The sequence below is a fragment of the Hordeum vulgare genome, chromosome 3H, assembly GCF_904849725.1.
Source record: "Hordeum vulgare subsp. vulgare chromosome 3H, MorexV3_pseudomolecules_assembly, whole genome shotgun sequence".
In the NCBI taxonomy this organism is placed as follows: Eukaryota; Viridiplantae; Streptophyta; class Magnoliopsida; order Poales; family Poaceae; genus Hordeum; species Hordeum vulgare.
Window position 1 is genome coordinate 168,260,598 of NC_058520.1, and position 72,089 is coordinate 168,332,686.

Here is a 72,089-nt window from a genome sequence, read left to right on the forward strand (position 1 = left end):
TGAGCAGACTTCTCTTGAGGCTTTGGAGCCCTTGGTTTTGACGGCACAGACTGTGGTTGAGGAATTACTGAACCAGAGGTCTCAGCGGCAGAGGAAGTAGCTACAGTTGAGGCAGCAGTTGAGGATTCATTGAATTTCCTCACTGCAGCATCTGCCTGCTTCTTGAGCTTAGCTAAATGCTTGTCCTTCTCATCCGGATAATCATCAATGGTCTTGAGGCTTGAGGGATGTGCTACTTGATGAGCCTCAAGTGGGGCCCGTTTGCCAAGAGGCTTCAGGGCGAATTTCTTCGCATACTTGGCAGTTACAAACCTGTATTCCTTCCATTCCTTAGCCCATCGGTGTTCTATCTTCTGCAGCCGAATCTTTCTCTTGGCCATTGTTTCATTTTCATCGGGTGTGCAATAGTCCAAGTAAATATCCTCAGGGATATCCAAAGTTGTGTTCCTCTCAAGTTTCTTTCCTCCCTTCTGCTTTCTGTCATCCTCCATTTTCTTCAGCTGAGGATTTTGCTGATGGGACTGAACTCTTGAGGATTCTGATGAGACTTGAAGATTTTCTTCAAGAAACGCTGCAAATGAGTTAATGTGATGAGAACCGAGAGATTCATCAGCTGAAATGTGTGTACCTGTGAACAGAGTATACTTGCGAGGAATTTGGAGAGGTCATATGCGTTCTCATATTTGAAGAAAATGAAAAAATTTGAAAGTTGAGGAATTTAACCAGTGGTTGAGGAATTTGCCTAAGCATACTGTTCTTGGGTTCCAGAGTTGTACATATCCGAAAATTCGCACAATTGAGGAATCTCGTGAAAATCTTAGATGCTTAGTGAAGTTCATCAATGGTGTGGTGATAGGCAGTGTTTGAGGAATCAAGTGCATATCGATTCTTGAGGAAAAACAGATTTCACATAGGAGATGTAAAATAGTAGATCTAACTTGCAGTAAAAATGGGATTTTCATTTACCCTTGAAGGCGCGCACGAAGAACACAGAAAAGTTGTGTAGAGAAGCTCTTCGGTCGCGTGTCCAATGCGCCCTACCCCGGCGGCAGAGGACGTCTACGGCGGCGGCGGGCGAAGATGGTCCGACTCCGGCGTGGTTCCGACGATGGAGAAGTCGAGGCAGTGAAGCTCTTCTTCACCGGCGACGAGACTTCCAGCGGTGGCGCTAGGGTTCGGTGCTTTTTTCTATAGCAGGAGAGCGATGGGGCGAAGAAGCATTTGCCGAGGGGGATAAGGACATATTTATAGCGAGACGGTTACTATTGGCGCGAAGAATTTGGACCAAACAGCCCCTGCCTCTACGTCTCCGCATGACACGTGTAGTTCCCGAGCAAGGCGGTGGAGATAGTGGAGATCGTGGTTATCCGAACGTGGGAAGTGGGGTTCAGTTACTGTGCATTAAAGAAACAATTTTTGAAGATTTGAGGATTTTTGTTACAAAATCATCAGCTGACAAGGACACAGTGAGGATTTTGAACAAAGTTTCAACTAGAACGCATATGAAGAATCGAATAGACTGGATGAGAATAGCATAGAGGGAAAGTAGGGTCCGATCACATTCACTTAGAAGAAATATCAACTTGAAGAAATAGCTATAAGTGAATGTTGTTGAGGACTGGAAATCACAGTCTATCTAGTCAAACAAAAGTCATCAAGTGTTTTTGAAGATTTGAGTAACTTGAGGATTTTGTGATAAATCGTCGCAATGAAGAACAACTGTTTTGAAGAAAAACACTTTTTGAGGAAATGGAACATTTGAAGAAAATCAAGTTGAGGAATTTCACGTTGGACGGTGGCGTGACCCACCATATAAGAATGTTGATTACAGGCGCCGCGTACAATTGTCGTAGGGCCCTGAGAATCAATTTCTTCGTTGATTTCTTCACATTCAGAGTGATATTCTTCATGAGTTGAAGAAAATCGATTCATCATGTGTTGCACATCTAAGTCATCAATTTTGCATAAGTGTTAGGATGTGTGCATGTTTTTACAAATAATTTGAAGATTGTAAGATATTTAGCTCACACCGCAACTTGCAAAATCTTTTCTCATCCAAGGGCTTAGTGAAGATATCTGCGAGTTGATCATCGGTCTTCACATGGTCGATGAGGATATTGCCCTTGAGGACATGGTCCCGAAGAAAATGATGACGAATCTAGATGTGCTTAGTCTTCAAGTGTTGTACTGGGTTGTATGCAATCTTGATTGCACTCTCATTGTCGCAGTAGAGGGGCACATTCTTCATGTTGATGCAGTAGTCCTTGGGGGTTTGCTTCATCCATAGTAATTGAGCATAGCATGAACCAGCAGCAATGTACTCAGCTTCGGAAGTGGAGAGTGATACGCCGTTCTGCTTCTTTGAGGACCAGCAGACTAGTGATCTTCCGAGGAAATGACATGTACCAGAAGTTGACTTGCGATCCACATGATCACCAGCATAGTCAGAATCAGAATATCCTACCAGATGAAGATTTGAGCCCTTGGGATACCATAATCATAGTGTTGCTGTGTGAGCTAAGTATCGAAGAATATGCTTCACAGCCTTATGGTGTGATTCCTTCGGTTTTGCTTGAAAACCTGCACACATGCAAACACTAAGCATTATATCTGGCCTAGATGCACATAGATACAATAAAGAGCCAATCATAGAGCGATATACGTGCTGATCAAATTCTTTACCATTTTCATCAGTGCCGAGGTGGCCGTTGGTAGGCATTGGAGTCTTGGCACCTTTGCATTCATGCATGTCGAATTTCCTTAGAACATCCTTGAGGTATTTCTCCTGTGATATGAAGATTCCATTGCGTTGTTGACGAATTTGAAGACCTAAGAAGAATTTCAGCTCCCCCATCATAGACATCTGATATTCTTCACTCATCATGTAAGCAAATTCATCAGTGTATCGTTTGTCAGTACAGCCAAATATGATATCATCGACATATATTTGACACACAAATAGCTCATTATCATAGGATTTAGTGAAAAGAGTTGGATTGAGTGAACCAGGTTTAAAGCCTTTCTTCATGAGGAATTCCTTCAATGTATCGTACCATGCCCGAGGGGCTTGCTTGAGACCGTAGAGAGCCTCTTTGAGTCTGAAGACTTTGTCTGGATTCTTTGGATCCTCAAAACCTGGGGGCTGAGCAACATATACTTCTTCCTCAAGCTTACCATTGAGGAATGCAGTTTTCACATCCATTTGATATAAGATGATGTTATGATGATTAGCATAAGAAAGTAGTATTCGACTAGCTTCAAGTCTAGCAACAGGTGCAAAAGTTTCATCGAAATCTATTCCTTCAACCTGGGTGTAGCCTTGGGCTACAAGTCGTGCCTTGTTCCTCACCACTTGACCGTCCTCATCTTGCTTGTTTCGGAGAATCCACTTGGTGTCGATGATGTTGTGCTTGCGAGAATCTCGTCGTTTGACGAGCTCCCATACGTCATTCAGCTTGAATTGAAGAAGTTCGTCTTGCATAGCTTGGATCCACTCCGGTTCCAGAAAACCCTCAGCAACTTTTGAGGGTTCTATGATGGATACAAAGGAAAAATGCCCACAAAAGTTAACTAAGTGTGAAGCTTTTGAGCGAGTGAGAGGACCTGGCGCGTTGATGTCGTTGAGGATTTTGTCAAGTTCTACTTCATTTGCAATCCTCGGATGAGCTGGTTGAGGATTTCGTCTGGGCTGAGGAAGTGGTTCTGGTGCAGTTTCCTCAGGAGCATCTTCTTGATTTTCATCAGTGATGGGGATCGTTTCTTCACCAATTTCCTCAGTGGGGACAATGTCTTCAGTAGGTTTGAGCTTTATTGCTTCGTCAGGAGATAGCTTATCTGGATCAGAAGGCAATTGCTCTATTTGCGAGCCATTAGTTTCATCGAACCGCACATCTACAGTCTCAACAACTTTGTTGTGATAGTTGTTGAAGACTCTGTAGGTGTGAGCGTCCTTTCCATAACCGAGCATAAAACCTTCATGTGCCTTAGGTGCAAATTTTGAGCTATGGTGAGGATCTCTAATCCAACATTTTGCACCGAAGACTTTGACATAACTTACATTGGGTTTCTTATCAGTGAGGAGTTCATATGAGGTTTTCTTGAGGAATTTGTGAAGATATACCCTGTTGATGCTATGGCATGGAGTGTTGATTGCTTCGGGCCAAAAGCGATGAGGAGTCTGATATTCTTCAAGCATAGTTCTTGCCATCTCAACCAGAGTCCTGTTCTTCCTTTCGACGACACCATTCTGCTGAGGAGTATAAGGAGCAGATAATTCGTGAGTAATACCAAGTTCATCAAGATAATCATCAAGACCAGTGTTTTTGAACTCTGTTCCATTATCAGTCCTGATATGTTTGATCTTGATGCCAAAGTTCGTCGAGGCCCTTGAAGAAAATCGTTTGAAGATTTCCTGCACTTCAGTTTTATACACTATGATATGCACCCATGTATATCTAGAATAGTCATCAACTATGACGAAGCCATATAAAGATGCTGCATTGGTTAGTGTGGCATAGTGAGTAGGTCCAAATAGATCCATATGAAGCAATTCGAATGGACGTGTAGTGGTCATGATAGTCTTCGAGGGATGCTTGGATCTGGTCATTTTCCCAGATTCACATGCACCGCAGAGATGATCTTTGAGGAATTTGACCGATTCGATGCCTATGACATGCTTCTTCTTCGCAAGCATGTGCAAATTCCTCATGCCTGCATGACCTAGTCTTCGGTGCCACATCCATCCTTCTGAGGTTTTTGCTAGTAAGCAAGTGGCTGGTTGAGGACCTGTAGAGAAATCAACAATGTACAAATCCCCTCTTCTTACACCTTCGAAGACTTTGGATATGTCAGATTCCATGATGACTACACATCTATATCTACCAAAGATAACAATCATATCAAGATCACAAAGCATCGAGACTGACCTGAGGTTAAAACCAAGGGATTCAACTAGCATCACTTTGTCCATATGCCTATCCTTGGAAATAGCCACTTTGCCAAGTCCCAATACCTTGCTTTTACCTTTGTCTGCATATGTGATTTGCTTCAGAGGTGATGGAGTTAGTGGCATATTCATCAGCAAGCTTTTATCACCAGTCATGTGATGTGTGCAGCCACTATCAAGAACCCACTCAGTATTCTTGGGTTTATCATCCTGCAGATGAATTAGTACAGCTTACCATCTCATATGCTTCAAGTTTGAAGAATATGATATCAATTTCATCAGATAAGTATTTGATCACAACAGAATTATAAGGACGTGTGAAATATTTCTATTACATCAATATTAGCTTGCGTCCTATCAAGCATTTCCTAAGGTCTCCAGCAAATTCCTCAGATGATGATTTTCATCTGGAGGCCTGTCCTGCAGAAGTGATTAGTTCGATTTCTTCACCACCCACATCTGAAGGGGTGGTAAAGCATTCATCATCCTGCGAGCACCATATGGGAAAGGTGGCATTGAAGCTAATGCACTTCTCTTAACAGTAGGGGGGTTAAAGTACTCATATGAATATGCAGAGAACTGGTTTGAGGATTTATGAACATAATGATTTGAAGAGTAACGCTCATATTCATATTCCTTGTAGTTTCCCTGCATGTTAGACGCATTAGCACGGGTACGAGCATAATTTTGACCAGTTGAGGATTTTGATCCTCTGGAAGACTTTGGTCCTCCTCAGGAATTTGATCTGGGGTTCAGATTCTTCAATGGTGGTGTCACGAGGACATTCACCTGAAGATTTTAAAGACATCTTTTGGGAACCCAGATTTTCCTCAAAGGAGGGCCATTCCTGCAGTTAGTTCCAACATATCGAGCAAATACTTCACCAGATTGATTTTTGAACAGTTTATATTTGGAGTCAAATGACTCATCTGAGGAATAGGATAATTCACATGAAAAGCTAGTTAGATTAGATGGATCAAAAGGAGGCCCAGTAGCAGCAACCCATGAGGTTTTGGGATACTGCTCAGGTTTCCAATAAGATCCATCAGCATTTAATTTCCTCTCAAAGGCAATTCCTTCTTTCCTCGGGTTCCTGTTCAAGATCTGCTTTTTGAGCACATCGCAAAGGGTTTGATGTCCTTTGAGGCTTTTGTATATGCCTGTCACATACAATTCCTTGAACCCTGCATTTTAATCAGTAACATTTGTGTTTTCCTCAAGTGAGGAAATAGACACTACACGTGCAGTTGAAGAATTTGTAGCAATAAAAGCATTTGATGATTCTGGTGAAGAATTAGCAGTTTCGCGTTCAATGCATTTAAGACATGGAGGGATGAATTCAGCTTGAGCAGCGCTGATCTGTTGAGCTAGTAATGAATCATTTTCCATACGAAGATCATCATGAGAAATCCTCAGCTTCTCTATATCAAGCTTCCTTTGAAGAAATTCATAGGAAACTTTCTCATGATCAGTGAGGAGTGTATCATAACGATCTTGAAGATTATCAAATCTAGACTGAAGACTTTTCACATCTTCAGTGAGGATTTGGGTAAGATTCATTTCATCATTCAATAGATCATCACTTCTATCTAGCAGTTTCTGAAGCTTTTCGAGGGCAGTTTGTTGTTTAGTGGCAATGATAGCAAGTTTAGTGTAACTAGGTTTTTTATAATTATCAGGTTCACAGTCACTTGACTCAGAGGAGGGAGCATCATTCGGTACCTTTGAACCTTTTGCCATGAAGCAATAGGTTAGAGCGAAGTCATCAGCATAGTCATCAGTGTGATGGTGTTATCATCTTCTTCAAGGTTGAAGATTGACTTGCTGACGAAAGTGGTTGCCAGTGCGAGACTAGCCTGTCCGGATTCTGAGTCTTCATCAGATCACTCTTCTTCATCACATTCCTCTGATTCTTCCTCAGAATCCATTTCCTTGCCAATAAGTGCCCGAGCCTTTCTGAAACTAGTCTTCTTATGCGATGAGGGCTTTGAAGATGAGGATTTTGAAGATTTCTTCTTCTTCTTCGAGTCATCAGAACTGTCATCCTTGTATTTCTTCTTCTTTGATTCCTTTCCCCAACGGGGACATTCAGCAATGTAATGACCTGATTTCTTGCATTTGTGGCACGTTCTTTTCTTGTAGTCCTCAGATGAAGGTTCTGATTTCCTCATGTCTCTTCTTGAAGATTTACCAAACTGGCCACGTCATGTAAACCTCTGGAATTTCCTCATGAGCATTGCAAGCTCCTGTCCAAATTCTTCAGGGTCACCAATGCTATCATCCGAATCTTCTTCTTCAGATGAGGAAATTGCTCTAGCCTTCAGTGCACGTGGTCTGGAATAGCTTGGTCCATATAGATCTTTATTCTCTTCTAGCTCGAATTCATGAGTATTGAGTCTTTCGAGTATATCAGCTGGGTCAAGCATCTTGTAGTCTGGTCTTTCTTGAATCATCAGAACTAAAGTATCAAATGAAGAATCCAAAGATCTCAGCAGTTTCTTCACAACTTCGTGATCAGTAATGTCTCGAGCTCCAAGTACTTGCAGTTCATTTGATATGTCAGTGAGGCGATCAAAGGTATCTTTGCAGCTTTCATTGTCATGCCTCTTGAAGAGATTGAAGAGATTGCGAAGAATATCAACACGAGAGTCACGCTGGGTTGATACTCCTTCATTTACTTTGCACAGTCTCTCCCAGATCAGTGTTGCAGAGCCCAAAGTACTCACTCTTCCAAACTCGCTTGGGCTCAGATCGCCACAGATGATATTCTTCACTTGAGAATCGAGTTGCTTGAATTTCTTCACATGTTCCACAATATACCAGAGATCATTATCAATAGCTTGTAGATGCATTTGCATCTTGTTCTTCTAGAAGGGAAAGTTCTTTCCTTCGAAGGTAGGACATGCTGGAGTCACCTTAAACATGTCTGCAGTCGACATAACTAAAACTCCACGTGGTTAAACCAAAATCACACAGAACAAGGGAGTACCTTGCTCTGATACCAATTGAAAATGCGTTATATCGACTAGAGGGAGGTGAATAGGAGATTTTTAGAATTTCATCACGGAGGAAATTCCTTTTGAGGAAATTCCTCACTGATGACTAACTTACAGCGGAAACAGTAAAGGATCAGAAGTGCAAAGTTTCACAACAACAGTTTTTTAGAGTGAGGAATGTGAAAACAGATTGCACATTGAGCAGGCACGCAGAAAACAGATGAGGATTAACTAGCGTGAAGAATTTGGGGTTGACGAATTTCAGAGAAAGCCTTCAGCAAATTCTTCAAACAGTAGCAGTGAAAGCCATCAACACATAATCTGAGGAAAGTAAGTAGTTGAGGAATTTAGAACTCGTTTCACAGCGAAGATAGTAGTTGATGACCCAGTTCCAACTGCTGTGACAGTCATACATCTGGTTTGGAGCGGCTTGGTATTGAAACGAAAGGACACACAGTCCCTACCGTGTTCTCCTTGGGCTAAGAACACACAGTCCTCGCCCAACACTCGTGGTAAGTCTTCAGGGCAGACTTCCAAACCCTCACAAACTTGGTCACCCGGCGATCCACAATTCACTGCTGGAAAGCTCTAGACCATGACGCCTAACCGTCTGGAGGATGCACAGTCCTCAAAGGTAAAAGGCTTCAGTCCCACACAGGAACAACTTCTTCAGTGATGCTCAATCACTAGGTTTGGTTTGTGGTTTCGGTCTATGGGATATTTCCTCACTCATGAATTACTCTCGAAGACTCTGAGGAATTTGGGTTGCTCTTATGACAAGTGTCAGTTCCTAACGGAGCAGCCAACCAGCTAATGGTTGTGGGGGGCGGCTATTTATAGAGTGGGAGCATCCCGACATGATTTGACACTAATGCCCTTAAATAATATGACCGTTGGTGTGGATAAGACCAATGACTTGGCGTGGCTATCAAAACGGTCAGAACCCTCAACTGTGAGAGTCCTCATGTCACTCGTATTCCTCACTTTGAGGCTTTTGGTAGAACTAGGCTTGGGTTGAGCATCATGAGGAAATTCATTCCAAAGTGTAACTTCGACCCCCTTTAACAGTACGGTGTTCCTATTACTCAAATGTGAAGAAAATAAAACAGAAAGAGTAAATCTTCATGCTTCAAAGTCTTCAAAATGATTTTCTTCAGGACACACCGAATTACTTAATTTCAGTATCTTTATGAGGAATATCAATATGATCGCAGATTCTTCGCGATTCAGTTCTTCAGCTTCAGACCAATTTCTTCAACCGAAGATATACATTTTTAGGGGTCGATATTCATCAAATATCTCAAACTCCTCAGTGACTTATAGATCATGTGTACACTCGTAAACACATTAGATACTTAACCTATAAGTCTTCAAACCACCAAAATCACTAAGGGGCACTAGATGCACTTACAGTTTCATCCATGTTGATTTTGGGAGGAGCACATCTAACTTTCAAAGCATCAACATCACAAATATTTCTATCAACGGAGCACTTCTACTAGCAACCAAATTCATTAACTCATCCATCTTAGCACTCAACGCGTTAATTTCTTCTATAGCGTGTACCTTCTTACTAGTAGGTGACCTTTCACTTTGGCACTGAGAGTAGTTTGTCATGATGTTGTCTAAGAGCTTTGTGGCTTCCCCTACCGTGATTTCCATGAACGTTCCACCTGAGGCGGAGTCCAAGATGTTTCTAGAAGCGAAATTCAAGCCAGCGTAAAAGATTTGGATAATCATCCAAAGACTCAAGCCATGAGTGGGACAATTTCTAATCATTAATTTCATTCTCTCCCAAGATTGTGCAACATGTTCATGATCAAGTTGCTTCAAATTCATGATATCATTACGGAGAGAGATGATCTTAGCCGGCGGAAAATACTTGGGTATATAAGCATCTTTGCACTTATCCCAAGAATCGATACTATTTTTGGGCAAAGAAGAAAACCAAGTTTTTGCGTGATCTCGCAACGAGAAAGGAAAAAAGCTTCAATTTAATCACGTCATTATCCACATCTTTTTTCTTTTGCATATCGCAAAGCTCAATGAAGGTATTGAGATGGGATGCGGCATCTTCACTAGGAAGGCCAGAGAATTTCTCTTTCATAACAAGATTCAGCAAAGCGGCATTGATTTCGTATGACTCGGCACTAGTGGCGGGAGCAATCGGAGTACTAATAAAATCATTATTATTAGTATTCGAGAAGTCAGAAAGTTTGGTGTTTTCGTTCATGGTGACTTCAGCAAGCAAGCAAGCACACAAGCAAACAAAGAGCAGGCGAGAAAAAGGGCGAACGGAAGGGCAAACGAAAAGGCGAACGAAAAAGGCAAATTGGTGAAGTGGGGGAGAGGAAAACGAGAGGCAACTGGCAAACAAAGTAAATGCAAGAGATGAGTCTGCGACACGTACTTGGATGACTTCTTGACTTGATCTTCCTCCCCGGCAACGGCGCCAGAAATTCTTCTACTCTCCCACAGACAACAGCGCCAGAAATTGACACGTTGACACAGGCTGGGCTTGCGTTGGTTTTTCCCTTGAAGAGGAAAGGGTGATGCAGCACAGGAGCAGTAAGTATTTCCCTCAGTTTGAGAACCAAGGTATCCATCCAGAAGGAGGGTCTCATAAAGTCCAGAGTACTTGCGCAAACACAAACAAGCTTGCACCCAACGCTTCAAAGGGGTTGTCAATCCCTTCAAGATTGTTTGCAAAGTGAGATCTGAAGGCGGAAAGTGCAACCAAGTAAAAAAGTGTAACGCTGAAAATATGGTGTGGAGTAGACCCTGTGGGCCATAGTCTTCAATAGAGGCTTCTCTCTAAATAGCAAGTATTACGGTAGGGTGAACAAATTACTGTCGAGCAATTGATAGAACCGCGCAAAGTCATGACGATATCTAAGGCAATGATCATACATATAGGCATCACGTCCGAGACAAGTAGACCGATACTTTCTGCATCTACTACTATTACTCCACACATCGACCGCTATCCAGCATGCATCTAGTGTATTGAGTTCATGACGAACAGAGTAACACTTTAAGCAAGATGACATGATGTAGAGGGATAATCTCAAACCAATGATGAAAACCCCATATTTTTACCCTTGATGGCAACAACACGATGCAAGCCTCGCTACCCCTTCTGTCACTGGGTGAGGTCACCGCACTATATGAACCCAAAACCAAGCAATTCTCCCATTGCAAGAATCATAGATCTAGTTGGCCACACAAAACTCACAACTCGAAGAGAATTACAAGGATAAGAAATCATGCATAAGTGAGATCAGAAGAAACTCAAATAAGATTCGTAGATAATCTGATCATAAATCCACAATTCATCGGATCTCGACAAACACACCGCAAAAGAAGATTACATCGGATAGATCTTCATGAAGATCATGGAGAACTTTGTATTGAAGATCCAAGAGAGAGAAGAAGCCATCTAGTTATTAGCTATGGACCCGTAGGTCTATGGTGAACTACTCACGCATCATCGGAGAGGTCATGGTGTTGATGAAGAAGCCCTTCGTATCCGAATCCCCCCTCCGACAGGACACCAGGACGTGCCCCAGATGGGATCTTGCGGAGACAGAAGCTTGTGGCGGCGGAAAAGTACTTTCGATGATCTCCTAATTTTTTCTGGAATTTATGGGAATATATAGGCGAAATACCTAGGGCAAAGGGTGTCCAGGGGGCCCACAATCCTGGATGGCGCGGCCTCCCCCCTGGTCGCGGGGTGGGGGCTTGTGGGGCCCCTGAGGCTCCCCTGCCTTGGCTCCGAAGCTTCCCGATCTTCTTCCATTCCAGAAAAAATCATTTCGGGGATTCTCTTCCGTTTGGACTCCGTTTCAAAATCTCCTCTGAAAGGGGTAAAAAACATGGAAAAAACAGGAACTGGCACTTGGCATTGAGTTAATAAGTTAGTCCCAAAAATATATATATAAGGCATACAAAACATCCAAAGTTTGACAAGATAATAGCATGAAACCATCAAAAATTATAGATACGTTGGAGACGTATCATGAACCAAGTCTTAGCATCATCCTTTAGTGAGAAAGGAAACAACTTAAGGATATAGTAGTGGAGGATCTTTTCCTCACTAGTGAATAGGGTGGCTATATCGTGAAGTTTGGTAAGATGGGCTACAACCGTTTCAGACTCATAACCGTGAAAAGGATCATATTCGACCACAGTGATTAACTCAGGGTCGACAGAGAATTCATAATCCTTATCGGTCACAAAGATAGGCGAAGTGGCAAACTTTGGGTCGTATTTCATCCTAGCGTTCAGACATTTTTCTTTCCACTTGCGCAGTAAATTCTCAACATCGTAGCTATCCTTACATGCAAGAAAATCCTCAGCTATCTCTCCCTCGATAACATAACACTTAGGCATATCAGGATATTCATATCTATGAGAGCTAGTTCTAACAGGAAAAATAGCAGGTTCTACTTCAATAGTATCAGCAGTTTCAGAAGTATCATCACATCTAGCAGCAACTCTAGCAATTTGTGCATCAAGGAATGCACCTAGTGGCAAAGCAGTATCAAGCATAGCATCATCATAAGCATGATGGGCAGCAGAAGTAGCATCATCAAGCACATGCGACATATCAAGATTTCTAGCAGGAGGTGGTGTCGAAACTTACTCATAACTGAAGGTGAATCAAGTGCAGAGCTAGATGGCATTCCCTTACCTGTCCTCATAGTTGAGGGCAAGACTTTAGTTCTTCGATCTTTCGGATTCCTCATAGTGACCAGCAGACGTAAAGCCCAAGTGACTCAAAGAATATAGTTGTGCTTCCCCGGCAACGGCGCCAGAAAATAGTCTTGATAACCCACAAGTATAGGGGATCGCAACAGTTTTCGAGGGTAGAGTATTCAACCCAAATTTATTGATTCGACTCAAGGGGAAGCCAAAGAATATTCTCAAGTATTAGCAGTTGAGTTGTCAATTCAACCACACCTGAAAGATTTAGTATCTGCAGCAAAGTATCATTAGCAAGGTAGTATGATAGCAGCAGTAGCAACAATAACCAGTAGCAGCAAAGTAACAGTAGCAGCAGTGACAACAGTAGCGACAAAGTAACGTAGCAAGAACCAGTAGGAAAAACTCGTAGGCACTGGATCGGTGATGGATGATTATACCGGATGCTATTCATCATGTAACAGTTATAACACGGAGAGATATGTAACTAGCTCCAATTCGTCAATGTAATGTAGGCATGTATTCCGTATGTAGTCATACATGCTTAGGGAAAAGAACTTGCATGAAATCTATTGTCCATCCCTCCCGTGGCAGCGGGGTCCTAATGGAAACTACGGTATATTAAGGTTCTCCTTTTAATAAAGAACCGGACCAACGCATTAACACTTGGTGAATACATGAACTCCTCATACTATGGTCATCTCCGAGAGTAGTTCCGGTTATTGTCACTCCGGGGTTGCCGGGTCATAACACATAGTAGATGACTACAACTTGCAAGATAGGATCAAGAACACAAATATATTGGCGACAACATAATAGGTTCACATCTGAAATCATGGCACTCGGGCCCTAGTGACAAGCATTAAGCATGGCAAAGGAGTAGCAACATGAATCTCAGAACATAGTGGATACTAGGGATCAATCTGTGTCAAAACTAACTCGATTACATCATAGATCTCATCCAACCCATCACCGTCCAGCAAGCCTACGATGAGATTACTCACGAACGGTGAAGAGAATCATGGAATTAGCGATGAAGGAAGGTTGATGATGACGATGGCGACGATTTCCCCTCTCTGGAGCCCAGAACGGACTCCAGATCTGCCCTCCAGAGGAAGAACAGGAGGTGGCGGCGCCTCCGTATTGTAAAACGCGATGAACTCTTCTCCTTGATTTTTTTTTCTGGACGAAAGAGGCTAAATAGAGCTGAGATTGGAGGCGATGGAGCTTTGTGGGCCCCACAAGCTTGCCAGGCGCGGCCAGGGGGGCTGCGCCTGGTGGGCTTGTGGGCTCCACGCTCCACTTCCTCCGTTGATTCTTGCGCCAGTATTTTTTATATATTCCACAAAAATTCTCCGTAAATTTCCAGGTCATTCCGAGAACTTTTATTTCTGCGCAAAAACAACACCATGGCAATTCTGCTGAAAACAGCGTTAGTCGGGGTTAGTTCCATTCAAATCATGCAAATTAGAGTCCAAAACAAGGGCAAAAGAGTTTGGAAAAGTAGATACGACGGAGACGTATCAGTCATCTGTTCTGGTAAGACCCCATATCGAGAGTGACCTCGTAACTCCCGCGACTAGTAATGCAATCAAAGTAATCAACAAAGCCCCGTCTCATAAGGGTATCATGCTTGTACATGTACGGTTGGAGTAACGTACACAGCTTAAACCAATTTGTATTCAAAATCAACGCACTCACTTGCCTCGATACAACACTTCTTTACGAAGTGGTTACCTAGCTCAACATCATCTCCCTCGAGCATTAGTGTCACCCAAGGGGGTTTTCCAAAAGTCTTTGAAACATTTTTCTTTCCAACACCATGCATATTCCCGTCCCATTTGCATAGCATCTACCATCGTCCTATCTACTTCCCACCCACGCAACTCTAAGTAGAAGGTATTGTCATGTTAATGCAAGTATCAACGAGAAAAGTAACAGAGGTAACCCACCAAGGTGGTCACCATATCATCATGATTCACTGCAACAAAGTTCTATATGCCATAAAAAGGGTTGCTTAGACATGGTCAAAGGGTTGCTTGTGGCTCAATGAAGTCTTAGGGGTCTACAAATCCTTCTCGTCCAACCTCTTCTTCAAACACGCAATCTATCGTCGCAATAGAACGAGAAAAAATAAGGTCGCGACAAAAACAGAGAAAATAAACCACTTCTAAAAATGTCAAACCATTTTTGTAAAATACTAGGGTGAAATCTAACATTACTAAAATTATTAGGTTCTCGTTTTGAAGAGCCAAAAATGGTAAAAAGCACTTTAAAAGAGGTTTGAAATATTCATGATAGGGTTTTCAATATAAACAATACATAAATCATTTTTCACATGATGCACAAGCGGCATCATTAAGTAGCTTGAAATATTACAAGATTTTTGGAAGTGGAATAATTGGATTTGCATAAATATCCAATCTTGTAAAAAAATTGGAAAGCAATCAGAAACATAAAAAGGAAAAAGGCACCGTGCCTTCGAGCCATAAGTGGCTGGCCAAGCCAGCCCAGCCAGCGAATCGGCCTGGGCGAGCCAAACACGCGCGCCATCTAGGTTTAAACCTGACAGGCAGGCCCGTGGTGATAGAGAGATACGAGGGAGCAAGCGAGAGGAGAGGATGACAGTCGGGCCCCACCTGTCATCTTCAACCCCACGACCAGGGAGCAGCATGGGCTCACCATTGAGGGTCGGAACAGGCTCACGCAGCCGTCGCCGATGATGGTGCGGTTGGTCGTTGGAGTAACCTGGTTTGCTGACGATGAGGAGGCCACTACCGAGAGCTTTGGGAGTGGGAGTTATTGATGTTACAGGCTCCAAAACGAACGAGAGAGAGTGGACCGCATCAGGAGGGCAATGAAGGGCCAGATTGACAAGTATGAGCACTAGAGAGGGGCTATACCCGAAGATCACCGGAGTCCCGACGTGGCTCAGCTCGAGCTCGATCTCATGCTCGGGTAGCTTAGGGGTGGAGATAGTGGTGCATGGGTTCGATTGGGAGTGAGAGAGGGCGACCGGAGGGGAGAGAAAGGCCTGGTGTGGCTTAAATAGTTGGGGTGTTGTGCATCGTGGGCTTGTGCACCGGCGAGGTCGTAGCCGTCCCTAGAGGGCATGGGGGTCACGAGGGCATGTCTCGGGTGTTTGAGGGGATGGTCTACGACTAGGGGAAGGAAGAGAAAGAGAGGTGGGGAGTACACACATGCAAGGCCTGGGGTTGGCCGAACTAGGCGGCGTCAGGCACGCGCGGCCACAGTCGCCAGAGAGAAGGAGAAGTGGGGTCTGGCATGTTGGAAGCTTGCGGACGTGGAGTGGAATCCACGGGAGAAGCGCCCGCATCCCAAAGCTGTCGAGGAACCTCGAGATGGGCGTGTTACAGTGCGGGAAGGCACTGTAGCATGCTCCAGAGCGTGAGTTTGGCATGCCTTGGCATTGTTGAAGTTCCTGAGGCGTTTCCACTCGTGTCTAGGGTGTTAAGGGGGAGTAAACAAAGTGTGGGAGGCATTGGATGCTGCTAGAGGTGCCTTGGTTGAGAAGGAAAGCTCAAAGGGAGGCAAAGATGTTATCCACTGGGTAAAAATGGTGGTTTTACCCCTCAATCAATGAGCTGGGGTCTGGGATTATTACTGGATGTAGAAGGAGACTATGAGGTACTCTGTTAAAAATTTAAGGTGGATGAGAACAAGTTAAGGAGTGAAACAAGGAATTTACCAAATCACCAAAAGGTTTTTGATGTTGTTTTGGGCAAGATAAATCTCCCACTTGTTGTGAGATTTAATAGGATCAACTCGTAGCTAGAAATGAGAGTGATCACAAGGTTTGAATCCATTTAAAGAAAGTTCGCAAATCAAACTTTGCAGACCCTAGAAATCAACAAAAATGGATTTCCTTAGATCTAGTCATGCAAAACTATTCTCCCTAATGCACCAGTTGGTGTGGTGTTATTATTTGGGTATTAGAGCATGCCCACAAAGTTTGAGTTCAAATAGAGAAACTTGACTATGCAAAGTTGCTCAAGTTTGGATCTGGACACATAGGATTTGGTGATATTTTGGTGAATTAAATGATTGGTATTGAGGAGAAACTTGGCAAGATCATCACACATGGCATTTGTGACATGCTGGAATTTTTTGGATTAATTTGTGAATATTTCTTGTAGAAATATTTCAAATAATTGAAAAAGGCAGAAAGGATTTTGGTGCGTTTTGTCCAATATTTTGATCATGACCATATGTGGAAACTCTTATATATGGAATACATATGTCCACTGAGTTTCCCAAAATTTTCTCAAATATTTTCGAAGCATAAAAATAATTTTCCTCTATAAAAGACCATTTCAAGCCTGAGGAAAGGGTATTTAAATAAAATACAAAAATAACTGTTAAAATAATAATTCTATGGTTTTGGGAAGTACTTTTGACAACAGAATCCAAATAAAATATTTATGGCCAAACGTCTATCCTAATTTGAGGACTTGCAGTACAAACCTCAATTCAGGGGGGTTTCGAAACCTAAATTGAATAAATATTTTTGTCAAAAGAACATTTTGTGAAAATAGTTTTAGGTCCTATACACATGGTATGGTCACTGGGCAAAGATTTGGATCAAGGAGATGAGTCTTAAGAGTAGGAGAGTTTTTGTGAATTAAAACTCAAACAAGCCAACAAGCAAATGGCAATCAACTCAAGCATCACAACCACACACAAAGTTTTAATTGGCCCAAATTTTTAAACTCATAGTCATAACAAAGTGGTACAAACATAGGGTGTAACAGCCTCCCCAAGTTGCTTTCCACCCAATCAATCTCTTCTACCAAGCCAAATTTGTGAGAGAGTGATTGAGTGCTCAGGATACTATCATTTGAAGCACAAGATCAAGGAGTTCATCATCCATACCACATCTATTACCTTTTTGGTAGTGTCTCCTAGATTGGTTAGGTGTCGCTTGGAAGCCTCCGACTTCGTGTGGAGTTGAACCAAGTAGTTTGTAAGGGCAAGGAGATCGCCTACTTCATGAAGATCTACCCCGAGTGAGGCTAGTCCTTCATAGACGTAAGCCATGATGGATAGACAAGGTTGATTCTTCGCGGACCCCTTATGGGTGGAGCCCTCCATGGACTCGCACAAATGTTTCCTTCCGTGGGTTGAAGTCTCCGTCAATGTGGATGTACGATAGCACCACCTATCAAAACCACGCCAAAAATCTCTGTGTCATATTTGTGTTTGATCTTCCTATCTCTACTCCTTACTTACATGTGCATGTCCTTACTATCCGCCGCTATACTCGTTAACTTGCATGTGTAGGGTGTGCTAGACTTGCTAGATTTGCTAAAACTTGCCAACCATTAAAACTAGGAAAAGGTTAGGTTTTTATTTGCCAAGTACTCTACCCCCCCCCCCTCTAGACATCCCTTCTCGATCTCACAGTCACACGCCACCATCATTAACACCCGCGCGCCTCTACTGTCACACTGGCGCGATCACCCGACCTCCTCCCCGACCCAGCGGCCCATCGAGGCCATCGTTCACGCGTCTGCCCCCCCCATCGCTCTGTGTCGGCCTTCGTCACCCTCACCCTATCAGGATCTTGCATCACCTCACCTCCACCCCCACTTGGTTGCATCTGTTTGTTGGCCCTAGCGTTGCGCCGCACATGATGCATGAATGGACTCCATTATGATGTGCAACTTGCGCCCCTCTTGGTCGTAGACTACATGCATGCGTGGTTCGCACGTGCGCTTGCGCGTGGCCTTAGTGGCTCGAACACGTCATCACTAACAGGCGACCCCGACCTCACGAGCGGCCATATTGATCACCTGGTCGACGCTCTGCTCTATCTGCACCGTGTGACCGACCTAGCTAGTCTGTTGCGCGCATCTCTGGAGGTCCTATTAAGATCGTCCCCGAATCCAGTGCACCCCTCCATCGATCGAGAATCGGATTGTCCATGCGTCGCCTTGTCGGGCCGCAGCGCCGCTACCCCGTGGTTCTCCACGTGGGTACACCGACCCCCGCGCTACCGTTGTGTCGCCCCTTTGGGCCGTACTGTCACATTCTACTACCGCCCCGAGGTCGTCCATTCCAGTTCATCCCCATGGCTGCACCGACCCTTGCGTTGCCGCTGCATCGCCCCATTGGACCGTTGCGACCATGGTACGCGGTCTTCATCGCCGCCCGAGACCGTCCCCGCGGCTGCACGGACTCGCGCACCACCACTGCATCGTCCTTTCGGGCCATAGCGTCGTGGCACGCGGTCCCAGCCGCCGCTCGGAGGCCGTCCCCGTGGCTGTAATGACCCTCACATCGCTGTTGCGTCGCCGCTTCGGGCTATAGGGCCGTGACACGAGTTAAACGCCGCCGCTTTGGGTCTTCCCGCCATCGCTCGATCCGCGCGTCATCACTCCTTTGAGCTGTAGCGCCGCGGTATGCAGTCCACTCTGCCGTCCCCGCACGTCGACTTATACGTGGCATGTGTCGCACCGACTCCCTCGGCACGGGAACACCATCGTCTGCGCCAGTCTTCGTCACGCTATCGGGTTTTTCCTCGCCTACTTCGATCATCGCCGCCACACTCCTAACCAGCCGCCGTCAGACCGCGACCGCCACCCTTCTTTGGCGTTGCTGCAGCTCGCTCACCTGAGTCGTGCCGCACGTCCACCCCCTTCATCTTAATCGAGTACCAGTTCATCACCAGCGTCGCCATCATCTTCCTCGACCACTTCATCTACTCCGACCACAGCGGGCAACACTCCCCCCATGCCGATTTACGCCGCAAATTTCATTGAATTTGTCTTTGCTAGTCCCCTCGACATGGCTTACTAGTTGTGCAGGTTCCCATCTACGCATGCACGGTGCTGACAACATTGATGCGTCTTTCGCCCCTGATGTGTTCTCAGGTGTAGCAAGCATGGAGCGGCGCATCGTCAATATCAACTCCGTCCGTCTACGCATGCACGATGTTGGCAACACCGATGAGTGCCTTCGCCCACTAAGTGTCTCCGGGCTTGGCAAACCCGGCCAGACACATCATCAACAATGTCTTCTCCCCGACACACCACTACTTCGACACCACTGCTTCCATGACTAACACGACGTCTCCTCGCGCCCCCGGCTCCACGAAGGCTACGTCGACACCAGCCACCCCGACTCGACATCGACCACGACGTCCTTTGCACGGCTACCTCGACCACGACTATACCATCCCACGCTCTCGGCTACCTCGACACCGGCACAAAGGGCTACCGCCTTGCTTGAGCAACCTCGTCGGTTTACACTTCAGCCACAACTTCCATGATGCATCCACTGTTACGACATTGGGGGATGTTCGTCAGCTTACCTTCGGATTCTTCTGGAGTCTCACCGTCTGTGTCGCTGCTGTTGTGACCGTGGGTGGGGGGTGAGTATTAGGATTATTAGAAAGTATACGATAGACTAGAATTTGTTCATGCATTGTCTCCTACTCTAAGATGTTCATGTATTCCTATATATATGCCCACGAGGCTCAAATAATACAATCAACTATTTCAACAATACCTATATCCCTTCTAACAAGTAGGTATGCATGATCCGGTTAGGATCAAGAGTATACAAAGGCTACCTCACTATCTTATATCATTTGACCGTGTACTTGATTTGATGATTGCTTTATATATAAAATGGACGAAAGCCTGTTTTTGAGGAATACAACAGGGGTGGCACTAGGGGAAGGCAGAGCGAACCACCTCCCCAGCTGGCATGCCCCGTCAACTAAAAAAAGCTGACAGCCCCAGATATTAGGTTCCAAAAGTAATTAAAAGGCAAAGGGCGGATGGATCAGCATGTTTCGCTCAAAAACCAAAGATCCTATTCCTATTCCCAGCGTTCACCGCTCGTTCTCTGTAAAGAATGGCAACCTTGGGCATACCAACGAACGGACCGAATTAAAGTGGCTTGGCCACCACTTGACCGGAGGCTGACCGCCATTTCCGTTGTGCTTCATGCAGCGAGTCCCGGCCACCCGTGTCACGTATTTACCCCCGTCCCTCCTCCGTGCAGCCAAACCCCCAGCCCTCCCCGTCGGCTACCCTCCCTTCTTATACAGGCAGGCGCACCACGCTCGCACGTACTTACGTACGTCGGCACCCAGCAGCCAACAAACCAATAATAAGTAAATAAACCAGCCATGGGGAGATCAAACCACGCGCTGCTCCTCCTGGTCGTCGCCGTCGCGGCGGCGACCTGCTCCTCGGCTGCGGCCCAGGTGGTGCCTGCCGAGGTGTCCGAAGTCTGCAAGGGCACCCCTTACGCGGACCTGTGCAGCGCCACGGCCGGGAAGCAGGCAGGGCACTACCCCACCGTGGACGCGCTGGCGGTGCTCAACATGCAGGTGGACGCCTTCGCGAAGCGCACGTCGGCCGCGCGGGAGCGCGTGACCCAAATGTCAGCCGGGGCGACCCCCGGGGCCAAGAAGGCACTGGAGACGTGCGATACCCTCTACTCTGACGTGGAGGACAACCTCGGTGCGGCACGCCGCGCCATCGGCTTCAAGGACGCCACAACCATCCGAGCCATGATGGGCATGGCGGCCCAGGACATGCAGAACTGCGACGAGGAGTTCAGGATTGCCGGCGAGAAGAACCCCATGGACCGCTTCGACCAGTCGCTCCTCAGGATATCTGAGAACTGCCGCGCCCTCTCCAACATGATCTGATTTCATGATCGCATCTCGTCTCATCGGATCGGACACGCGCGTAGACGATCGATCGATCGACCTGACATTGATTGGCACTGCCATTAACGTTGATTTCACGTCTTTTTGTACTAATTTCTTTCTGTTCGTCTCATCTTGTATACTGGTGAGATGTGTTAATTACCCGATCTTGGGAAGGGGAGGCGAAATGGAATATATTTCTGAATCGCAATTCTGATACCGATGTTATTTTCATGCATCTACGGATCCTTTTACATCTTTTTCTTATTGAAATTGCCAAAAAGAACTAGTACTATCCTCATCATCTTGGAGGCCTACGTTCACTCTATCCGCATCATCTTAGAGACCTACGTTCACTCCAGCCTTCGGCTTCAACTCACGGGAGCTTCATCAACATGTTTTTATTTTCAGTTAATAAGCCTCCCGCTTCCAATTTTATTAAAATTGAAACCACATAAGTAAGAGCATTTACAGCTGGACCCCTATATCTCTACTGTTAAAGAAGAGTCCGTCCTCGTCGTGATGATTTAACTTTCGGTACCACATACCGCGCTTCCAACGTCACGCGAATGAGGGTAAAGATCGCACGAGCCAACATACACCACACGAGCCCTCGCCAACTCAATCCTAGCAACATCGTCAGCTTTAAGCCCACAAACGAGATCCACGAACCAAAACTCTCGCATAAGGACCATGATCACACACTAGTCGAGGAAAAATGGTTAGACATCCACGAACGAGGTCCAATCCATGAACAAGGTTCATTGGTGAAAAAACAAATGCAAGATTCATTGGTGAAAAAACAAATCCATGCATGAGGTGCATTGACCCAAAAAACAACCTTTTTCGTGCCAAAAACAAAACAAATAAGTACGAACTACGTGGATCCGCGAACGCACGTTGCCAGGGAGAGAACCTTGAGTTCTTCCTCTTGCTGGGGTCATACTCGCCGCCCCGGCCACATCGTTCTCACGCCGGGTCTGCGAGCTGCAGCCAGTGATGCTATCCAACCTCTAATGTGTCATATGGTGTTGCTCATCGGAGCCGTGACCTCTTTCCATCTCTACTATTAAAGAAAAACATGTCGTCCTTGTCGACGTAATGGTTTGACCTTCGGTATCACGTATGGCAATTAGCACTCCCAGCCACGCGCGAACGAGGGCCACGATCGCACCAGCCAACTTACACCAGGCAAGCCCTCGCTAACTCAGCCCATGCACCATCGCCGGCTTTAAGCCCATAGACGAGATCCACAAACCAAAACTCTCACGCAAGGACCACGATCGCGCACCAGCCGAGAAAAAAATGGTTAGACATCCACGAATGAGGTCCAATCCATGAACAACGTCCATTGGTGAAAAACCAAATCCATGGACGAGGTCCATTGACCAAAAAACCATCCACGTCCATGCCCAAAACAAAACAAACAAGTATGAACTCCGTCTAGCCGCGAATGCACGTTGCAAGGGAGAGAACCTTCAGTTCTTCCTCTCGCTAGGTCATACTGGCCGCCCCAACAACATCGTTCTCATGCCAGGTCCGCGGGTTGCAGCCTCTCCTGCCATCCAACCTCTGTCATGTCGCATAGTCTTACTCACCGGAGCCGCGACCTCTTCTCAAGTGTTGTAACCAGAACGCGGCAACATCACGCTCTCCGGAAAAACCAACCTCGACGCCAGAACAACAGGTCCGCTCGCTGGCTGTTCGCTGGAACCAGCAAACTCGGCACCCGAATGACAACTCCTCTCGTCGGCTGCTCACCGGAACCAGCAACCTCGGTGCCCGAACGATAACTCCGCTCGCTGACTATTCATCAGAACCAGCAACCGCGGTGCCAGAGAACGACAACTTCTGTTGCAGGCTGTTCGTCGGAACCAGCAACCTCGACGCCCGAACGACGACTCCGCTCGCCGGCTGGTCGCCGGAACGAGCAACCTCGGTGCCCGAATGACAACTCCGCTCACCGACTTCCCGCCGGAACCAGCAACCTCAGCGCCCAAATGATAACTCCGCTCGCCGGCTGTTCGTCGGAACCAGCAACCTTGGCGCCCGAGAACGACAACTCTAATCGCCCGCTATTCGCCGGAACCAGCAACCTCGGCGCCCGAACGACAACTCTGCTCGCCGCCTGTTTGCTGGAACCAACAACCTTGGCACCCGAATGACAACTTCGCTCGCCGGCTGTTCCTGCACCCATCACGTCCTAGGTTTGTCATCCTTAATTGTTTTCTACAAATAAAATGCATTCATGATGTCTCAACCAAGTAGCTACATGGAAAAATACTAAACTGAATGGGCTCAAATCGGCTATCCTACATTTCCATTGCATTTAACAAATCATGCATGATTTTAAGCTATGTACCAGCTACCTGAATCTCATAAAGTTCAAGGAACAAGAACAATAATAGGCTCATCAAGTTCTAGGAATTAGAATGATTCATTTGCACCATGTTAAGTTAAAGGAAAGAATAGGCTCGTCAAGTAATGCATGATTTGTGCTAATATGGGTCGGATGTCGCATGGCATCTTAAGTGTGTCTTTGCGGCAAGTACAATCCAGTTAAAACTGTCTTATCATTTCTTTTTAATGCAAAAGAATGCAGTTTTGTTAAGATCGTAAAGCCGCTATAGGCCACACAGATGTCAGAGGATAGAGGACATCTTAATAATAAAGGGAAAAGAGGTATGTGCATGCCAATCACAGGTGTGGACATAAGGTCTTGAGTAAGCTTTCACAACTTAGCCTACATTAATTTTATCAGTTGTTGAATATGAGAGGACACAGACATCACAACCCACCAATACACATGGACCACCATCTATTTCTTCATACGCGAACTAACGGACACTACTAACTATAGTGTTTCGTCTTCCGATGATGATGACAATGTGCATACGCAACTGCCTATTATGGTTCCCATAGTCGGCAATCTCACGTCCTTTCACCCAGTATAGCATGTGGAAACCTCAATCGGTATTGATCTTACACATGACATTTTTTTAGATTGCATTTATACATTTGTTAAACCAAAGTGGTCCACATAATGGTTCTTCAGGAAATCATTCTCGTGAAGACACTTACTACGATCACAGTGTATCACTTCGAGGAACACAAAGCAACATTGAGCATAATTTTGGTACAAATATAGCAGTTGAACTTAACACCTGACACACTGGTCCTCGACACATTGCTTAAAATTCAATAATTACATTGGAAAAAATAGAAAAGGTGAAACAATACATAGCACAGCGGAATAGATTAACACCCAAAGGGAAGGAGAAAATCAGTGCACACCGCAGAGCAGCTAGGAAAAGGAAAACAGGCAACGCGAGGAATGCCCCTCAAAGAGAAGGCATGCAATGAATGAAATCATATGAGAAGCAACAGAGTAACACCCTTAGAAGGGCGTCCTACCAAAATATTGTTGGAAATATGCCCTAGAGGCAATAATAAATTAGTTATTATTATATTTATTTCTTCATGATAATCGTTTATTATCCATGCTATAATTTTATTGACTGGAAAGACAAATACATGTGTGGATACATAGACAAAACACTGTCCCTAGTAAGCCTCTAGTTGACTAGCTCGTCAATCAAAGATGGTTAAGGTTTCCTAACCATAGACAAGTGTTGTCACTTGATAACGGGATCACATCATTAGGAGAATGATGTGATGGACAAGACACAAACTATAAATGTAGCATATGATCGTGTCAGTTTATTCCTACTGTTTTCTGCATGTCAATGTATCTTCCTATGACCATGAGATCATGCAACTTCCGGACACCGGAGGAATACCTTGTGTGTATCAAACGTCGCAACGTAACTGGGTGACTATAAAGGTGCACTACAGGTATCTCCAAAGGTGTCTGTTGGGTTGGCATGGATCAACACTGGGATTTGTCACTCCGTGTAACGGAGAGCTATGTCGGGGCCCACTCGGTAATACAACATCACAACAAGCCTTGCAAGCAATGTGACTAAGGAGTTAGTTACGGGATCTTGTATTACAAAACGAGTAAAGAGACTTGCCGGTAACGAGATTGAACTATGTATGGAGATACCGACGATCGAATCTCGGGCAAGTAACATATAGAAGGACAAAGGGAACACCATACGGAATTAACTAAATCCTTGACATAGAGGTTCAACCGATAGAGATCTTCGTAGAATATGTGGGAGCCAATATGGACATCCAGGTCCCGCTACGGGTTGTTGACCAGAGAGTGTCTCAGGTCATGTCTGCATAGTTCTTGAACCCGCAGGGTCTGCACACTTAAGGTTCGGTGACTTTTCGGTATAGTTGAGTTATATGTGTTGGTGACCGAAGTTTTGTTTGGAGTCCCGGATGAGATCCCAGACGTCACGAGGAGTTCCAGAATGGTCCGGAAATGAAGATTGATATATAGGAAGTTGGTATTTGGATTCCGGAAGGTTTTCGGGCATTGTGGGCACTCTACCGGGAGTGACGAATGGGTTCCGGGGGCCCACAGGGTGGGCCCATGATACGTCTCTAACGTATCTATAATTTTTGATGGTTTCGTGCTATTATCTTGTCAAACGTTGGATGTTTTGCATGCCTTTTATATATTTTTTGGGACTAACTTATTAACTCAGTGCCAAGTGCCAGTTCCTGCTTTTTTCATGTTTTTGACCCCTTTCAGAGGAGGATTTTGAACGGAGTCCAAACGGAATGAAAGTGCCAAAAATATTTTTTCCGGAATAGAAAAAGATCGGGGAGCCGGAGAATCACGGCAGGGGGCCACCAGGGACCCCACAAACCCTCATGGCGCGGCCAGGGGGGGCGGTGGCCCCCTGGCTTGTGGGCTCCCTGAGGCTCCTCTGCCCTAGGTTTTGCACCTATATATTCCCTAAAATTCCAAAAATAATCAGGAGATCATCGCAAACTTCTGTCTCCGCAAGATCCCATCTGGGCACGTTCTGGTGCCCTGCCGGAGGGGGGATTTGGATACGGAGGGCTTCTTCATCAACACCATGACCTTTCCGATGATGCGTGAGTAGTTCACCATAGACCTACGGGTCCATAGCTAGTAACTAGATGGCTTCTTCTCTCTCTTGGATCTTCAATACAAAGTTCTCTATGATCTTCATGGAGATCTATCCGATGTAATCTTTTTTTGCGGTGTGTTTATCGATATCCGATGAATTGTGGATTTATGATTAGATTATCTATGAATCTTATTTGAGTTTCTTCTGATCTCTCTTATGCATGATTTCATATCCTTGTAATTCTCTTCGAGTTGTGGGTTTTTTTGGTTAACTAGATCTATGATTCTTTCAATGGGAGAAGTGCTTGGTTTTGGGTTCATACCGTGCGGTGACCTCACCAAGTGACAGAAGGGGTAGCGAGGCACGCATCGTGTTGTTGCCGTCAAGGGTAAAAGATGGGGTTTTCATCATTGGTTTGAGTTTATCGCTCTACATCATGTCATCTTGCTTAAGGCGTTACTCTGTTCGTCATGAACTCAATACACTAGATGCATGCTGGATAGCGGTTGATGTGTGGAGCAATAGTAGTAGATGCAGAAAGTATCGGTCTACTTGTCTCGGACGTGATGCCTATATGTATGATCATCGCCTTAGATATCGTCATGACTTTGCGCGGTTCTATCAATTGCTCGACAGTAATTTGTTCACCCACCGTGATATTCGCTATTTTGAGAGAAGCCTCTAGTGAACACTATGGCCCCCGGGTCTACTCCACACCATATTTTCAGCCTTACACGTTTTACTTCGTTGCACTTTCCGCCTTCAGATCTCACTTTGCAATCAATCTTGAAGGGATTGACAACACCTTTAAAGCGTTGGTGCAAGCTCTTTTGTGTTTGCGCAGGTACTCTGGACTTGACGAGATTCTCCTACTGGATTGATACCTTGGTTCTCAAACTGAGGGAAATACTTAGTGCTCCTGTGCTGCATCACCCTTTCGTCTTCAAGGGAAAAACCAGCGCAAGCTCAAGAGACGACAAAAGGATCTTTGGCACCACTGCCGGGGAAGTACTTTTGTTGCCGTAGTAGCCCACCACGCCCCAATGGGTCCACATGGGTTTATTTGATGCGCAATAAGGCATAATGGGCTCACAAAGTCATCCAAGGAAAGCCCATGAGGAAAAAGTGGAAAAACCAAAAGAGGTGGGAAATTTAGGAAGGAGTTCTAATCCAATTGGGATTGGAGGAGGACTCCTCCCTCCTCCACTTCGGCCGACCCAAGGGAGCATCCCTTGTGACGTAAGCCCCACCCCTTGGCTCCTCCTATATATACTAGAGGTTTAGGGCTGTTTGAGACACAACTTTGCCATGTGTTGTCCTCTCCTCTAGATCGTAGTTCTTCCTCTAGATCGGTTTTCTGCGTTGCTCGGGCGGAGCCCTGCAGGAATAGATCACCACCACCACCGGAGCGCCGTCGCGCTGCCGGGGAATTCATCTACATCCCCGTCTCTCTTGCTGCGTCAAGAAGGCGGAGATCTTCATTGAGATGTACGTGTGCGAAATGCGGAGGTGCCGTCCGTTCGACACTTGATCGGGACGGATCACGAGACGGTTCGTGGGACGGATCATGGGACAGTTCATGGGACGAATCATGAAGACGTACCACTACATCAATCGCGTTTGTTAACGCTTCCACTTGGCGATCTACAAGGGTATGTGGATCTAATCTCCCTCTCGTAGATGATCATCATCATGATAGGTCTTCGTGTGCGTAGTAATTTTTTTTTTTCCCATGTAACGTTCCCCAACAGTGGTATGATACGTCTCCGTCGTATCTACTTTTCCGAACTCTTTTGCCCTTGTCTTGGACTCTAATTTGCATGATTTGAATGGAGCTAACCCGGACTAACGTTGTTTTCAGCAAAATTGACATGGTGTTGTTTTTGTGCAAAAATAAAAGTTCCCGGAATGACCTGAAAATTTACGGAGAATTTTTCGGGAATTAATGAAAAATACCTGTGCAAAGATCCACCACAGGAGGTGAGCTAGTGGACCACAAGCCCAGTGCCCGCGGCCACCCCCCAGGCCGCGCCGTGAGGGCTTGTGGGGCCCACGAGACTCCACCGCCTCCAATCTCAGCTCTATATATTCCGTTTCGTCCGGAATAAAAATCAGGGAGAAGGATTAATTGCGTTTTACGATACGGAGGCGTCGCCACCTTCTGTTCTTCATCTCGAGGGCAGATTTGGAGTCCGTTCTGGGCTCCTGAGAGGGGAAATCGTTGCCATCATCATCATAAACCTTCCTCCATCATCACTTCCATGATGCTCTTCACCGTTCGTGAGTAATCTCATCGTAGGCTTGCTGGACGGTGATGAGTTGGATGAGCTATCATATAATAGAGTTAGTTTTGATGGGGATTGATCCCTAGTATCCACTATGTTCTGAGATTGATGTTGCTACTACTTTGTCATTCTTCATGCTTGTCACTAGGGCCCGAGTGCCATAATTCCAGATCTGAGCCTATTATGTTGTCGCCAATATATGTGTGTTTTAGATCCTATCTTGCAAGTTGTAGTCACCTACTATGTGTTATGAACCGGCAACCCCGGAGTGATAATAGCCGGAACCACTCCCGGAGATGACCATAGTATGAGGAGTTCATGTATTCACCCAAGTGTTAATGCGTTGGTCCGGTTCTTTATTAAAAGGAGAACCTTAATATCTCGTAGTTTTCATTAGGACCCCATTGCCACGGGAGGGATGGACAATAGATGTCATGCAAGTTCTTTTCCCTAAGCACATATGACTACATACGGAATACATGCCTACATTAGACTGACTAATGGGAGCTAGTTACTTATCTCTCCGTGTTCTAGCTGTTACATGATGAATCACATCCGGCACAATCATCCATCACCGATCCAATGCCTACGAGTCTTTTACTACTGGTCCTTGCTATGTTACTTTGCTGCTACTGCTGTCACTGCTGCTACTGTTACTCTGCTGCTACTGTTGTTACTCTGTTGCTACTGCTGTTACTCTGCTGGTGCTACTGTTACTTTGCTGCTACTGGTTGTTGTTGCTACTGCTGCTATCATACTACCTTGCTAATGATACTTTGCTGCAGACACTAAATCTTTCAGGTGTGGTTGAATTGACAACTCAACTGCTAATACTTGAGAATATTCTTTCGCTTCCCCTTGAGTCGAATCAATAAATTTGGGTTGAATACTCTACCCTCAAAAACTATTGCGATCCCCTATGCTTGTGGGTTATCAAGACGTCAACAACATTTTTCTGGCTCTGTTGCCGAGGAGGCATCAAGTCAGGAATAGTTGCACGTCAACAACAATTTTCTGGCGCCATTGCCGGGGAAGCACAACTATATTCTCTGAGTCACTTGGGATTGACGTCTGCTGGTCACTATGAGGAATCCGAAAGATCCAAGAATTGAAATCTTGACCTCAACTACGAGGACAGGTAAGGAACTATCATCTAGCTCTGCACTTGATTCACCTTCAGTTATGAGTAAGTTTGCGACATCACCTCCTACTAGAAATCTTGATATGTCGCATGTGCTTGATGATGCTACTTCTGCTGCCCATGATGCTTATGATGATGCTATGCTTGATACTGCTTTGCCTGATGATGCTATGCTTGATACTACTGCGCTTGATGATGCTATGCTTGATACTGCTTTGCCTGATGATGCTATGCCTGATACTGCTTTGCCACTAGGTGCATTCCTTGATGCACAAATTGCTAGAGTTGCTGCTAGATGTGATGATACTTCTGAAATTGCTGATACTATTGAAGTAGAACCTGCTACTATTCCTGAATTGCCTGTTATGCCTGAGCACTATGTTATGGAGGGAGAGATAGCCGAGGATTTTCTTGCGTGTAAGGATAGGTATGATCTTGAGAAACTACTGCTCAAGTGGTAAGAAAAATCTTTGAAAGCTAGGATGAAATACGACCCGAAGTTTGCTACTTCGCCTATCTTTGTGACCGATAATGATTATGAATTCTTTGTCGACCCCGAGTTAATCACTCTGGTCGAATCTGATCCTTTTCACGGTTATGAGTCTGAAACGGTTGTAGCCCATCTTACCAAACTGCACGATTTAGCCACCCTATTCACTAGTGAGGAAAAGATCCGCCACTACTATATCCTCAAGCTGTGTCCTTTCTCGCTAAAGGATGATGCTAAGTCTTGGTTCACTTGGTCTACTACTGGTTGTGTGCGTAGCCCCAGGATATGGTCTACTACTTCTCTGAAAAATATTTCCCTGCCTATAAGAAGCAAGCTGCCTTGCAGGAAATATACAACTTTGCTCAAGCTGAAGAACAGAGTCTCCCACAAGCTTGGGGGAGGCTCATCCAGCTACTGAATGCTTTGCCTGATCACCTTCTTGAGAAGAATGAAATACTTGATATCTTCTATAATGGACTTACCAATGCTTCCAAAGACCACCTAGATAGTTGTGCCGGTTGTGTTTTTAGGGAACGAACTGCAGAACAAGCTGAAATTCTATTGAATAACATCTTGTGCAATGAGAATGCTTGGAATATTCCCGAACCACCTCCTAAGGCAACTCCGAAGAAAAGAGGTATTCTATCGCTCGGTCCTGAAGATATGCAAGAATCTAAGAAATCTATGCGAGAGAAAGGCATTAAATCTGAAGATGTCAAAAATCTACCACCTATCGAAGAGATCCATGGTCTCGATAACCCGATACAGGTAGTAGAAGTAAATTCTCTGCGTAGGTTTGATGAGAGTGATATTCCTTTTGATAAACCCGCTAGCTTATGCGTGGATGAATTTGATAACTTTGTTGCCAAACAACAGAGTTTCAATGATTATGTTAGCAGACAATTGGAAAATAATGCTCGTATGCTTAGTCATTTAAGTGCTTCTGTGGACAGAAATGTCAATGATCTTAAGGTCCTGAGTAAACATGCCTCTATGGTTACTACTCAAGTAGAACAATTACTTAAAGCTCAGAATGACTTGCTCAATGAGTTGAATGAAAATTCTGTTAGAGTCGTTACTAGAGGCGGTAGAATGACCCGGGAACCTTTGTATCCTGAGGGTCATCCGAAGAGAATTGAACAAGATTCTCAAGGAGTAGCACTGATGCACCTAGTCATCCTAGAAAGAAGAAGAAAGATGATAGGGATTTGCATGCTAGCAACCCTGTTGCTGCTATACCTGAGAGTCCAAACGATGCGTGAAACACAATCTGGTGATGAACATGAGCCTAATGATGATATCAATAGTGATGTTCATGTTGATGCTCAATCTAGCAATGAAAAGGATGTGGAGATTGAACCTGTTGATCTTGATAAACCACAGCCTAAGAATAAGAGATATGATAAGAATGATTTCGCTGCTAGGAAGCATGGTAAAGAAAGGGAACCATGGGTTCCGAAACCCATGCCCTTTCCTCCCAAACCATCAAAGAAAAAGGATGATGAGGATTTTGAGCGATTCGTTGAAATGATCAGACCTGTCTTTCTGCAAATGCGTTTGACAGATATGCTTAAAATGTCTATGTATGATAAGTACATGAAGGATACTTTGACTAATAAGAGGAGGATACCTAAGGTTGAGATTTCCACCATGTTTGCTAAATATACCTTTAAGGGTGGAACTCCTAAGAAACTAGGTGATCCCGGTGTGCCCACTATACCTTGCTCCTTTAAAGGAAAGTACGTTAGAACTGCTTTATGCGACCTTGGAGCCGGTTTTAGTGTTATGCCTCTCTCTCTCTATCGTAGACTTGAGCTGGATAAGTTGACACCCACTGAAATCTCTCTGCAAATGGCCGACAAATCAACTGCTTTCCCTATCGGCATTTGCGAGGATGTGCCTGTTGTGGTTGCCAATGTCACTATCTTAACAGACTTTGTTATCTTGGATATTCCCGAGGACGATGCCATGGCGGTCATCCTCGGAAGACCCTTTTTAAACACTGCAGGGGCTGTTATAGATTGCAACAAAGGCAATGTCACTTTCCATGTCAACGGTAATGAGCATACGGTGCACTTTCCGAAGAAACAATATTGAGTACATTGCATCAATGCTACCGAAAAAACATCATCGATTCTTATTGGGAGCTTTGAATGCCCTATACCTCGTGTCAAGATGAAGTATGATTTGCTTGTTTGGGAAATACACATCCCCATTGAGGTGAGCTAGTGGCTATTCGGAAATTCTCCGTTCTCTTTTGCGATTCGAAAATTTTGTCAAAGAGGCTTTATCAACCTCACTGACGGATTTCTTTCGATGACCATGACATGGATGAATCGAGGAGTCACAGACCTCTGTTTCAAGTTTTCACCTTCGGTTGCTTAGAAGAAAAATGATAGGTTTAGTTTTTTTCCCTGTTTTCTGTTTTAGCGCCCGGTAGAAATGTAGCCCGAAAATAGAAGTTCTCCGAACGTCCTGAAAATCAAGTATGATTTTTTCTGGAATTTTTGAAAAATTCTGATACAAAGAGCTTGTCTGGGGGCTGCACCAGTGGGCCACAAGCCCTTGGGGCGCGGGCACCCCCCTAGCCCACAGGCACCCCCTCTACTCATTCTTGCTCTTATCTGACTCCCCTACCTCGAAAAAAATCGTTTCGCAGCTCAAACCCGTGTTCTTGCTCCTCTTGCTGGTATTTTCGATCTCTTTGCTCAAAGCACCATTCTCCGAACTGTTTTGGGGAAATTACTCCTTGGTAAGTGACTCCTCCATTGGTCCAATTAGTTTTCGCTCTAGTGCCTTATACTCCGCGTATTTTTGCTGCCTTGGTGACCATGTTCTTGAGCTTTGCATGCTAATTTTAGCTGGTCCCAGGTAGTTTTGATGCGTAATATGGCCTCTAGGCACTTGTTGGAGTAGATGCTATGAGTTTCGTTGAGCCTTATTCACTTTTCCTTAGAATCACTATAAATTTCAGAAAATTTCAGAGAGAGAAAAAGGAAAAGATGAGGAGGTTCTTAAGAGGCTCTTCAAGCCGTGACCCCAAGGATGATGGGAGTGAGAAGAAGCCCATGTATCTGGTCCCTCGAGTCGCAGAAGTTCGAGCTTGCGAGTGGCCAAGCGACATGTTCTTACGCGCCGCTACAATTTATGAGGACTTTTATCACTTGGTGGAAAACGCAGGCCTTACCGCCTTCGTTGAAGATAAGTGTCCGCAATACCTCCTCCTCACTAATATCTTCGTACAAAGCTTTAACTTCTATGCGAGGAAGAATCCTCCTATGGTTGAGTTCAAACTTTATGATATCCCCCAACGCATGTCACTCCAAGATTTTTTCAATGTTTGCAAATTACCTTACATTGGGGATATTCATGAACCTCGTCCACGGGACTTGGAAGCTTTCGTCGATACAATTGTTGTAGGAGAGGAGAGAGGAGTGTCTTGCGCTAGAGCTGCTAGCATTCATTTTCCCGTGCTTCGGTACTTCTCACTTTTTGTGGGAAAATGTTTGATTCGCCGTGGGAAGTCTGGGTCACTTAGTTACCCAGATCTCGCGGTCTTGCGTGAAGCCCTTTATAATGATAAAACTTATAGCTTGGGCGCGATAGTAGCTCAACGGTTGAACATGAACTGTTCTAAAGGTGTTGTCTATGGAGGTATCTATGCTACTCGTCTTGCTAGACACTTTGAGATACCTATTAGACTAAAGGAGGAAGAAGATATTCTTCTTCCCGAGAGATATCTAGATTACGATAGCATGGTTCGCCATGACTTTCTTTATAGAGATATAAATAGAAGGATGATTTATAACCTGGTATTTAGTCAGGGTACTCGGGAGACTATTACTTTGCCTTCTCCTTCTTTGTTCAACCTTCATGCAGGCAGGTACATTATTATGCCCTCGGACATCTACGCATATTGGGGCCTAGCCCAACCACAGGTGCCCGTGCCCGAGCCACCAGTCGAGTACCAGACGCCAGTTTATCAGTGGGAGCTAGAGGAGCTCACACAGCAGTGGCATCCTCAGTCCACTCCGGAGTACCCCGGAGCTGGTTATTTCCCTCCTTGGGAGTAGACCAACTTAGGCCAAAAGCCTAAGCTTGGGGGAGTACGTGTTCTCACCGACTTCACATTCTTGCTTATGCTTTCACTTTGTTAGCCGGTGTTCACACTTTGCCACTGTATCATCCATGCTAGTTTATTTTATTTTTCTCGTTTTCTTTTCGTGTGTCTGTCTAGTTTGAAAAAAAACCAAAAACATTTTCTTGTTCTTCTTTTGCTTGTTGGGAGCTTTCCCGTGTAAATAGTTTTCTTTTTCTTTGGATCAAGGTTGAAGACCATGGTTACAATGTTTAGTGGCTCTCGCATGGATATCTGTTTATCTGTCAAAGAGCCATATTACTTTGTCTTCTCCTTTGCGTTTGCTTGCAGATTCCAGCTTAGTCCAATGCACGAGCACTTTTATTATTGTTCACATCATTCGGTCGTGCAAATGAAAGGCAATAATGACGATACATGATGAAGTGACTGAGCCTGGAAAAGCTGGTATGAACTCAATCTATTTTGTTTTTGTAAATATGACTACCTCATCGTTCCTGATTCAGCTTTGTTGTGAGAGAAACATGTTTGCAATGACAACTTAGAGATCATAGTTGCTTATGCCATGCTTAATTAGCTAGGAGCTTATAATGGTTTGTCTTGGTTGCCCACATGAATGTTGAGATGACTGTGTTGTAGTATGATAGGATGGTATCCTCCTTTGAATGATTCAAGTAGCTTGACTTGGCGCATGTTCACGCATGTAGTTGAAACAAAATCAACATAGCCTCTATGATGTTCATGTTCATGGTGATTTATGTCCTACTCATGCTTGCACTAAACGTTAGTTAATCTCAATGCATTTTGATGACTGTTGTTGCTCTCTAGTTGGTCGCTTCCCAGTCTTTTGCTAGCCTTCGATTGTACTAAGCGGGAATACTGCTTGTGCATCCACCTCCATAAACCCAAAGTTGTTCCATGTGAGTCCACCATACCTACCTATATGCGGTATCTACCTGCCGTTCCAAGTAAATTTGCATGTGCCACTCTGCAAACCTTCAAGAAATAATCTGTTTTGTGTGCCCGAATCGCTCATGTGGTGACAGGGGGCTATCAGTATCTTCCATGCTAGGCGTGTTATCCTCGATATGTGTTTATTCACTATCATTCACGAGAAAGGGGCCGGTAATTGAAATTCCCAGTTCCATGCTCAAATCGAAAAGATAATTGCAAACAAAACTCCCCCAGGATTGATGTTGGTATGGACGGTACACGAGGATTCGGCTAGCTGTGGAATGTGATTCATTGGTGGTGGGGGAGTCAAAACTTCACTTTTCTGTTTGGGAACCGCCTATAGCATGTGTAGCGTGGAAGATGTTCAGAAATCTTAGTCATTGCGTTGACAATGAGAGCATGCCACCCAAAATTATTATCTCTGTTTTAAAAGCTTGAGCTCTGGCACCACTTCAAATCAATGCTTCCCTCTATGAAGGGCTTGTCTATTTATGTTCCTGTCGAGTCATCCTCCTCTTACAAAAGCACCAATTAGAGAGCACCTCTGCCTTTTTTATGCTTTGCTTTTAACTGTGTTGAGTATGACTGTGACTGGATCTTCTTTGCCATGAATTACAATGTTTAGTTAGCCCTTAGTCTTTGAAGGTGCTCTGCATTTATGTTTTGCGGTCTCAAAAACAGCTAGCGAGATACCACCTGTTCGTACTGCTTCATGTTGTTTTGATTGAAGTGTTGATATTTGAGGCTTATTATTATTTGCTTGCTAGTTGATTATGTCATTGATATGAGTTTACCGTGAGACCTAGATGTCATTTCCTTATGTGGTTTGCTTGTGATCTTGCTGAAATTCTGGTTATAAGTTAGACATAGTTGCAACCACAAGATCAAACTGAGTTCGTCAAAGTTTTTCTTTTGTCTCTTTCAGTTTGTCAACTGAATTGCTTGAGGACAGGCAAGGCTTTAAGCTTGGGGGAATTGATACGTCTCCGTCGTATCTACTTTTCTGAACTCTTTTGCCCTTGTTTTGGACTCTAATTTGCATGATTTGAATGGAACTAACCCGGACTAATGTTGTTTTCAGCAGAATTGCCATGGTGTTGTTTTTGTGTAGAAATAAAAGTTCTCGGAATGACCTAAAAATTTACGGAGAATTTTTCTGGAATTAATGAAAAATACGTGCGCAAAGATCCACCAGAGGAGGTGAGCTAGTGGGCCACAAGCCCAGGGGCCGCGACCACCACCCAGGCCGCGCCGTGAGGGCTTGTGGGGCCCACGAGACTCCACCGCCTCCATTCTCAGCTCTATATATTCCGTTTCGCCCGGAAAAAATCAGGGAGAAGGATTCATTGTGTTCTACGATACGGAGGCGCCGCCACCTCCTGTTCTTCATGTGGAGGCAACATCTGGAGTCCGTTCTGGGCTCCGGAGTGGGAAATCGTCGCCATCGTCATCATCAACCTTCCTCCATCGTCACTTCTATGATGCTCTTCAGTGTTCGTGAGTAATCTCATCGTAGGCTTGCTGGACGGTGATGAGTTGGATGCGATCTATCATGTAATCGAGTTAGTTTTGACGGGGATTGATCCCTAGTATCCACCATGCTTTGAGATTGATGTTGCTACTACTTTGCCATGCTTAATGCTTGTCACTAGGGCCCGAGTGCCATGATTTCAGATCTGAACCTCTTATGTTGTCGCCAATATATGTGTGTTTTAGATCCTATCTTGCAAGTTGTAGTCACCTACTATGTGTTATGACCCGGCAACCCCGGAGTGACAATAGCCGAAACCACTCCCGGAGATGACCATAGTATGAGGAGCTCATCTATTCACCACGTGTTCATGCGTTGGTCCGATTCTTTATTAAAAGGAGAACCTTAATATCCCGTAGTTTCCATTAGGACCCCGCTGCCACGGGAGGGATGGACAATAGATGCCATGCAAGTTCTTTTCCCTAAGCACGTATGACTACATACAAAATACATGCCTACATTACATTGACGAACGGGAGCTAGTTACTTATCTCTCCGTGTTATAGCTGTTACATGATGAATCACATCCGGCATAATCATCCATCACCGATCCAATGCCTACGAGTCTTTTACTACTAGTCCTTGCTACGTTACTTTGTTGCTACTGCTGTCACTACTGCTATTGTTACTCTGCTGCTACTGCTGTTACTCTGTTGCTACTGTTGTTACTCTGCTGCTGCTACTGTTACTTTGCTGCTACTGGTTATTGTTGCTATTGCTGCTATCATACTACCTTGCTACTGATACTTTTCAGCAGACACTAAATCTTTCAGGTGTGGTTGAATTGACAACTCAACTGCTAATACTTGAGAATATTCTTTCGCTTCCCCTTGAGTCGAATCAATAAATTTGGGTTGAATACTCTACCTTGAAAACTGTTGCGATCCCCTATGCTTGTGGGTTATCAAGACGTCAACAACATTCTGCTGGCTCCGTTGCCGAGGAGGCATCAAGTCAGGAATAGTTGCACATCAAGATGGTATTAGAGCTAGGTTCATGCATAGATGATATCTCGAGTAGAACACAACAGAGTTTGTGGGCGTTGATGTTCAATTTGCTGCCCTCCTTAGTCTTTTCTTGATTCGGCGGTATTGTTGGATTGAAGCGGCCCGGGCCAACTTTACTCGTACGCTTACGAGAGACATGTTTCATTGACTAACATGCAACTTGTTGCATCAAGATGACTAGCGGGTGACTGTTTCTTGAACTTTAGTTGAATCGGATTTAACCGAGGCGGTCCTTGGAAAAAGTTTAATAGAATTTTGCATATCACCTTTGTGGCTTTGCGTAAGTAAGATGCGATCGTACTAGATACCCATAGCTGCCACGTAAAACATGCAACAACAAATTAGAGGACGTCTAACTTGTTTTGGCAGGGTATGCATGTGATGTGATATGGTCAAAGACATGATATGATAGATTGGATTTATTAGATGATCATGTTGTAATAGTTAAATATCAAATTGCACGTCGATGCTACGACAACTGGCAGGAGCCATAGGGTTGTCTTTAAACTAATGTTTGTGCTTGCAGATGCGTTTACTATATTTCTAGGTAGTAGCTTTAGTAGTAATAGCATAGATAGCACGACAACCTCGATGGTGGCACGATGATGGAGATCATGATGATGGAGATCATGGTGTGGCGTCGGTGACGATGAAGATCATCCCGGTGCTTTGGTGATGGAGATCAAGAAGCACAAGATCATGGCCATATCATGTCACTTATGAATTGCATGTGATGTTAATCCTTTTATGCACCTTATCTTGCTTTAGAACGACGGTAGCATTATAAGGTGATCCCTCACTAAAATTTCAAGATAAAATTGTGTTCTCCCCAACTGTGCACTGTTGCGGTAGTTCGTCGTTTCGAGACACCACGTGATGGTCGGGTATGATAGACTCAATGTTCACATACAACGGGTGTAAAACAGTTGCACACGCGGAACACTCGGGTTAAACTTGACGAGCCTAGCATGTACAGACATGGCCTCAGAACACAAGAGACCGAAAGGTTGAGCATGAATCATATAGTTGACATGATCAACATGGAGATGTTCACCATTCAAGTTAAACACAACTCACGTGATGATCGGACTTGAGGTGGTGGATTTGGATCATGCACCACTCCAATGACTAGAGGGATGCCTATTTTGACTGGGAGTTATTAGTAATATGATTAGCTAAACTCAATTATCATGAACATTGTCAAAAAGGTCTTTGCAAATTACGTTGTAGCTCTACCCGTTTTTATATGTTCCTAGAGATAATTTAGTTGAAAGATGATAGTAGAAATTTTGCGGACTGAGTCTGTAAACTGAGGATTGTCCTCATTGCTGCGCAGAAGGCTTATGTCCTTAATGCACCGCTCGGTGTGCTGAACCTCGAGCGGCGTCTGTGGATGTTGTGAACGTTTGACATACACGTTTTTGATGACAACGTGATAGTTCAGTGTGTAATGCTTAACGACTTCGAACTGGGGCGTCGAAGACGTTTTGAAACGTCACGGAACATATGAGTTGTTCCAAGAGATGAAATTGGGATTTCATGCTCGTGCCGTTGTTAAGAGGTATGAGACCTCCGACAAGATTCTTTGTCTACAAAGTAAGGGAGAAAAGCTCAATCGTTGAGCATTTTCTCAGATTGTCTGAGTACTACCATCGCCTGAATCGAGTGGGAGTTGATCTTCCAAATGAGATAGTGATGGTTATCCAAATTCACTGCCACCAAGCTACTAGAGCTTCGTGATGAATTATAACATATCAAGGATACATATGATGATCCTTGAACTATTCACAATGTTTGACATTTACGAAAGTAGAAATCAAGTAGGAGCATCAATTGTTGATGGTTAAGTAAAACCACTAGTTTCAATAAAGGGCAAGGGTAAGAAGGGATACTTTATGAAACTACAAAACAGTTGCTGCTCTAGTGAAGAAACCCAGGGATGAACCCAAACCTAGATACTTGGCAGATGAGAAGGTTGGCAAAGTCGACAAAAGTATATTGGATATACCTGATATTGATGTGTACCATACTGGTATTCCTAGTAGCACCAGGGTATTATATAACGGTTCAGTTGCTAAGTGTTAGTAACTCGAAGTTATAGCTATGGATTAAAAGGGTACTAACAAGGGTGAGGTGACGATGTGTGTTGGAAGTAATTCTAAGGTTGATGTGATCAAACATCGCACGCCCCCTCGACCATCGGGATTGGTGTTAAACCTAAATAATTGTTATTTGGTGTTTGCGTTGAGCATGAACAGGATTGGATCGTGTTTATTGCAATACGATTATTCATTCAAAGAGAATAATGGTTATTCTATTTGCTTGAATAATTACCTTCAATGGTTTATTGAATCTCGATCGTAGTGCTACACATCTTCATAATATTTATGCCAAAAGATACAAAGTAGTAATGATAGTACCACTTACTTGTGGCACTGCCACTTGAGTCATGTTGGTATAAAATGCATGAAGAATCTCCATGCTAATGAATCTTTGTACTCAATCATTTTTGAAACGTTTGAGACATGCAAACCATACCTATTGGTATAAACGCATGAAGAAACTCCATGCAAATGGATTGTTTGGACTACCTTGACTTTGAATCACTTGAGACATGCAAATCATACCACATGGGTAAGATGACTAAAGGCCTCGTTTTCCAGTGAGATGGAACAAGAAAGTAACTTGTTGGAAGTAATACACTTTTTATGTGTGCAGTCCAATGAGTGTTGAGGCACGTAGTGGATATCGTTATGTTCTTACTTCACTCACGATTTGAGTAGATTCAAGAGTATTTACTTGATGAATCACAACTCCGAAATATTGAAAAGTTCAAAGCTATTTCAGAGTGAAGATCGTCGTGACAAGAGGATAAACTGTCTATGATATGATCATAGAGATGAATATCTGAGTTGCGAGTTTTGGTACACAGTTAAGACAATGTGGAAATTGTTTCGCGATTCATGCCACCTAGAACACAATAGTGTGATGGTGTGTCCGAATGTCATAGCCGCGCCCTATTGGATATATCGCATACTATGATGTCTCTTATCGAAATACCACTATTGTTTTGGGTTAGGCATTAGAGACAACCGCATTCACTTTAAATCGGGCACCACATAATTCCGTTGAGATGACACCGTATGAACTATGGTTTGGAGAAACCTAAGCTTTCCTTTCTTGAAAGTATGGGGCTACGACGCTTATGTGAAAAAGTTTCAGTCTGATAAGCTCGAACTCAAAGCGGATAAATGCATCTTCATAGGATATCCAAAACAGTTGGGTACATCTCCTATCTCAGATCCGGAAGCAGAGTGTTTGTTTCTAGAAATGGGTCCTTTCTCTAGGAAAGGTTTCTCTAGAAATAATTTAGTGGGAGGGTGGTGGAACTTGATGAGGTTATTGAACCATCACTTCAACCAGTGTGTAGCAGGGCGCAGGAAGTTGTTCCTATGGCACCTATGCCAATTGAAGTGGAAATTGATGATAGTGATCATTAAGCTTTGGATCAAGTTACTACAAACCCCGTAGGCCGACAAGGTCACGTACTGCTATAGAGTAGTACGGTAACCCTATCTTGGAGGTAATGTTGTTGAACAACAATGAACCTACGAGCTATGGAGAAGCGATGGTGGGCGCGGATTCCGGCAAATGGCTGGAGGCCATGAAATCCAAGAGATGATCCGTGAATAAAAACAAAGTATAGACTTTGGAAGAACTACTTGATAGTCATAAGATTATTAAGGACATGTGGATCTTTAGAAGGAAGACAGACGATGATGGTGAAAAGTCACCATTAAGAAAAGCTCGACTTATCGCAAAGATGTTTCCGACAAGTTCAAAGAGTTGATTATGATGAGACTTTCTCACTCATAGCGATGCTAGAAGTCTGTTTGAATTATGTTAGCAGTTGCCACATTATTTATGAAATATTGCACATAGGATGTCAAAACATTGTTTCCTCGACGATTTCCTTGAGGAAAGGTTGTATGTGATACAACGAGAAGGTTTTGTCGATCCTAAGGATGCTAACAAGTATGCAAGCTCCAACGATCCTTCGATGGACTGGTGCAAGCATCTCGGAGTTGGAATATACGCTTTGATGAGATGATCAAAGCTTTTGGGGTTAGACAAGGTTTATGAGAAACTTGTATTTCCAAAGAAGTGAGTGGGAGCACTATAGAATTTCTGATAAGTATATGTGATTGACATATTGTTGATCGGAAGTAATGTAGAATTTCTGGAAAGCGTAAAGGGTTGTTTGAAAGGAGTTTTTCAAAGGAAAACCTGGATAGAGCTACTTGAACATTGAGCATCAAGATCTATAAAGATAGATCAAAACGCTAAATAGAACTTTCAATGAAATGCATGCCTTGACAAGTTTTTGAAGGTGTTCAAAATAGATCGACAAAGAAGGAGTTCTTGACTGTGTTGTAAGGTGTGAATATGAGTAACACTCAAAGCCCGACCACGATAGAAGAAAGAGAACGGACGAAGGTCGTCCATTATGCCTTAGCTGTAGGCTCTAAAGTATGCCATGATGTGTACCACACCTGATGTGTGCCTTGCCATAAGTCTGTCAAGGGGTATAAAGAGTGATCCAGGATTGAATCGCTGTATAGCGGTCAAAATTTTCCTTAGTAACTAATGGACTAAGGAATTTTTCTTGATTATGGAGGTGATTATAGAGTTCGTCGTAAAGGGTTACGTCGACGCAAGCTTTGACACTAATCCAAATAACTCTATGGAGTAAAGCGGATTCGTATAGTGGAGCAGTCATTTGGAATAGTTCCAAATGACACGTAGTAGCAACATCTACAGGATAACATAGAGATTTGTAAAGCACACACAAATCTGAAAGGTTCAGACTCGTTGACTAAAACCTCCCTCACAAGCAAGATGTGATCAAACCCCAGAACTATATGGGTGTTGGATTCGTTAAAATCACATAGTGATGTGAACTAGATTATTGACTCTAGTACAAGTGGGCGACTGTTGGAAATATGCCCTAGAGGCAATAATAAATAAGTTATTATTATATTTATTTTTTCATGATAATCGCTTATTATCCATGCTATAATTTTATTGATTGGAAACACAAATACATGTGTGGATACATATACAAAACACTATTCCTAATAAGCCTCTAGTTGTCTAGCTCGTTGATCAAAGATGGTTAAGATTTACTAACCATAGAGAAGTGTTGCCACTTGATAACGGGATCACATCATTAGGAGAATGATGTGATGGACAAGACCCAAACTATAAACGTAGCATATGATCTTGTCAGTTTATTGCTAATGTTATCTGCATTTCATTGTATTTGTTCCTATGACCATGAGATCATGCAACTCCAGGCCACAGGAGGAATACCTTGTGTGTATCAAACGTCGCAACGTAACTGGGTGACTATAAAGGTGCTCTACATGTATCTTCAAAGGTGTCTGTTGGGTTGGCATGGATCAACACTGGGATTTGTCACTCCGTGTAACGGAGAGCTATCTTAGGGCCCACTCGGTAATACAACATCACAACAAGCCTTGCAAGCAATGTTACTAAGGAGTTAGTTACGAGATCTTGTACTACGGAACGAGTAAAGAGACTTGCTGGTAACAAGATTGAACTAGGTATGGAGATACTGACGATCGAATCTCGGTCAAGTAACATACCGAAGGACAAAGGGAACAACATATGAGATTAATTGAATCCTTGACATAGAGGTTCAACCGATAGAGATCTTCGTAGAATATGTGGGAGCCAATAAGGATATCCAGGTCCGGATATTGGGTATTGACCAGAGAGTGTCTCAGGTCATGTCTGTATAGTTCTCGAACCCGTAGGGTCTGCACACTTAAGGTTCGGTGACTTTTCGGTATAGTTGAGTTATATTTGTTGGTGACCGAAGTTTTGCTCGGAGTCCCGGATGAGATCCGGAAGTCAAGAGGAGTTCCGAAATGGTCCGGAAACGAATATTGATATATAGGAAGTTTGTATTTGGATTCCGGAAGGTTTTCGGGCATTGCCGGTAGTGTACCGAGAGTGACGAATGGGTTTTGGGGGCCCACAGGGTGGCCCCACCACGCCCCAAGGCATAATGGGCTGACAAAGTCATCCAAGGAAAGCCCATGAGGAAAAAGTGGAAAAACCAAAAGAGGTGGGAAATTTAGGAAGGAGTCCTAATCCAATTGGGATTGGAAGAGGACTCCTCCCTCCTCCACTTCAGCCAACCCAAGGGAGCCTCCCTTGTGGCGCAATCCCCACCCCTTGGCTCCTCCTATATATACTAGAGGTTTAGGGCTTTTCAGACAAAACTTTGCCACGTACTTCCCTCTCCTCTAGATCATAGTTCTTCCTCTAGATCGGTTTTCTGCGGAGATTGGGCGGAGCCCTGCAGGAATAGATTACCACCACCACCGGAGCGCCGTCGCGCTGCCGGCGAACTCATCTACATCCCCGTATCTCTTGCTGGATCAAGAAGGCGGAGATCGTCATCGAGCTGTATGTGTGCGGAAAACAGAGGTGTCGTCCGTTCGGCACTTGATCGGGACGGATCACGAGACGGTTCGTGGGACGGATCATGGGACGGATCGTGAAGACGTACCACTACATCAACCACGTTTATTAACGCTTCCGCTTAGAGATCTACAAGGGTATGTGGATCCGATCTCCCTATCGTTGATGATCATCATCATGATAGGTCTTCGTGTGCGTAGGAAAATTTTTGTTTCCCGTGCAACGTTCCCCAACAAATATGATGGGCTAGGACAAGCAAGATATGGACACCTTTCGAAGGGTGTCCTGCCAAAATATGTCGGTCGAGGACAAGCAAGAGAGGAACACCTGCATAAGGGCGTCCTACAAAAATATGTTGGTCGAGGACAAGCAAGAGAGCAACAACTACAGAAGGTTGGCCTACCAAAATATGACTAACGAGGAGAAGAAAGAGACAAACACTAGCTGAAGAGCATGCGTGCAGAACATACCACCTAAGTAGAAGCAAAAGTTACTAGCTCAGTGCAACACAAGACTCACGGCTAGGCGCAACACCCCTTGCGCTGAATCAATCGCAAAGTTGTGACTAGATGCAACTACCTTAGCTATGCCCAACCTGATGCCGAGCACTCATGGGTTGGTAGTCAAAAAACCCATTGCTTCAACTCCTCCCCACCGGTTAGCGAGTAAGGATGGTCCCAGCTTCAAATCATACGGTAATCCTCCCATATTTACTCTACTTGTTATGTCCATGTGCTTTGAACCGTGCACGCGAGTACCTTAGTCGTACCCTGGACGATAATGAGGCCCCGAGCAAACTCATAAATGCCTCACAACAAACCAATATTCAGCGAATAGACGACAACGAGAATCAAGCCCATGAGTAGAGGTAGGACACCAAAGCACAGCGTAGGGCTCGGGAGTGAGATCACAAAAAAGTATGGAGGTAAAGAACATTCAAGAGAGTGCTACAAAACAAAGAGCACGCAATAAAAGCATAGTAGAAGGTGAGAGGTCAGCGTTGCTAAATCGTCATAAGGCAAGATTTCCACCCAAGTGGGGGACTCCATGCCGATATGAAAGTACCTTATATGTGAATAGAGAAGCAACAAGCTCAAAAACACCTCCCATAAGAGCTGCTTCAGCAGCTTCCTCCCGTTCATCGAGCACACATGCTTAAACTATTGGGACCGATGGTAATCCTCTCATCTTTAGTCCTCTCCCGAGGATCACTCACACTAAACCCTTACTTACCGGCTCAATAGTGTTGCGGGTGACATGGATGCCTTCCTTAGCGGCATCATGACGAGAATGGACTCTCTAATGACCTCATGGATGATGAGTACTACCTATTTGCCAATGAAGATACTGCCCTTTTCACTGCTCGTCCCTCTATACTGTTGGTTTATGTAGTGCATCATATCATGACATGCTATGTCTCGATCCGACACTGGTAGCACGGACATTGATGAGGCCGTAGACTCCTCCATCATGGGACCTATGGACCTTGATCCTTTTAACTATGTCTACTCAAACATCCCAGACATCACACACATCCTAAAGCACGCGGTGAACTTCGACCATTGCAAGGATAAGAAGGTCCAGTACAAGACAAACGACTTATATTGTTGGAATGGGGAAATGGAGCTGGCAAAACTAGAGCCTATCCCGGAGTTGATGAGGTTATGGTCTACCACGGATGCAGACTCTCGGCATTTTGGAGAGAGCATTTGGTTCTACAACGGTCACTTCTCCTTCACTACCCTTGCCGTCAGCCTAGACAACAAGAGCAAGAACAAGAAGTCTGGGGTATACACATTACGTGCACATGGCCCTACTTACCACAAAGTGCACTCGTTCGGTCCAACATCTCATCCTGGAGATCTCTAGTTGTACTTCTATGATGATGATATCACAACCCTGGAATAGTTGCTTGTGATTAGCTGCATCATCATCATGCATCATGTTAAACCCAAATGTTGTCAAATTTGGACTAGCAAAATCTTAGCAACTCATTTTTCAAAACAAATTTAAATGGTAGTGTTTTTCAAGGAACCAAAGTGACTTTCAAAAATGTTCATATTCTTCTATAAATGGTTGAAAGAACATTTTTGAAATGCATTTTTCTTTTCAAACAATTATGACATTTTAAACAACTAACAAAAGCCACTGAAATATTAACACAAAATAACTATAAATATTTTAAATCACTCAAAAATGCTGAAATAATTATTGGAGTTTGGAAATATTCCAAGTATACTCCATATTTATTTCTAGGGTTTTACAAATTGGTTAATTATTATTTTCAAACACAAATGTAACAAATATAAAAAACAGAAAATAGTAGAGGAGAGACCTACTTGTCGCTCACCTGGTCGGCCCAGCCCACCATGGCCTCCCCCTGCTCGTCGTCTTCCCCGAGCAGCTGCGTGGCAGTAGCGCGTGCGCCGGCTCCACCTCCTGCTTGCCACCTCCTGCTCGTCCTCGTCCTCATCTCCTCGTCCGGAGATGCCCCAGACCACCTCGAGCTCATCCTCGTCTCCTCTCTCCATTTCCCTCTTCTCTCTCTCTGCTTTCCCTCGTTGCCGCCATTGCCGAGATCGCCAAGCTCGCCTCCAGCTCGTCTCCGACCACCCCTTGCCTTCCTGACCGACTCATTAGGTCCGCCTCGCCGAGAAGCTCCTCACCGTCAACCTCCCCGAGCACCCGAGCCACTGCAGCATCGCCATCGCCACCTTCTTCCTCCTCCGGTCGCTGGATCTCCCCACGTCGATTCGCCGGCCAGCGACCCTCTCCAGTCTTCCCGATGCCAAAAACGGAGCTGCAGTGAGCCCCTGCTCCTTTCCCCCTCTCTTCCCCGCGCGATAGCGCCCCCCTGAGCTCCTCCCCGACGAGCCCGACTTCCGGCCGCTGCGCACAGCTCGTCGCCGGCACCTCTCCCGGCCACCCTAGCCTCTCCTGATACCTCTGCCAGATCGGGCGCTTCGCTTGCGTCCCGTAGCTGCAAACCGAGCTCGATTTGGATCTCTGTAGCGTGAATTAGCACAACTCCGGCGAGCCCACCACCGCGGCTCAGTCTCCGGCGACCACTCTCCAGTAGCCGTTGACGTGGCCGACCATTAGCACGCAATTAACCTCCCCTCAGTCACTGCCAGAGGGCCCCACACGTGGGTCAAACCCCACTTAGTGCGGGTCAACACGGGATTACCCCCTGGGTCACTGACGAGTGGACCCCATTGATGAGGTTTGACCTGACCGAGGGCATGTTGACTGTTGACGCAATGATGACACACTGCTAATGCAGTAAATACTAATTTTGTTTTATTATACTTCCAGAAAATTTCAAAAACTTCTAAAATCATAGAAAATAATCTGTAAGTCCAATGGAAATAATTTATATATGAAAAATGATTAGACAAATGAAAGGAATCTGATTATGGCATTTTCAGGCTGGTTTGAGAAAGTTAACATCACCAAATAGGCAAAATGATGATTAGGGTAAATTTCATAAATAGTTTGGAGTTGGAATTTGATTCCTATTTGAATTCCACTTCAATTACTTTGATCAAACATTGAGCTAGGAAAACCAGTACCTCAAATTGCCATCTTCATGCATGATAAAACAAGTTATACCTAAGCATCAGGTCGAATCAATTAAAAGGGTATCCAGAAAATACCTTGCTTGAAGTGATATTTGAATTCTAATTCAAATCCAACTTCAACCTAAGAAATGGTAGCTATAATGGCCCTGCCACTTCTCATCTTCATTTCATGTTCATGCATCATAGTGTTGCATTTCCGTGAAGTAATTGTTGTTCCTTTCTTGTTTGCCGGTGTTGTTCCCTCTCGGTAGACGATGGTTCCGACGATGTGATCGTTGACATTGATGAAGACTCATTGCTATATTCAGACGTGTCAGGCAAGCAAACCCACTTGAGCATACTGATATAAACCCACTCTGTCGCTCCTGATATCTTTTATTGCATTAGGACAAACACGATTCAACTGGTACATGTTCTCGGTAGTTGAACCCATTCCTCTGCATGACCTGATTTTGCCACAGTAAATAGTTGAAACCACTTAGCATGAGTATCAACTGCTTGAGCCTTGTTGTGCTTACTCATTCTTATTTGCTTACAATGCCTGCTATGCTTAGAGTCATATCGGGTCTGATCCATCTGGACGATGAATCGGAATGGTTGTGTTCATGTCCTATGGTGTGAGAGTAAAGGTGTGAATCTGATTTGGTAAAGGTAGCGATGAGAGACCATGTAGGAGTACATGGTGGGTTGTCTCATTGGAACCGTCCTTAAGAACTGAGTTCTATGTATGTTATCCAAGACAAGATACTACCATGCATTGGGCCCTGAAATATGACCCGGCTCAGCTTATTAATTACCTAGACCAATTTCCAGGAGTTGCAAATAGTTTCTGGTGTTTGTAGGAAAACTGTTGGTGGCCGTGTTTAGCTCTGCCCGACGGGGTAGGCTTCTCTGCGGTAGATACGCAGTGGCACGGTGTACCAAGTGGCACACGTATGGTGGGCTTGGGAACCCTGCACACATCGTTTGGGGCCGTAGAGGAAACCTCGGCCGGACTTCCTTGCGGGTTCAGTCTCAAATAGGCGATAAACCTGGACTAGGGACTTGCAGGGTTAACGGTCGTTGCCGACACCCACGCCAGTGCTTCCGCTTGAAGGTTGCCGAGATGCATGACGTGCATATGGTGCTAAGTGGTGAGAAGAGGTGTGAAGAAGTATACCCCTGCAGGGTGAATCAATCTATTCGAATAGCCGCGTCCTCGGATATGGACTACTTGGAAATATTACGTGGTACATAGACAATATAAATGGATACTCTAAAACATGCAAGATAAGTGTGAGTGCTATCGAAGGCTTTCTCGTAGGGAGACGAGAGTGGATCCATAGTGGTGTATTGCATTGGTAAATATGTGGACTCGTGTGCGTTATCCCACCTCAAAGAAAGAACCTGTAGTCGTAGTACAGGTTAGCCAAGAGTCAAAGCTGGCTTGCTGCAATCAAAACCCACAAACCTTTCATTGAAACATGATGCATATGTAGATAGTTCTGATGTAAGTCTTGCTGAGTACCTTTGTACTCACAGTTGCTTTAGTTATGTTTTGTAGAGAAGATTTAGTCTCATTAAAGGGTTTTCTACGCGATGTGTTCGATGTTGACCGGAATAGCTTGGGAATCCGAGACACACGTCTGTCTCCTTTGGTAGGGTCATAGTAGCTTTTCAGGCTCTTCCAGCCACTTTTAGTAGATGTCTGCACCCATACATGTTGTGCTTCCGCTTGATGTCTGTATGATTTGAGTGGCGGGTCACGAGACCCCTGTTTGTAACATCATACTATGTTGACCTTTATGAGTCTTTAATAAAACATGAGTCATAGAGTTATGTTGTGATGCCATGTTGTATCTACACATATCGTGCATATTAGTGTATGTTATGAAATGCATTATATGTGTGGGATTCGACACATAGTTGTGTGCCTTTAGTAGTACTCTTTACGGGGAAATGCCTCTTTGTGCTTCCACCGAGCCTTGGTAGCTTGCTACTGCTCCGGACACATTGATTGACCGGCATGTATCCTTCTTTGCTGCTGTGTCTGTCCCTTCGGGGAAATGTCACGTGGTGTAATGGAGTCCTTGTAGCTTGCTACGACTCGTCTACACACGCTGATGAACGACACCTGCTTTGCTGGGTTATGTATGCCTGTGCCTGTACGGACCACTTGGGTTTATAACTAGCCATGTTGACCCGGGTTCTTGTCGTTTGAATGCTAGCGACACATTCATATACGTGAGCCAAAATACGCAAACGGTCCCGGGCAAGGTAAGGTGGCAACCGTGGTGTTTACCGTGCGTGACGCCGCAAAGTGATGTGATGTGTTGTCACAGCCCTAGCTTTCATTTGTTTGCCAAGCATTCATGCATGCATTATGAAAACATTGATGTTTGAAATAGGAAGTGATCAAAACCCAATTATTTGAAAAATTGACAACAAGGCAATACAAATTAATACCTTAAAAGGGACCAAGAAATGTTCCAAATACTTGGCAAAATAGTGACATAAAATAAATTTGTCAAACCAAAATTATAGGTCACAGGAACTTTTGAAAAAGGATTTTTGAGTTGACCAAATAGCTAATTGGAATGGAATTATTTTGATTCCTTCTATTTTAAAGTTTCAAAAATGTTGAAACTTTTATGTGGCATTGGATACTATTATCTGTGTCACATAAGAACATTTTAGGGTTTTATTTTTGGTCAAACAATTTATTTGAAAACCTAAAAGCAAATGCTAGAAAGAAATAAAATAGAAAAGAAAAAAAGAGAGTGAAAGACCTTACCTATCGCCCCTGGCCCAGCCCAACCCACCAGGGGGGCACCCTGTCTTCTTCCTCCTGCCAAAAGGCAAGGGAGAAGTTGGGCACGACGGAAGCCCCAGGAGCCTCCTCCTGCTTGCCGTGTCGCCTCCCCCTTGCTCTCTCTCGCCAGCGCGACGTCCAGCTCTCCCTTATCTCCTCCTCCTCTCCATTTCTCTCTCTCTATTTGTTTCCTCTCTTCTCTCGCCGCCGTTGCCGAGCACTGCTCAAGCTCGCCGCTGTCGACCCCGGCCACCCCTCGCCTCCCTGAAGTGCTCTACGGCTCCGCCCCGACGTGCAGTTCCTCATCGTCAACAACCCCGAGCTCCAGGGCCTCCACAGCGTCGCATCGTCGTATTCTTCCCCTTCGGCCGACGGATCTCGCCGTCGTCGATTTGTCGGCCAGAGAGCCCCTCCAACCTCGCCGATGCCAGGCATGGACCCCCCCGTGAGCCTCCGATGCTTTCCCCTCTCTCTCCCGCTCGAAATCCCCCTCCAGAGCATCTCCCCGACGAGCTCCAGTTCCGACCGCCGCGAACGCTCGTCGTCGGCACCTCTCCCGGCCACCCTAGCCCTCTTGCTACCCCCTGCGAGAACGACCGCTTCCCCATTAAACCGTAGACGCAAATCGTGTGGCAAAGGGACCTCTGTAGCACGGTCTAGCACAACTCCGGCGAGCCTCCGCCGCGCCCGTGGTCGCCGCCGGCCAGGCTCCAGCAGCACCTGACGTGGCCAATCATTAGCCAGTGCTAACCCCCCCCCCCTAGTCGCTGACAGAGGGCCCAACGCGTGGGTCAAACCCCACTTAGTGCGGGTCAACTCGAGATTAGCCCCTGGGTCACCAACTAGTGGACTCCACTGGTCAGTTTTAACCTGGCCCAGGCGTTTAATAGCTTCTCTAATTTAATTTAAATCCAAGAAATTGCTAAAACTTGTAAAAATCAAAGAAATTAAAATATAACTCGAATGAAAATAATTTATATATGAAAAAGGATCAGAAAAATCCAAAGAATATGATCATGGCATTTTCATGCTGGTTTGAGAAAGTTAACAACACCAAATAGGCAAAATGATGAATAGAGTAAATGTAATAAATAACTTGGAGTTGAAATTTGATTCCTATTTGAATTCCGCTTAAATTGCTATGCTCAAACATTGAGCTAGCAAAACCAGTACCTCAAATTGCCGTCTTCATGCATGTTAAAAAACAAGTTATACTTGAGCATCAGGTCGAATCAATTAAAAGGGTATCCGGAAAATACCTTGTTGAAGTGATGTTTGAATCCTGATTCAAATCCAGCTTCAACATAAGAAATGGTAGCTATATAGGCCCTGTCACATTTCATTTCCATTTCTTGATCATGCATCATAGTGTTGCATTTCTGTGAAGTAACTATTGTTCTTTCCTGTTTACTGGTACTGTTCCATCTCGGTAGACGATGGTTCCGACGATGTGATCGTTGACATTGATGAAGACTCATTGCTATCTTCAGAAGTGTCAGGCAAGCAAACCCCCTTGAGAATATTTATATAAACCCACTCTCTCGCTCCTACTCTCTTTACTGCATTAGGACAAACACGATTCAAGTGTACATGTTATCGATAGTTGAACCCATTCCTCTGCATGACCTGATTTTGTCATAGTAAATAGTTGAAACCACTTAGCATGAGTAGAAACTACTTGAGCCTTGTTGTGTTTACTCATCCATGCTTGCTTACAATGCCTTCTATGCTTAGAGTCGTGTCGGGTCTGATCCATCTAGATGATGAATCGGAATGGTTGTGTTCATGTCCTACAGTGTGAGAGTAAAAGTGTGAATTCGATTTGGTAAAGGTAGCGATGAGAGGTCATGTAGGAGTACATGGTGGGTTGTCTCATTGGGACTGTCCTTAAGAACTGAGTTCTGTGTATGTTATCCAAGACTAGAGACTACCATGCATTGGCCCCTGAAATATGACCCTGCTCGGCTTATTAATTACCTAGATCCCTGTCCAGGAGTTGCAATTAGTTCCTGGTGTTTGTAGGAAAAGTGTTGATGGCCGTGTTTAGCTCTGCCCGACGGGGTAGGCTTCTCTGCTATAGATACACAGTGGCACGGTGTACCAAGTGGCACCCGGATGGTGAGCTTGGGAACCCTGCGCACATCGTTTGGGGCCGTAGAGGAAACCTCGGCCGGACTTCCTTGTGGGTTCAGTCTCAAATTGGCGATAAACCTGGACTAGGGTCTTGTGTGGTTAACGGTGATGGCCGACACCCACGCCAGTGCTTCCGCTTGAAGGTTGCCGAGATGCATGACGTGCACATGGTAATAAGTGGTGGGAGCGTGTGTGAAGAAGTATACCCCTGCAGGGTGATTTAATCTGTTTGAATAGCCACGTCCTCGGATATGGACTACTTGGAAGTATTACGTGGTACATAGACAATTTAAATGGATACTCTAAAACATGAAAAATAAGTGTGAGTTCTATGGAAGGCATTCTCGTAGGGAGACGAGAGTGGATCCATAGTGGTGTATTGAATTGGTGAATATGTGGAGTCGTGTGCTCTATGTAGATAGTTCTGATGTAAGACTTGGTGAGTACCTTTGTACTCACCGTTGCTTTAATTATGTTTTGCAGAGAAAATTTAGTCTCTTTAAAAGGTTCTACGCGATGTGTTCAATGTTGACCGGAATAGCTTGGAATCCCAGACAGAGGTCTGGCTCCTTTGGTAGGGTCGTAGTAGTTTTTCAGGCTCTTCCAGCCACTTTTAGTAGATGTCTGTACCCAGACATCTTTTGCTTCCGCTGGTTGTTTGTATGACTTGAGTGTCGGGTCACGGGACCCCTGTTTGTAATAACAGACTATGTTGATTCTTATGAGTCCTTAATAAAAGCTTGAGTCATAGAGTTATGTTGTGATGCCATGTTGTATATACACATATCGTGCATATTGTGAGTATGTTACGAAATGCATTATATGTGTGGGATTCGACACCTAGTTGTATGCCTTTATTAGTACTCTTTACAGGGAAATGCCTCTTTGTGCATCTATCGAGCCTTGGTAGCTTGCTACTGCTCTAGACACATTGATTGACCGGCCTGTATCCTTCTTTGCTGATGTGTCTGTCCCCTCGGGGAAATGTCATGCAGTGTAATGGAGTCCTTGTAGCTTGCTACGACTTGTCTACACACGTTGTTGATCGACACCCGCCTTGCTGGGTTATGTATGCCTGTCCCTGTACGGATGTACCGCCTGGGTTTATAACTAGTGATGTCGACCCGGGTTCTATGTCGTTTGAACGCTTGCAACATATTCATATACGTGAGCCAAAAGACGCAAACGGTCCCGGCCAAGGTAAGGTGGCAGCCGTGGAGTTTACCCTGCGTGAGGCCACAAAGTGACGTGATGTGTTACAGGCTGGGTTCCTATGACTCAGGATCAGGGTCCCGACAGCTTTGGTATCAGAGATTGACTGCCTGCAGATAACCAAGCCAAGATGGTCGATGTTGAGTCTAGCAACTCTTTAGTTATATAAGGGAATTGTTTGTGAAATGAAACGTAAGGCTCTTTTTACTCCTTTCCTTTTGTCATTCTTATTCTGAGTCACCCTCTTCTTTATTCTACGGGGTTTAAGAATTAGGCTTTCTCATCTATTCATTAGGATGACGAGTTACTATGCTGGAGACTTATAGAAAAGTTGTTGTCTTCCTGGATGAGTGTCTTCATAAGAATTCAATGGTTATGTTGTGAGTTTTCTTGCAGGTTGCCTCATATTTCATGCCCGTACAACCGTTATGCCGTCCGAGTTTTCCAAGGTTTCTAAATAATCTGGTGCAATTGCAAATCCTCTCATCTCGAGTTAATGTCTTTTGGCCAGACCAAGCACACTAATCATCGTGATGAGGTACTCTATTACCTCGACCTATTGTTGATGTATTTGGAAACCATGTCACCTCGAAAACCACCCAATAGTCTAGATGTGCATTATGTTTCCAGTGTGATAGTTCTGGTCATCATTTTTGAAAAACATCTCGTGATGTTAATTAGTTTGTAGGTATTTTATTTCTGGGGTTCTTGAATCCAAGGATCATTCTGCTCACTTCTGTTGATAGTGTTGCTAGTTCCTTTAGAATGATTAGTAACCTTGTTGTAGTTTCCAAGGTTCGTGGTATATCATTCTTCCAACACCATGGATCATTTTTGGCAGAAGTTCTACGTGAACTAAAGATCATAACAAGAGTGCTCGTGATGAGTTCTCTAGTCCATATTGTGATTCTGCTAACTCCGCCCTTCTGCATGGGTTATCTGGAAGAATTAGGTTGAACTTGTTCGACATCCTAATCTATGCATCCACAACTCAATAAATCATGTGCTCTTGAGTTGGCCCTATCTATTGACCTTCATCATTGAGAGGTTAGTCAAGAGTAGTTGTGCATTCTTGTTATCAATGTCTTCTATTCCTATGGTCTGTCAAGTTGTGCTATTTCCAATTGACTAGGAGAAGTAAACTCCAGTACCTCATCCATTTCTTGGATTGGGTCAAAGTAGTTGTAATCCGCAGATCAAAATGCCAATCTGGGTTTTGTTCTGTTCTATCTTGGACTATTATGTTCTTTTGTCAAGAATATTATGAGAATTGCACCATCTCTTATGAGCTCTTGATGTAGTGATACTTCTCGCTATCATTATTCATCCCTCGGTTTCCGTGTTGGTTGTAACCGGAATATCGAGAAGTGAACCATGATGTGTGAAATCAATACTCCTAGCAATGCCATTGTTTAGTAGTTAATGGACAATAAATTCACTCTTATGGTGATGATGATTGAATCGTCATCCTAAGATTGATCGTGCTACCTAGTCCATGTTTCATTGTGCACTTTTCGATCAATGAGTTAGGATTTCGTCAATCCCTCGTTCTACTGATCACATGATCTTGCCCTAAAAAGCGAGATTGTTCCCGAGCTTAATAATATATCAGTGGTTCGTGATTTTCCGAATATCTTCTCGGAAGTATTACCAGGTTGTTTCCTAACTGTTATGATAGAGCTCATGATCAAGTTGATTTCTCTATAAGCCATCTTCTCCAAGAATCTATATTGGATTCCCCGAGCTAGTTGGTTAAGCTAAACAATAACTTGGAGAGTTGGAAGAAAAGCTTCGCCTAAACTTAGCTCATTTAAAAAGGATATTTTTCCTGTTGTGTGAGTCTGAAGAAAGATGATATTTTCATCGGTTGATTCGTGCGATCAATTGTTGCACATATTATCTTGTTCAATTTTGATTTGAGTATGGGCTATTGTCAAATCAAACTCAGAACTAAAGATTTTAGTAACGGTGTCTTACTGATGGATTTCCTTGAGCCTACACTATTGTATTCTTTGATCTGACCAATGCTATTATCTTGCTCACATAGTTGTGGAAATCCATTTATATGGGTATCTTGATGAATTGTTGTTGAGCCCATCAGCAACATTCTCATTTGTTCCATGATCTATGTTGGACATTAAGCTAGTGCTGGAAACTTTGTAGACATTGTCTTCGTGTCTCGAGCACGAGGTATATGTTAGGTGTAAGAAGTGACTTCCTCTAATTCATGTGCATGTGATGCAAGTTGCCACCGTGAATTCAAGAAAAGTTAATTTGTTTCTTCGGAATCATCCCAAGTCAATCATGCAAGTGCGAAGTATTCTATGGTTTGATAGACCGATTATCTTCACTCCATATGTATCTCCTAGCACACCAAGCCACTGATTGATTTGTTCAAGGAAAACAAGTTAGGTGTTATTCCCGAAGGGCCCATACGGACTTGGACATAGCTTCGATATACGCAATGATGGTTACCAAACCATGAACGCGGTAGTGTTTGTTGTAAGACTTTTCATGTGCTCATAATTGTCTTGGGCAGTGTGTTCACATGTGTCTTGCAATCCAGCTCACGTTTCAGAGTTGTCTTCCATAGTTCATTTCCTGAGAATCTTGCAACGTTATCCCGTCGATTTGTGTTGCAAACCTTCTTTTCAGACGTGCTGAGTCTGAAGTATCGTTTCACCAACCGGAGCTGAATGTCACGCAGTTATAATGGATGGAACTTTCCCAACAATTATAATATTGGTCTCTATGTAACCTGGTAAAGTGGTGAAATGGCTAACACACCTAGCCGGAAGACTTGATATTATAATATCTTCCATCAGCAACCTTAGCCATCTTCCGTGAGGTTTTTGGTATGACCTATTTTATTAGTTGTTCCTCGTGGACTCTATTTAAGCCCCGAAGTCCGACCTATATTTGATGTGCTAGATATAAAGAATGACCTACAATTGGGTTGTGCTAGTACATCAAGGAGAACATTAGAAGCGGAGTGCTAAATGTCTCTTGGTCGATCAACCAGATTTCGTTCCCTTGGGACAGCTAAGGTGAAATCTGAGGAAGTGTTGTCTTCCTTTGCATCTGCATCCTCCATCACTGTTCATCATAGTAGTAAGATGTGTCACCAAGATCTTGGCACGGATGTTGGTAAACCTTGATGAATATGGAAATGGTCAAGTTCTTGAGAGCACGCTCAGACACTAGGTTATATCCTCGATAGTAATTCGAATGTGCCTTCCGTCGCTGAGTTATTCTATAACCCTAGTTTCTTTCCAACCTGAGTATGCCATTCTTTCAAATTCCTTAGAACTATCATTTGTGAATTGCCTTACCCTGGTATGAAGAGTTTCAATGATCTCTGTATCAAAAGTAATTCTTTTTGCCACTTAAGGGAATAACTCTACGAGTCACCATCCTATGGTGCCTCGTTATGGTATGAAGGGCAATTTAATCCTCGCTACTTTGAAAAAACTCGTCACCATCTGTCTTAAGCGTGGATTTGTTGCCTACCAATTGAACCTCTGTTATATGTCCCATTTCCTCATCCGTGTTATGTGTGTTGTGTCTCAGCTCAAGGGACGTTCCTATGTCTCATTCTATGAGTTCATCTTGAGTTGCTCGATCTTTGAGGAGATCGAATCTTGTAGAGTCTTCCTGTTCTTTTGTCATCGAGCTAGATGAAGACCTCAAAGACAAAGATGTCAAGATCAACATGGTGCGATGAATCAACATCCTCGAGAGGAGCAAATGGATCGGAAGATTGTGATAGTTTAGTGTCTCCTCTTCCTCTTCCCGACTACGCTTGAATCTTGGGACGAGATTCTTGTTTAGTGGGGGTGTGTTGTCACAGCCCTAGCTTTCATTTGGTTGCCAAGAATTCATGCATGCATTATGAAAACTTTGATGTTTGAAATAGGAAGTGATCAAAACCCAATGATTTGAAAAATTGACAACAAGGCAATACAAATTAATACCTTAAAAGGGACCAAGAAAATGTTCCAAATACTTGGCAAAATAGTGACATAAAATAAATTTGTCAAACTAAAATTCTAGGTCACACAAACTTTTGAAAAAGGATTTTTGAGTTGACCAAATAGCTAATTGGAATGGAATTATTTTGATTCCTTCTATTTTAAAGTTTCAAAAATGTTGAAACTTTTATGTGGCATTGGATATTATTATCTGTATCACATAATAACATTTTAGGGTTTTATTTATGGTCAAACAATTTATTTTAAAACCTAAAAGCAAATGCCAGAAAGAAATAAAATAGAAAAGAAAGAAAAGAGAGAGAAAGACCTTACCTATCGCCCTTGGCCCAGCCCAGCCCACCAGGGGGGCACCCCTGTCTTCTTCCTCCTGCCAGAAGGCAGGGGAGAAGTTGGGCACGACGGAAGCCCCAGGAGCCACCTCCTACTTGCCGTGTCACCTCCCCCTTGCTCTCTCTTGCCAGCGCGACGTCGAGCTCTCCCTTATCTCCTCCTCCTCTCCATTTCTCTCTCTCTCTCTCTGTGTTTCCTCTCTTCTCTCGCCGCCGTTGCCGAGCACTGCTCAAGCTCGTCGCCTTCGACCCCGGCCACCCCTCGCCTCCCTGAAGTGCTCTACGGCTCCGCCCCGACGTGCAGTTCCTCATCGTCAACAACCCCGAGCTCCAGTGCCTCCTCAGCATCACATCGCCGTCTTCTTCCCGTCCGGCCGCCGGATCTCGCCACCGTCGATTCGTCGGCCAGAGAGCCCCTCCAACCTCGCCGATGCCAGGAATGGAACCCCGTGATCCTCCGATGCTTTCCCCTTTCTCTCCCACTCGAAATCCCCCTCCAGAGCATCTCCCCGACGAGCTCCAGTTCCGGCCACCGCGCACGCTCGTCGCCGGCACCTCTCCCGGCCACCCTAGCCCTCTTGCTACCCCCTGCGAGAACGGCCGCTTCCCCAGCAAACCTTAGACGCAAACCGCGCGGCAAATGGACCTCTGTAGCGCATTCTAGCACAACTCCGGCTAGCCTCCACCGCGCCCGTGGTCACCGCCGGCCAGGCTCCGACCTTCCCTGACGTGGCCAATCATTAGCCAGTGCTACCCGCCCCCCTAGTCGCTGACAGAGGGCCCCACACGTGGGTCAAACCCCACTTAGTGCGGGTCAACTCGGGATTAGCCCCTAGGTCATCGACCAGTGGACCCCACTGGTCAGGTTTGACCTGGCCCAGGCGTTGTTGACTGTTGACGCAGTGATGACATCATAGTGACGCGGTAATAGCTTCTCTGATTTAATTTAAATACAGGAAATTGCTAAAACTTGTAAAAATCATACAAATTAAAATATAACTCGGATGAAAATAATTTATATATGAAAAAGGATCAGAAGAATCCAAAGAATCTGATCATGGCCTTTTCATGCTGGTTTGAGAAAGTTAACAACACCAAATAGGAAAAATGATGAATAGGGTAAATGTAATAAATAGCTTGGAGTTGGAATTTGATTCCTATTTGACTTCCACTTAAATTGCTATGGTCAAACATTGAGCTAGCAAAACCAGTACCTCAAATTGCCATCTTCATGCATGTTAAAAAACAAGTTATACTTGAGCATCAGGTCGAATCAATTAAAAGGGTATCCTGAAAATACCTTCTTGAAGTGATGTTTGAAGCCTGATTCAAATCCAGCTTCAACCTAAGAAATGGTAGCTATATTGGCCATGTCACATTTCATTTCCATTTCTTGATCATGCATCATAGTGTTGCATTTCTGTGAAGTAACTATTGTTCTTTCCTGTTTACTGGTACTGTTCCATCTCGGTAGACGATGGTTCCGACGATGTGATCGTTGACATTGATGAAGACTCATTGCTATCTTCAAACGTGTCAGGCAAGAAAACCCCCTTGAGCATATTGATATAAACCCACTCTCTCACTCCTGCTCTTTTACTGCATTAGGAAAAACACGATTCAAGTGTACATGTTATCGGTAGTTGCACCCATTCCTCTGCATGACCTGATTTTGTCACAGTAAATAGTTGAAACCACTTAGCATGAGTAGAAACTACTTGAGCCTTGTTGTGCTTACTCATCCATGCTTGCTTACAATGCCTGCTATGCTTAGAGTCATGTCCGGTCCGATCCATCTGGATGATGAATCGGAATGGTTGTGTTCATGTCCTAGAGTGTGAGAGTAAAAGTGTGAATTCGATTTGGTAAAGGTAGCGATGAGAGGCCATGTAGGAGTACATGGTGGGTTGTCTCATTGGGACCGTCCTTAAGAACTGAGTTCTGTATATGTTATCCAAGACAAGATGCTACCATGCATTGGGCCCTGAAATATGACCCCGCTCGGCCTATTAATTGCCTATATCCCTGTCCAGGAGTTGCAATTAGTTTCTGGTGTTCGTAGGAAAAGTGTTGGCGGCCGTGTTTAGCTCTTCCCGACGGGGTAGGCTTCTCTGCGGTAGATACACAGTGGCACATAGAGGAAACCTCGGCCGGATGGTGGGCTTGGGAACCCTGCGCACATCGTTTGGGGCCGTAGAGGAAACCTCGGCCGGACTTCCTTGCGGGTTCAGTCGCAAATAGGCGATAAACCTGGACTAGGGTCTTGTGTGGTTGACGGTCGTGGCCGACACCTGTGCCAGTGTTTCCGCTTGAAGGTTGCAGAGATGCGTGACGTGCACGTGGTGATAAGTGGTGGGAGCGTGTGTGAAGAAGTATACCCCTACAGGGTGATTTAATCTGTTCGAATAGCCGCGTCCTCAGATATTGACTACTTGGAAGCATTACGTGGTACATAGACAATTTAAATGGATACTCTAAAACATGCAAAATAAGTGTGAGTGCCATGGAAGGCCTTCTCATAGGGAGACGAGAGTGGATCCATAGTGGTGTATTGAATTGGTGAATATGTGGACTCATGTGCGCTATCCCACCTCAAAGAAAGAACTTGTAGTCGCAGTACAGGTTAGCCAACAGTCAAAGGTGGCTTGCTGCAATCAAACCACACAATCCTTTCATCAAAACATGATGCATATGTAGATAGTTCTGATGTAAGACTTGCTTTAATTATGTCTTGCAGAGAAGATTTAGTCTCTTTAAAAGGTTCTACGCGATGTGTTCAATGTTGACCGGAATAGCTTGGAATCCCAGACAGAGGTCTCCCTCCTTTGGTAGGGTCGTAGTAGTTTTTCAGGCTCTTCCAGCCACTTTTAGTAGATGTCTGTACCCAGACATGTTTTGCTTCCGCTTGTTTTTTGTATGACTTGAGTGTCGGGTCACGGGACCCCTGTTTGTAATAACACACTATGTTGATTCTTATGAGTCCTTAATAAAAGCTTGAGTCATAGAGTTATGTTGTGATGCCAAGTTGTATCTACACATATCGTGCATATTGTGTGTATGTTATGAAATGCATTATATGTGTGGGATTCGACACCTAGTTGTGTGCCTTTAGTAATACTCTTTACAGGGAAATGCCTCTTTGTGCTTCTATCGAGGCTTGGTAGCTTGCTACTGCTCTAGACACATTGATTGACCGATGTGTATCCTTCTTTGCTGCTGTGTATGTCCCCTCTGGGAAATGTCATGCAGTGTAATGGAGTCCTTGTAGCTTGCTACGACTCGTCTACACACGCTGTTGATCGACACCTGCCTTGCTAGGTTATGTATGCATGTCCCTATACGGATGTACCGCTTGGGTTTATAACTAGTCATGTCGACCCGGGTTCTTTGTCGTTTGAACGCTAGCAACATATTCATATACGTGAGCCAAAAGACGCAAACGGTCCCGACCAAGGTAACGTGGCAGCCGTGGAGTTTACCGTGCGTGAGGCCGCAAAGTGATGTGATGTGTTACAGGCTGGGTTCTTATGACTCAGGATCGGGGTCCCGACATGTGTTACAGGCTAGGTTCTTATGATTCAGGATCGGGGTCCCAACATCTTTGGTATGAGAGCTTGACTGCCTGTAGGATGACTGAGCCAAACTGGTCAATGTTGTGTCTAGCAACTCTTTAGTTATATAAGGGAATTGTTTGTGGAAGGGAACGTAAGGCTCTTTTTACTCCTTTCCTTGTGTCATTCTTATTCCGAGTCATCCTCTTCTTTATTCTACGGGGTTTAAGAATTAGGCTTTCTCATCTAATCATTAGGATGACGAGTTACTATGCTGGAGACTTATAGAAAAGTTGTTGTCTTCCTGAATCAGTGTCTTCGTAAGAATTCAATGGCTATGTTGTCAGTTTCTTGCAGGTTGCCTCATATTTCATGCCCGTACAGCTGTTATGCTGTCCGAGCTTTCCAAGGTTTCCAAACAATCTGATGCAATTGCAAATTCTGTCCTCTTATTTCCAATGTCTTTTGGCCAGACAAAACACACTAATCATTGTGGTGAGGTACTTTATCACCTCGACCTATTGTTGAAGTATTAGGAAACCATGTCACCTCAAAAACCACCCAATAGTCTAGATGTGCTCTATGTTTCCAGTGCGATAATTCTGGCCATCATTTTTGAAAACATCTCGTGACGTTAATTAGTTGTAGGTATTCTATTTCTGGGTCTTTGAGTCCAAGGATCATTCTGCTCACCTTTGTTGATAGTGTTGCTAGTTTCTTTAGAATGATTAGTAACCTTGTTGTAGCTTCCAAGGTTCATGGTATATCATTCTTCCAACACCATGAATCATCTTTGGGAGAAGTTCTTCGTGAACTAAAGATCGTAACAAGAGTGCTCATGATGAGTTCTCTACTCCATATTGTGATTCTTCCTACTTCGCCCTTCTACATGGGTTATCTGGAAGAATTATGTTGAACTCGTTCGACATGCTAATCCATGCATCCACAACTCTAGAAATTTTGTGCTCTTGAGTTGGACCTATCTAGTTGTATTCTGACCTTCATTTATGAGAGGATAGTCAAGAGTAGTTGTGCATTCATGTCATCGATGTCTTTTATTCCGTGGTCTGTCAAGTTGTTCTATTTTCGATTGACTAGGAGAAGTAAACTCCAGTACCTCATCCATTTCCTGGATTGGGTCAAAGTAGTTGTATTCCGCAGATCAAAATGCCAATCCAGCGTTTGCTCTATTCTATCTTGGAGTATTACCCTCTTGTTGTCAAGAATGTCGTGAGAATTGCACCATCTCTTATGAGCCCTTGATGTAGTGATACTTCTCGACATCATTATTCATCCGTCGGCTTCCGTGTTGGTTGTAACGGGAATATCGACAAGTGAACCATGATGTGGGCAATCAATACTCCTAGCAATGTTATTGCTTGGTAGTTAATGGACAATAATTTCTCTATTATGGTGATGGTGACTAAATCGTCATTCTAAGATTGACCGTGCTACCTAGTCCATGTTTCATGGTGCACTTTTCGAACAATGGGTTAAGATTGTGTTAATCCTTCGCTCTTTGATCATATCATCTTGCCCTGAAAAGCGAGATTGTTCCCGAGGTTAATAACATAACGGTGGTTCGTGATTTTTCGAATATCTTCTCGGAAGTATTACCAGGTTGTTTCCTGATTGATATGTCGAGCTTGTGACTAAATTTGTCTTTCTATAAACCAACCCCCTCTCCAAGAATCCGTGTTGGTTACCCCGAGCTAGTGGGTTAAGCTAAACAACAACTTGGAGAGTTGGAAGATAAAAGCTTCGCCTAAACTTAGTTCATTTTAAAGGGATATCTTTCCTGTTGTGTGAGTCTTGAAGAAAGATGATATTGTCATCGGTTGATCCCTGTGATCAATTGTTGCTTATATTAACTTGTCCAATTTTGATTTGAGTATGGGCTATCGTCAAATCAAACTCACAGCCAAAGATTTTCATAACGGTGTCTTACTCATGGATTTCCTTGAGCCTACACCATTGTATTCTTTGATCTCGCCAATGCTATTATCTTGCTCACATAGTTGTGTAAATCCATTTATATGGGTATCTCGATGAATTGTTGTTGAGCCCATCGGCAACATTTTCATTTTTTCCATGATTTATGTTGGACATTAAGCTAGTGCTGGAAACTTTGTAGACATTGTCTTCGTGTCTCGTGCACGAGGTATATGTTAGGTGTAATAAGTGACTTCTCCAATTCATGTGCATTGGTGCAAGTTGCTGCCACGAATTTGGGAAGATCGTTTTGTTATCTTCGGAATCGTCCCAAATCAGTCATGCATGTGAGAAGTACTCTATGGTTTGATAGCCTGATCATCTTCACTCCATATGTATCTCCTAGCACACCAAGCCACTTATATATTTGTTCAAGGAAAAGAAGTTAAGTGCCATTCCTAAAGGTACCAGATGGACTTGCACATGGCTTCGTCATCCGCAATGATGGTTCCCACCCAGAACTCGGTAGTGTTTGTTGTAAGATTTTTCTTGTGCTCATCATTGTCTTGGGCAGTGTGTTCACGTGGGTTTTGCAATCCATCTCATGTTTTGGAGTTGTCTTCCATAGTTCGTTTCCTGAGAATCTCGCAACACTATCTCGTCGATTTGTGTTGCAAACCTTCTTTTCAGACGTGCTGAGTCTGAAGCATCGTGTCACCAACCGAAGATGAATCTCAGGCAGTTATAATGGTTGGAACTTTTCCCAAGAATTTTAATATTGGTCTCTATGTAACCCGGTAAAGTGCTGTAATGGCTAACACACCTAGCCGGAAGACTTGATATTATAATATTTTGCATCAGCAATCTTAGCCATCTTCCGTGAGGTTTTTCTATGACTTATTCTAGAAGTTGTTCCTCATGGACTTCCTTTGATGCCCCGAAGTCCGACCTATACTTGATGTGCTAGATATCAAGCATGACCTATAATTGGGTTGTGCTAGTACATCAAGGAGAACATTAGAAGCGGACTGCTAAATGTCTCTCAGTCGATTAACCAGATTTCGTTTCCTTGGCATAGCTAAGGTGAAATTTGAGCAAGTGTTGTCTTCCTTTGCATCTGCATCCTCCATCACTGTTGATCATGGTAGTATTTTGTGTCACCAGGATCGTTGGCACGGATATTGGTAAAACTTTGATGAATATGGAAATGCTCAAGTTCTTGAGAGCATGCTCAGACACTAGGTTATATCCTCGGTAGTAATTGGAATGTGCTTTCTGTTCGCCGAGTTATTCTATAACCCTAGTTTCTTTCCAACCTGAGTATGCCATTCTTTCAAATTCCTTCAAACAATCATTTGTGAATTGCCTTACTCTGGTATGAAGAGTTTGAATGATCTTAGGATCAAAAGTAATTCTTTTTGCCACTTAAGGGAATAAGTCTGCGAGTCACCCTCCTACGGTGCCCCGTTATGGTATGAAGGGTAACCTAATCGTCGCTACTATGAAACCTCGTCATCATCTGTTTTAAGCGTGGATTTGTTGCCTACCAATTGAACCTCGATCATATGTCTCAATTCCTCATCCGTGTAATGTGTGTTGTGTCTCAGCTTAAGGGACGTTCCTATGTCTCATTCTATGAGTCGATCTTGAGCTGCTCGATCTTTGAGGAGATCGAATCTTGTAGAATCTTTCTATTCTTGTCGCCGTGTTAGATGAAGACCTCGAAGACAAAGATGTCAAGATCAACAAGATGCAATGATTCAATATCTCTGAGAAGGGCAATTGGATCCTGAAGATTTCGATAGTTTAGTGTCGCCTCTTCCTCTTCATGACTACGCCTGAATCTCGGGAGGAGATTCTTGTTTAGTGGGGGTGAGTTGTCACATCCCTGGATTAATTGGTTGTGATTAGCTGCATCATCATCATGCATCATGTTAAACCCAAATGTTGTCAAATTTGGACTAGCAAAACCCTAGCAACTCATTTTTCAAAACAAATTTAAATAGTAGTGTTTTTCAAGGAACCAAAGTGACTTTAAAAAATTGTTCTTATTCTTCTATAAATGGTTGAAAGAACATTTCTGAAATGCATTTTTGTTCTCAAACAATTATGACATTTTAAAAAATTAACAAAAGCCGCTGAAATATTAAAACAAAATAACTATAAATATTTTAAATCACTCAAAAATGCTGAAATAATTATTGGAGTTTGGAAATATTCCAAGTATACTCCATATTTATTTCTAGGGTTTTACAAATTGGTTAATTATTATTTTCAAACACAAATGTAACAAATATAAAAAAACAGAAAAGAGTAGAGGAGAGACCTACCTGTCGCTCACCTGGTCGGCCCAGCCCACTAGGGCCTCCCCCTGCTCTTCGTCTTCCCCGAGCAGCTGCGTGGCAGCAGCGCGTGCGCCGGCTCCACCTCCTGCTTGCCACCTCCTGCACGTCCCCGTCCTCATCTCCTCGCCCGGAGATGCCCCAGACCCCCTCAAGCTCATCCTCCTCACCTCTCTCTAGTTTCCTCTCTCTCTCTCTGCTTTCCCTCGTTGCCACCATTGTCGAGATCGCCAGGCTTGCCTCCAGCTCGTCTCCGGCCACCCCTCGCCTTCCTGACCGGCTCATTAGCTCTGCCTCGCCGAGAAGCTCCTCACCGTCAACCTCCCCGAGCACCCAAGCCACTGCAGCGTCGCCATGGCCACCTTCTTCCTCCTCCGGTCGCCGGAGCTCCCCACCTTGATTCGCCGGCCAGCGACCCTCTCCGGTCTTCCCGATGCCAAAAACGGAGCTGCAGTGAGCCCCTCCTCCTTTCCCCTCTCTTCCCCGCGTGATAGCGCCCCACTGAGCTCCTCCCCGACGAGCCCGAATTCCGGTCGCCGCGCACGCTCGTCGCCCGCACCTCTCCCGGCCACCCTAGCCTCTACTAATGCCTCTGCCAGATCGAGCGCTTCGCCAGCGTCCCGTAGCTGCAAACCGTGCTCAATTTGGACCTCTGTAGCGCGAATTAGCACAACTCCGACGAGCCCTCCGCCGCGGCTCAGTCGCCGGCGACCACTCTCCGGTAGCCGTTGACGTGGCCGACCATTAGCACGTAATTAACCTCCCCTCAGTCACTGCCAGAGGGCCCCATGCGTGGGTCAAACCCCACTTAGTACGGGTCAACACGGGATTAGCCCTTGGGGCACTGACCAGTGCACCCCGCTGGTCAGGTTTGACCTGACCCAGGGCTTGTTGACTGATGACAAAATGATGATGCAGTGCTGACGCAGTAAATAATAATTCTGTTTTATTATAATTCGAGAAAATTGCTAAAACTTCTAAAAATCATAGAAAATAATCTGTACGTCCAATGAAAATAATTTATATATGAAAAATGATCAGACAAATCCAAAGAATCTGATTATGGCATTTTCATGATGGTTTGAGAAAGTTAATATCACCAAATAGGCAAAATTATGAATAGGGTAAATTTAATAAATAGTTTGGAGTTGGAATTTGATTCCTATTTGAATTCCACTTCAATTACTATGATCAAACATTGAGCTAGGAAAACCAGTACCTCAAATTGCCATCTTCATGCATGATAAAACAAGTTATACATAAGCATCAGGTTGAATCAATTAAAAGGGTATCCTGAAAATAGCTTGCTTGAAGTGATATTTGAATTCTAATTCAAATCCAGCTTCAACCTAAGAAATGGTAGCTATAATGGCCCTGCCACTTGTTATCTTCATTTCATATTCGTGCATCATAGTTTTGCATTTCTGTGAAGTAATTGTTGTTCCTTTGTTGTTTTACGGTGCTGTTCCGTCTCGGTAGACGATGGTTTCGACGATGTGATCGTTGACATTGATGAAGACTCATTGCTATCTTCAGACGTGTCAGGCAAGCAAACCCCCTTGAGCATACTGATATAAACCCACTCTCTCGCTCCTGATCTCTTTTATTGCATTAGGACAAACATGATTCAACTGTTACATGTTCTCGGTAGTTGAACCCATTCCTCTGCATGACCTGATTTTGCCACAGTAAATAGTTGAAACCACTTAGCATGAGTATCAACTGCTTGAGCCTTGTTGTGCTTACTCATTCTTATTTGCTTATAATGCCTGCTATGCTTAGAGTCGTATCGGGTCTGATCCATCTGGACAATGAATTGGAATGGTTGTATTCATGTCCTATGGTGTGAGAGTAAAGGTGTGAATCTGATTTGGCAAAGCTAGCGATGAGAGGCCATGTAGGAGTACATGGTGGGTTGTCTCATTGGGACCGTCCTTAAGATGAGTTTTGTGTATGTTATCCAAGACAAGATAATACCATGCATTGGGCCCTGAAATATGACCCCGCTCGGCTTATTAATTACCTAGACCTATGTCTAGGAGTTGCAAATAGTTTCTGGTGTTTGTAGGAAAAGTGTTGGTGGCCGTGCTTAGGTCTGCCCGACGGGGTAGGCTTCTCTGCGTTAGATACACAATGGCACGGTGTACCAAGTGGCACCCGGGTGGTGGGCTTGGGAACCCTGCGCACATCGTTTGGGGCCGTAGAGGAAACCTCGGCCGGACTTCCTTGCGGGTTATGTCTCAAATAGGCAATAAACCTGGACTAGGGTCTTGCGTGGTTAACGGTCGTGGCCGACACCCACGCCAGTGCTTCCGCTTGAAGGTTGCCGAGATGCATGACGTGCATATGGTGCTAATTGGTGAGAGCATGTGTGAAGAAGTATACCCCTGCAGGGTGAATCAATCTGTTCGAATATCCGCGTCCTCGGATGTGGACTACTTGGAAACATTACGTTGTACATAGACAATTTAAATGGATACTCTAAAACATGCAACATAAGTGTGAGTGCTATGGAAGGCTTTCTCGTAGGGAGACGAGAGTGGATCCATAGTGGTGTATTGCATTGGTGAATTTGTGGACTCGTGTGCGCTATCCCACCTCAAAGAAAGAACTTGTAGTCATAGTACAGGTTAGCCAAGTGTCAAAGCTGGCTTGCTGCAATCAAAACCCACAATCCTTTCATTGAAACATGATGCATATGTAGATAGTTCTGATGTAAGTCTTGCTGAGTACCTTTGTACTCACGGTTGCTTTATTTATGTTTTGGAGAGAAGATTTAGTCTCATTAAAAGGTTTTCTACGCGATGTCTTCGATGTTGACCAGAATAGCTTGGGAATCCCAGACAGAGGTCTGGCTCCTTTGGTAGGGTCGTAGTAGCTTTTCAGGTTCTTCCAGCCACTTTTAGTAGATGTCTGCACCCAGACATGTTGTGCTTCCGCTTGATGTTTGTATGATTTGAGTGACGGGTCACGAGACACCTGTTTGTAACATCATACTATGTTGACCTTTATGAGTCTTTAATAAAAGCTTGAGTCATAGAGTTATGTTGTGATGCCATGTTGTATCTACACATATCGTGCATATTGTGTGTATGTTATGAAATGCATTATATGTGTGGGATTCGACACCTAGTTGTGTGCCTTCAGTAGTACTCTATTACGGGGAAATGCCTCTTTGTGCTTCCACTGAGCCTTGGTAGCTTGCTACTGCTCCGGACACATTGATTGACTGGCATGTATCCTTGTTTGCTGTTGTGTCTGTCCCTTCGGGGAAATGACACGCGGTGTAATGGAGTCCTTGTAGCTTGCTACGACTCGTCTACACACGCTGATGACCGACACCTGCTTTGCTGGGTTATGTATGCATGTCCCTGTACGGATGTACCACATGGGTTTATAACTAGCCATGTTGACCCGGGTTCTTGTCGTTTGAATGCTAGCGACACATTCATATACGTGAGCCAAAAGACGCAAACGGTCCCGGCCAAGGTAAGGTGGCAGCTGTGGAGTTTACCATGCGTGAGGCCGCAAAGTGATGTGATGGTTTACAGGCTGGTTTCTTATGATTCAGGATCAGGGTCCCGACAGATGACCCAATGTTAAGCCATTGCAAGGAGGCCACCAAGAATTGGACCAACGTCTTGTCACTTTTTGAGAACATGTGTGTGATTGTTGACAATCGGAAAGAACATACCAACAAGAGTCTGAAGTCAAGTAAACTTTTTGCATCATATTTTGTATGTTGTGGAAACACACGTGTATTTAACTAGTTTTCTTTAAACGACCTTATGGTCAGTGTCTGCTTAAAAAAAGTTGATCCGACTGGACCACCCACTTCCTTCCTAAACGGCCGTACTGACCAACACCCCTCATGTCCATCTCAAATCTGAGGACGATGTGAGGCTCACACACATTCCCGGGCACAACATGCCAGTCCGCCTCGTAGCATGCGATCCCACCTCGGACCATCTTTTTCTCATTCTTTATTCATTCTTTTCTTTCTCTCTCATCTTCACCACCAATCATGTGGAAGTGACGCAGACGAAAAATAGGGCTCAAAACGGACATGTCCGATCACTAACCAGGCGTGTTCATGGGCGTTTGGGGAATCATATTTTCTAAGTTCGGTTGTGGATGCTCTAACCATCATTATTATATGGCCCGAAGCCAACCTCCACATGCATTCAAAAAGACCTACTCTCTCTTTCTCTCTGAGGAAAAAAGATAGCTAAATCTCTCTTTTTTGGTGTGAAATAATATATTACTGAGCTCCATAGATTCATACAATCAATCATAGCTAGATCCATAACAATTGAATGACTCAAACCGATGAGTTGTGGGCGAATGTTGTATTACTCAGCTCAAGAGGTTCGTACAATCAATTATATCTAGCTCCATAGCATCTAAAGGACCAAAACTGATCGAACTCATGGTTCTACCTTCTAAACGAGCAAATTTATATATGCTATCACCAACCTTATTCATGTGTTTTTTACTGATTTCTTTCTAAGCTCTCATTGTATTTACCGGTGGGATATGCTAACTACCTGGTGTTTGGAAGGGGAGGCGAATTGAAATCTGTTTCTAAATCGCAATTCTGATACCGATGTTATGTTTGTGCATATGTTTTTTAACTGAAGGCAAAAGCTTTGCCACACCTATTAAATATAGGGTGCTAGAATGTGGGTCCAAATTAGGCCCCTCTTTTGTGTAATCTAATTGTGGTCAAAATTCTATCTTGAAGTGCCAAACAAGCAAATAACTTTACTTTAGGAGGTCCCCAAACCATCCAACCCATTTGGTCCATGGGTTAGAGCACCATCCCTAGGAATTTTGTCTAAAAGGCGGAGGCCGCCGAGTAGCGTCCACTCGTCATATGTTTCCATGAAATGTCGTCCTAGGTGAGATCATCAAGATGCACCTCATCCAAGAGCATCAAAAGGGTGAAATATTTTGTGATGTGCTCAATAGAAACAATGGTGGGGGCTTGATCTTGGGAATACACGCGTTGTTCTTGTGGGCCTCGCACACTTTTCAATTCTCTCATGAGGAGGCTTTGAAAATTGGCGGCACAATGTCTTTCGGCTTGCGCCGAAGGAGCCAATGTTAATGCCGAAATGGGGTCTTCGCACCGTTGCCCACGACCATAGTGGTCAAAGCATAGAAAAACTTGAGGTCCTCCACATCACACTGGTTTCCCATCCCCACCCTCCTCTTGTTAGGCTCCTTACATTTGTACCAAGTCCACCACAACCGCAAAGCATGCACGAACTTGTTAGTGTGGAGAATCCCACCCCCGCCCCATACTCAAGTAGACGACAATAATATTCCAGTTGACCTTGTATTTTTCTCATGTTGTCTTGTCTAAATAGGACCATAGGAAATATCTCTCGAGTTGGTTGACATTAAGTAGGATGCTTGGGGGTATGATCAATGATGTGATGAAGTAGACCATTTGGGATGTTATTACAGACTTGACAAGAGTTGTGTCTCCAATGGAGGTTTTGTTTTGGCCCTCAAACATTGTCAACTTGAATGCAACCTTGTCCACAATAAATTCAAGATCCACCAACTTCTGTTTCCAGCAGAGAGAGGTGGCCCCATGTAACTCAAGGGGAAAGAAGCCCCAATTGTCGGCAAATCTTGAGTTATATGATCCAAGTCAAGATTATTGCAACGAATGGGTACCATCAAACTCTCGTGGAAGTTGGTGCAAAGGAATGTTGATTACCCATAAGTATAGGGGGTCAATCATAGTTCTTTTGATAAGTAAGAGTGTCGAACCCAACGAGGAATAGAAGGAAATGACAAGCGGTTTTCAGCAAGGTAATTCTTGCAAGCACTGAAATAGTGGTAACAAGTTGTT

General features: G+C 44.3%; 1 protein-coding gene across 1 annotated transcript; it reads left to right on the forward strand.

Annotated features, from left to right (window-relative positions):
- Positions 1-20,702: 20,702 nt before the first annotated feature.
- On the forward strand, positions 20,703-21,541 carry LOC123439747. Its single transcript, XM_045116432.1, has one exon. The coding sequence runs from the start codon at positions 20,804-20,806 to the stop codon at positions 21,329-21,331; it is 528 nt and encodes a 175-aa protein (XP_044972367.1). The 5' UTR covers positions 20,703-20,803; the 3' UTR covers positions 21,332-21,541.
- Positions 21,542-72,089: the final 50,548 nt, after the last annotated feature.

What these genes read in the sequence shown, in the direction of transcription:
- LOC123439747 (XM_045116432.1), top strand. Translation starts at nt 20,804, where the DNA reads ATGGGGAGATCAAACCACGCGCTGCTCCTCCTGGTCGTCGCCGTCGCG.